This window comes from Choloepus didactylus, chromosome 11, assembly GCF_015220235.1.
Source record: "Choloepus didactylus isolate mChoDid1 chromosome 11, mChoDid1.pri, whole genome shotgun sequence".
NCBI classification, from domain to species: Eukaryota; Metazoa; Chordata; class Mammalia; order Pilosa; family Megalonychidae; genus Choloepus; species Choloepus didactylus.
This window is the reverse complement of record NC_051317.1, coordinates 68,764,460-68,825,407: the sequence shown is the minus strand read 5'-3', so window position 1 is coordinate 68,825,407 and position 60,948 is coordinate 68,764,460. Positions and strand designations below refer to the sequence as shown.

The following is a 60,948-nucleotide window of genomic DNA, read 5'->3' as shown; positions in this document are numbered from 1 at the left end:
TTCCATGTAGCTCCCTGAAGCCAGTGATGGTTAATGCACCAGCTAATCCCTTCTTTTCCCTGTTCCCCCACCCCCTCAGAGCCAAACAACTTTAACTTCAGCATTGCTTCTGCCTTCTCCTCCAAGGCTATGTCCCATCCTAGCCAGGTGACCCTTACCTGGTCTGGGATAGAGGGAGGGACAGGTAAGGGAGGTTCTCATATTCCCTCAATTCTCTTTCTAATCTATTTTCATGGCATAAAGCATACTTCCAGTTTTCCTCAGAGCCTTTTCTCTGGATATTCAACAACTTATTTTGGAAGACTTAAAACATTTTTTTTTAATTAAAGTTGAAAATTATTTTCTCATTGTGGACCTACTGCAACAATCCTAATTCTCCCATAGACAATGTGATTATATTGTTTGATGAGAGGAAAGGTAAAGTACAAGAATGTTCAGAAAAGAAAAAAAAAAAGCACAAAAAATTAGTATTTCAATCTGGTATCTCTCCACAACTGCATTCACTGCTCCCTCCTTCTTCACCAACTATTCATTAATCTTTTATTTCTTCTTCACTAACTGCTGAAACTACTCTCTTAAACCTTTTAGTTGTCAAGTCTGCTAGTTTCTTCTTTTTTTCTTTTTTACAGACTTCATTATCCTATGGTGTTTGATAATGCTGACCATATCCTCTACATTAGTTTGGGGAGGGGAGTGGTGCATAAATAGTACAAATCTAATTCTAACTTTAGCTTAAGTCAAAAGGAGAAATTACTGGAGGGCTACTGATATATTTCCTCCCAAATAAATTATTTGTTCAATTCGTCTTCTCAGGGACTGCATTTGAGCCTAGGATTTTCAAATTTATCCCCCCTACCCAGGGTAGAAATTAACTCCATAAATACCTCTAACAGATGCATTTGGTCTTGATTAAGCATTGCCTGAATGTTAATCTTTTCCTTCAATTTAAACCTTTCTCCTTGGAACTTTCACATACGATATCCGAATCTTTCCTCAAGGGGCAATTTAGTATAAAAAGCTGGATCTGGATCAAACATAAAGCTTTGGGCAAGAACATGTTAATCATTCCCCATGGAAAGATTCTCTAAAATTAAACATGGTACAAATAAAAAAATTCCAAAGAATACTGTCTTGCGGCAATCCATGTTTTAATTATTGTCATTTTTAACTGAAGTTTTTTTGAAATGTACTTATTGGTATCAAAAAATACACAGATATTATTTGTATATAAAAGCACATTTAAGTTCCATTTAAACACTCTCATTTCACCTCCTACAGCTGCTTTTTCTGTTTTGATGAAAGATGAATAAGGGATAAATAGAAGGCCTATGCTTCAAATTAATCTACCTGTATACCACCTGAAAACTCTAGGAGTATGTCCACACTGGGAGAAAATGTTCTCTCAAATACACAATCACTCAGTAGCTAAGGCATGACCTGATGCTTCCTTTAACAAAAAAAGAGCAAATTGCAAGTCTCGCATTTGACATGTGCTAAAGAAAGCCACAAAGAGAAGACTTGTACTTGTTCTCAGACAAAAGGGCAGATGACAACTCCACGATCATGGCAGGATGAATTCTGCTCTGACGTTTAAGTGTTTCAATCTCCTGACAAGAATAGGACCTGGGATCCCTCCATGCAGTTCTCGATTCGATAAGGTGAATTGTGAGATTACTACTAGTGATGAGATAATTACAGCTGTCTTGTTTCATTCAAGGCGTCCTTTGTATTTCCTTTCATTTGGGGAAGCAACCTCTCTAACCATGCAATTGTGCTCTTCCTTTTTTCGTAATCCATTTGTGAGATGTCTTCTGGCCCATGGGGTGAATTTGTCATGCTTAGTGGAATTAGAGGCTGAATGGAACATTTGCCTTTCTTTAGGCTAATCCTCTAATTTACAGATAAAAAATTTAAGGTCTAGAGAAGTTTGCAGTGTTTCCAAAAACATACAGCTAGTTCATGCAAAGACACATGACAGGTCTTCAACGTGACTGACATTAGAGGTGTTGGGGGTGGGGGGAAGTATCTGGATTCAGGTTTCCAGGTTTGGGAGAGCAGAAGGTTGTGTTTACACACATAACTACAAATTAAGGAGAGAAGCAGAACTGGGGTGGAAGGCGAAAGTATGTGCGTCCATGCTGGAAAGGCTGTCTAAAGAGCAGGGTTATGCAGATGCTTTAACATCTGCATAACAGCCAGGTGGCTTCGGAGCGCCCCCAGCAGCCTACTGGGTCTCGGCAGCGCAGGGCGTTAGGCGGGTGATGGAGACCCCCTGCCCGCGGCATCTCAGGGCGCCAGCCTCACACTCCGTCATCGTCTGCTCCCGGCCGTTCACGTCCACGCAGACGCTAAACCCTTCTTCCTCACACTCTGATGCTTCTCGGCAGACACATTTGTTACTCTGGGCTGCAAAAAAACAAACAGCGAGAAGCTTAATGGCACATGGTGGACGTGGGGGAGTCAACATCACCTCCAAAGTAACAATTTGGAGATGAGACAGCAATAAAACCTCCCTCCTGCCTCTGGTGATACAATAAACTATCCTCTGAAAAAGCAGCAGGACCAGGAAATGCAAGCGTTTTTGCTTCACTCAGAATAAATAGGCTTTGAGGTTGGTGCCAGGCTTTTTATTGGTTGGAATTACACAGGGGGTGCTCTAAGTCAGGATCTTTCCAGCTCTTTCCTCACACGTGCTGCTGTGACTGTGAGCCCCCAAAATTGAGTGTAATCCTTCACCCTCTAGACCAAATCACAAGACCTCAGCAAATAGGAGAGCAGGGGGAGGTGGTAGAGAGGATGGAGAGAACAAGAAGGAGGAAGAGGGGGAGGAAGGAGGGTGAAGAGAAGGAGAGAGAAGGGAAGGATGGAGAAGAATTGTAATTATTAAACTTGCTTTGAGAGTGAGGGCATGAGATACAAACGGCTTCATATCCCATAAAAACATGCCAGAAATGACTTGGGGAGGAAAGGAGTCTGTGGGCTGAATGCATGGAGTTGGAATTGACCAGCCAGGCATCTCCAGAAGGAGAATAACAAGGTCAGGCGGCAGACAATGGTGACTGCCAAATCCAGAGTGACCCAGATGTGGTTAGAGTGAAGTATGTCATTATCAGTGCTACGACTGTGACAGGAATAAGGGATAAGGTGCCCTGAGGGAACAAGCAGGAGAGAGGGTCTGAAAAGCTGGCAGAGCCCTTTTGGGTCTCACAGTCCGGCTGAATTTACAGATGGCGGCTGAGGGCAGTGACTCGATTCCAGTGACCCAGCCCTTGCCCTTCTGTAGATAGCCCAGCGCGTCAGAAGTGTGCCATGCTGATGGTGGTACTCCAAGAGCATTATAAGTGCTCCTTGGACATAGAGTTAGCAAATATTGAATCACGACGTGAGAAAGTAATTCCTTTTTCTATTCCCTTCAAATCCTTCTGATTATCTCTAGTAGAAAGTGTTAGCTTGGCACTAGTATGCTTTTAACAGCCCTCTAACATTTCCTAAACCCTTAATCACAAAGAAAAAACATTCCTCAAGCCCGGGTGGAGGGGTGAGGGGTGGGGGGTGTTGTGTGCCAGCAGCAGTTTCTGGCTAGAATCTAAAACATCATTTTGCTTTTTGCTTTTTTATGTTTGTTCTTATAGTTATCCAATTTTTATGCCAAGTGATACCAGCTTTCCTTTTAAGGAAGTGATACATAGTTTCCTTTTAAAAAATTAAGTTATATTTGTTTTCTTTTATATGTAACTCTATTTAAAGAAAAGCAAATATACAATATGGATAATACAAGAACAGTAAAAATCATGAAGGTAGAATGAGAATCACAGAAATTTTGGTGAACATTCAGACCATCAGGGACAGTGTCTTGTCCTCTTAGGTATAGGCTGAGTCTCAGACATCCTCAGGAATCTGCTTTGATCCACTGCTACACAAGGCACTACATTTTTAAGAGCCTCAGTACTAAGTAACACATGTTGGCAAGGGTATAAAGAATCTGGAATCCTCATGTTTGCTGGTGGGAATGTAAAATGGTGCAGCCACTGTGGAAAACAATTTGGCAGATCCTCAAAAAGTTAAATTTTTAATTACCATATGAGTTGGCAATTCCACTCCTAGGTTCGTACCCAAAAGAAATGAAAACAGGGACTCAAACAGACTCTTGAACACCAATGTTCAAAGCAGCATTTTTCCCAACAGCCAAAAGGTAGAAGCAACCTAAGAGTCCATTAACAAATGACTAGATAAACAAAATGTGGTTTGTGTGTGTATGTGTGTGTGTGTGTGTGTATGGAATATCATTCAGCTACAAAAAGGAATGAACCTCTGATGCTTCTTATACATGCTGCAACATGGATGAACCTTGAAAACATTATGCTAAGTAAAATAAGTCAGACACAAAATGGAAAATATTTTGATTCTGCTTTTATGAAATACCTAAAATACACAAATTCATAGAGACAGAATGTAGATTAGAGGTTACCAGGGACTGGGTGGGGGTGGGTAGTGAGGGGGCAGGAGGAATGGGGAGTTATAGTTTAATGGGTAGAGAGTTTCTGTTTGAAGTGTAGAAAAGTTTTGGTAGTGAATGGTGGTAATGATAGCACAATATTATGAATGTAATTAATGCCACTGAATTTTACACTTAGAAATGGTTAGAATGACAAAATTTCTGTTTTGGGTATATATATATGTTGCCACAATAAAATTTTTAAAAAAACTTTTTTTAAATCCTAAAGTACTATTAATTTAGCATTCTTATAGTTACAAATATGGAATGCTCCTTACCATCACATTTTCCCCAGAGTGGACATGCTCCACAAGCTTTCTGAGCTGAGGCAGGCAGAGTACAGCTCTCTTTATCAGTTAGGGTGTAATTTCTACCCTGACACTCGAGAACGTGCATCTTACAGACTGTCAGAGGCAGTATTCTTTTGCTTCTTTCATCTCGAGCACATACGTCCAAGGAGGATCTGAAAAGAATTTTTAAATGACATTTTTTACAAGATTTCCATTCTTAAAAGCTGAGGATGAGATGTGAAAACCAAGGTTCTGATTTCAGTACCTCAGATATCATCACCCACAGCAAAAGATGGAACAGAAACTCAAATCTCCTTCATTCTTACAGCCCATCCCCTTGGATCTTCAAAATGAGCATATTTACTCCATTTGCTCACAATTTTTACATGCTTAGATATCTAATTTTGATCTAGTTTCATCTAGATCAGAAGAGAGCAGATGCAGCAAATAAGAATAGAAAGCAAGGTGTGCTAGTGACAGCTGGTAGATTGGCAACAAGGAAGAAGACAGAAAATCAGCAAAGATCAAAAAATTCACAATCCATTGGGATGACTGACTGCAGGAGAAATTAGCTTCTCCCAGCCCAGAAGTCCCAAGAGTTCATGTCTATAGTACACATTGTCCAACAATTTATAGCTCTGAATCATCAAGGAAAGATGAAACTGTAGTTTTCTATGCTATTTTTAAGAGTATCTATGTTTTCAAGATAGATTAGAATTATTTCCATAAAATTTACCTTTTTTTCTTAAGCATTGATGCTAAAATGATAAGATCTAGCTCTTCAGAAACCTTACTAATAAAAATAACCATATTTCTAAATGATGGAAAAGAAAGCACTACTGTAGTGAAACCTTAGATAACAAAGCATTTTTGCATATTAAAGGGAATCAAGAAGAGTCTACGTTCACATATTTTATTTAGCACTAATATTTTCTCCTTTAACCAAGAGTTAAATGTATATAACAAAAGCAAATCCTTGTATCTGTCTTTTAATCCATTTAGTTAAACTTTAAACAGAACTACTCAGATCTGCTGAAAGAGCAGTGAGCTTACAATGCCACCTTGTTATCAATATCTGATACCATGAAATGATATGAAAACTCACATATATCCCTAAACAGACTGCAGATAAACTAAATGAATTGGGGAAGCTGGAAAGAGGATGGAACTGAATCAAAGCAAACAGTAATTAATAGAGAATAACAGCAAAGTCACAATAATATCTCAGAATGTAACTGGGCTGACTGACATTTCTATTGACAGCATTAAGTTATATTCTCCTTCATGCTAGAAGTTTCTTATTATCAGGTACCACCACAACTGATCACCGTTACCCACTATAGATGGGAAAGAAGTTGGATGTGAACTTTGATGGCCAGATTATTGAAAGCCAAGAAAATGGTCAGCAAATTAATGTTTTCATTCCTAACATGGAAGATGGCCAATTATTCCAGGGCTGAATTATGTCCCATTGCCTCTCCAGACCCACTGCTCACCCTTCTCTATCCTGCCTGGGAGGCTGAAGGTGTATGGACCATTTCAATAGACTCCCTTGGCCTCTAGCTTCCGGTGGTTTGGGCCAAAGGGGAGCAAAGAAGGAGACTGGAGGAAGGAAAGAAAGTGCAGTTGGGGTGTTTATTCCCCTGGTTCACTCCTGTGGGATTTCTGAGGTCTCTAAAACAAGGGTCTCAGTTGTCATCTCCACACAGCCCTCTTTGTGTCCAGGTTTTTGTAAATGCTTCTCTCCTTGCTCCTTCAGACCTGGGGTATGGATATAAAGCCCAGCTGCTACTAGTCCAGGGTTAGGTACTGCTCTGTGGGTTGAAATTTTTTTTACCCTGCCCACAGTTTAGTAAATAGTCCCTCCAGTAAGCCCCCTCTTGTCCTAATTTAATTGTGCCATCTGTTTCCTACTAGGACCATGACACAGACATGTAGTGATTAATTCCAATTACCTTCCTACAATGGAGTGATTTCAAGTAGAGTGGAATTCTTAAAATGCAAATCTAGAGAAGAGCTTCAAGCATCAGAAAAGCAGCTGTTCTCTTTTCTGTCTATTGCTTTAAGAGTTTATGTCCCAAAGGAATTTCAGTCCTAATCCTCTAAAGCTCTAAATCCTCAGGTGACAGTTTTGCCATTTTGCTCCATTTTATATGGAGAACAAGCAGTGCTCAAGGTCCTTCAGCCTTACTCACTAGCCAGGTTAGAACACTGCCTAATGCCACCAGCAAATAACAGGCAGCAGATGGACCAGGCTGAAATGCAACAAAGACCCTTAATTATGCCTGCAGTAAGCAATGCCCTCAATTTAACAGAAACTAGCATCTAAAATTTCATCCCATTTATCTTGAGTAAAATAAAACTGACAGAAGTGAGCAAAGACAGAGCTTACCCACATTCATAGGGCATTTTACAGACACATCTTGAATTCTGAAGTTTCTCCCAGGGCCAACATTTAGGTACTCCTGGTGTCAAAGGGACATCTAAAAAAAAAGGATAAGGGAGATGAATCATTAAGAGAAGAAGAGCTTCTTCATGGTAAAATTAAAAACTTTTTAAAGGTATTTTAATTGTCAGACCAGGCCATTAATTGCAACAAGTTTGTGCAGCAAATATATATAAAGCACTGTAAAGCATTTAACAAAAGATATAGAGTTCTTAGGAGCACCCTACTAATAATTACATTGATGATAGCTACCATTTCTTGAGCATTGACAATTTCCATGACTTTATACATTGCAATATTTAATCCTCTCTAACAAAGGCCCATTTAAGAGATAAGGAAACTGAGAGAGAAGTTAGAAAATTGGTGCTTGTTCACACATTTACTTAATTGGCCAAGCCAGGATTTAAGTCCAGGTTTGTCTGAATCCATGGCCAGTACAGCAGGCTCCCTCTCAAGAATCTGGTGTTTATAAACCATAATAGGACAGAAAGCAGCAAATAACTTGACCTATGTGCAGAGAACTACCTGCTCTCCCAAGGAGATCTAGAATAACCTCTCACAGGGAAAGGAACAAGTAGTCTCCCCTCAACAGTGAATGAATGTCCAGAGGTACTTTCACTAATACAACTCCTTCCATTACCTTCACCTTTTCTACAATTTGATAAAAATCAGCCATCATTCAATCTTGACAGCAAAACATCAGGATCCAGCCTTCAAGAGCATAATACAACAGTCATTGCCTTGGCCATACCTGTCTACAATGTAAATAGTCTGAAACAAGCTGATGTTTCCACCTCCTGCCAGCTTCATTACAATGGATGCAGTGGAATATATTTTTGCATCAAAAACTAGATGATATATCTTTAAAAGTTTATCTGAAGATCATGTCTTTATGTATATGCAAACTATGGAATACTTTACTTTGGAAAGTGTAAGGGCTTTAGACACTGACATTACAATCTCATGAACAGTTTATAAACTTGCAAAAATGGTGGCCTTTTGAAGCATGCCTGCCACGTCCAGCAATCTCTATAACAAGTACTGATTCACATCTCTTAAAAATGGTATTATCCTAAATGTACTGTGATATTCTGAATTGGATCCTAGAACATATGAAAGACATTAATTGGAAAACTGATGATATCTGAATAAAGTCTCTAGTTTTGTCAATAATATTGTACCAATACTGATTTCTTAGTTTTGACCAAGTGATATCAACTTGATATTAATCTTAGGGGAAGCAGAGAAGGGTATATGGAAACTATCTTTGCAACTTTTCTGTAAATCTAAAATTAATCCAAAAGAAAAAGATTTTTTTAATGGTTGTCAACCAGTCCCCTTAGAGGATATTTGGCAACGTGTGGAAGAATTTTGGTTGTTACAGCTGGAGGGTGCTACTGGCATCTAGTGGGTAGAAACCAGAGAAGCTGCTAAACCTCCAACAATGCACAGCACAGCTCCTAAAGCAAAGACTGACCCAGCCCAAAATGTCAATAATGCCATGGTTAAGAAACTCTGCTCTAGATTTATCAAAACTAAAGTTTAGTGATAAAGCAGCATATGTTAGTTCTATATCATGATTAGAAGTATATTTTCTCATCACTGATAAGGCTAAATGTTTAGGTTTCAAATTTTTTTCAAGAAGTTATTTTTTCTTTTTGAAGAGTCATTTATAGAATTATCTAAAGCAAGGACTTCTGCATGTAAGAAGAACATTGTCTTGTTATCTTCACAGATGGGTTGACCAAATAAACATGCTCTTAAGGCCCACCTAGGGTAAGTATCTTTGCTATTTCAAAACCATATATCTTCACGTAAGACCAAATACCAAACAGCAGGTACTTTTAAATGCCAAAATTCAAAACAATTCCAGGCTTACAAATCTGAGATTTTGTTAAAAGTTTATTTTAAGAGTAGTAATTAATGTTATCCATGACTTCAGAAAAAAAGTATCCCTCTGAAAAACATCCTTAATTAAAACCCACTTTAATGGAATTTCCACTGAGTGGGAGAAAATTCATACCAAATTATTCTAAAAAATTACTGAAACAGATATTTTAGAAAAGCAAGCATATAATGTCACTTGGAACGAAAGTGCAACCTCATCAAATGTACATTGTTCTCTTTAATTTGAAATTATTGGTATAGGTCCACTACTTTAAATACCACAAATAAACTCATATTTATGCTTCAGCATATGTAGAAAACAAAATGATGATCTTTCAGTGACGGCCTTGACAGCTAAAGAGTACATCAGGACTGGCATGCAAGGCCTTCCGACAGATAAGCTCCTCTGCCACTCTAGCCTCTATCCTTGATTTAACACTGCAGCCCACATCGGCCCATTAGTAACAGGGTGCTCCCTGCAGCTTGCGCTCTCTTTTAGTTTAAACATGTAGTTCACCCAATAGTACCATTCTTAGTATTCAATACTTCATCCACACTATTGAAAGACAAACTTCAGCAGTGAATTTAAAAACATATATTAGAGAAGATAAGAATATTCTGTAAAATAGCATGCAAGTGAATTTTTCTTCTTTCTTGTTTTTAATTGATACAAATATTTTCCATTTATTTAAAAATATAGAAAAAAGGAAATAGAAGGTCATTTAAAAATAAATCCACCCCATCTCAAATAGCTCTAAAAAGAAATAGTTTGACTTTCTAAATCCCTTCCTACCTAAGGTTCTTAAAAGATTGCTTTAATTTGCTTGGTGTTCAAAACACTGGATTTCAGGATTCCACTATTAAGAACCAGTTCACAAAGCACAGCTCTTTTCCTTCAGTAACTTTTGCTTTGAAGGGTTAAATGTCTTTCATTTCCAATTAACATTTTTATTTACATAATACCAATAAACTCTCTTTGAAAGCCCAGTAATGAAACACGCAGAATTTTGTATAAATTATAATATCAAGTCTGACTTAGCAAAAGTACAGGGGAAAAAAAAAAAAAACAGACAGACAAACAGGAGGAAACCAAAAACCAGCTTTTAAAAAAAACTTTATTTTCTTGACATCACAACAGCAATAAAGCTAAAAATTCATATAGAGGATTTAAGGTAAAAGTTTCAGAATCACCAAGACTATTCTTGTATTTTAGTGCATTCCATGAGTCTATCTGTGCCATGTGAAAAAAAGTCTGTTATCAAGATTACAAACTGAGCTCCTTCTCATAAGGGGCAGGGCTACGAACAGCCGCCAGGACTCTCACTCACCTGGCGCAGGTGTTCTCACACAGACGCAGGGAATGACTCACCTTTTTGCACACACTGGATATTCTTCATCTCAGGACTCCACTTAAGGCTGGAGCCACAGAGAAAGGATGAGGGACCTTCTAAGAACATGCCATCTGCACAAGAAAAGATCACCTTCTCACCAATTGCATAGAAACTCTTGTGGGGTTGACTCTGTATGCCATCTGTCAGTGCAGGTAGAACACAGGCTGTTTCTAAAGGTAAAGAATACAAGGGTCATTTGGTTTTCTAAATCATCTTTAAAAAAATAATAACAGCCTTGATTGGTGCTGATATACCTGATCTGCTTTTTCCCAATGTTAAAGGACCAGGAGAAAGAAGTAAGTTAACTCTTAAAGGTCACTTCCCACAGTGCCTGGCATGTAGTTGATCAATGAATAACCAAAACCCAAACAGCTCCCACCCTCCCACCCCTGTCCTAAAGCAGTATGACAATTAGAAATGAATAAATCTAATAAATACAGAGTTTTAAAACCCAGCCTGCTATTTAAACCAGACTTTTCACAGCTTCAACTTATCTGTCTAGTCTTGTAATGTCTTATCAGAATTTTCCCAAGTGCCATATTCTGCTGTATTTGCAAACCATTAGCATATGTCCAACTAGATATTTAACTATCTGAAGTTTTTAAAGGATCAGCTTTAAATTTGCAACCACAGAAGTGTTAAATGGTTTTGGTCTCCATCTCTATTCTTTCTTACTCATTTATAATCATTAGTTCAAACTTCTATCTCGAGCCTTGAAAAACAGCAAAGAGCAAAATGATAAACATGCATAGCTATGGTAAACAAGTCAGGAGGATTCATGATTTCAAAAAAACAAATCTTGTTTTTTAATGATTCCCTAATGGACTTTGGACAATATTCCACAAAATACTGCTCCATTTCTTAGTCATTTTCAGCAGAGAACACATTCATTCATTCATAACAGCATTGACTGAATACCTATATTTTGCCAAATATGCAGCTTGTTACTGGGAACACAGGGTACAAGTCACATATTCTGCCCTAAAGGAGCTAAAAATCTAGCATTTGGTATTTGTTTGCTTCTGGTCATGACACAATTGCTAGTTTCACACCGACTTTCCTACCAAGAACAAGTAGCAAATCTGTACAAAATTAAAATTAAAAAATATATATATTTGAGGGAATCAGAGAGCAACCAAGGCAGTGAAAGTTTAAAGATCCAAGATTCCATGGAGAAGGGAAGCCTTACACAGTGATTACAACATTTGTTATTGTTCTTCTCCTTGAGATATTTATAACTTTGAAAAATGATGCTGAAAGCCTGCTGATTGCGGAGAAAGCTGCAGCTTCTATAGAGGCTGAAAAGCAGAGTAGGGTTTTTGACAGTCTCATAGGGCTAAGGGGTCAAAAATTAGAGTTCAGTCCTGTAAAAAAAGGAGAGGCCCAAGGAGAAATCTAGTACTTCCAGTTGGGATCTCTTAATGGCTAAACGCTAGGAGTAAAAATAAACTAGAACAAAATAAAGCTCAATTGCAAATTTACTCAAACCCTGACGGGATTCTACCCTAACAGCTACCAAAAACAAAACTAAATCTTCTCTAAAGTTAGAGAACATCATCTAGCTTCAAATTATTTCTTCAATTTTTAATACATAATGTCTAGCATTCAATCAAAACTAATTATAGATGAGAATTTACCAAATACAACAAAACAAAAAAGACAATAGAAAGAGACCCACAGAGATCCTGGTAATAGAATTAACAGATATGGACCTTGAAATAACTGTTATTAATATGTTGAAAAAAAATAAATGATAAATGGAGAATTTCATCAGAGAACAAGAAAGCACAAAAGGAACAGAATTGAAAAAATTATCTAGAAATGAAAAATGAAATATAATTAAGAGCCTGAGCTCTTACTGGCAGATTATACACAACTGTACAGAGAATTAATAAACTGGAAGATAGGCCAATAAAAAATATTTGGAATAATGCACAGAGAGAAAAAGATGGCAAAGAAAAGAATGTAAGAAAATGAAGTAGTCTAAAAAATGTACAATTTGAGTCTTATGAGGAGAGGTGTGCAGGAAAGGGGCAGAAGAAAAATTTGAATATATTATGAACAAGATTTTCTAAAATTGACAAAAGACATTATAGCACAGACTTAAGAAGTTCTTTGAACATCAGCTGGGATAAAAACAAAGAAATCATATGTGGGCACATCAGAGTAAAATTGCTGAAACACAAAGACCCACTCTCCCCCACCAAAAAAAATCTTCAAAGCAGCAAGAGAAAAAAGGCATAATTTCCAAAGGAGAAATAGTAAGACTGACAGCTGACTTCTCTAGAAAACAATGAATTCAAAGGCAATGTAATAGTATCTTCAAAGAAAATAACTGTTAACCTAGAATTCCTTATCCAGTAAAAACGTGCTTCAAAAATGAAAGCAAAATGAAGACACTGGTGAATAAAATTTTTTTTCATACAATTTTTCTTTCTTGATAAAAGAAAGAAAGCTCCTCAGGCAGAAGTATCGTATTAATCTCTTTAAGAAACCAGTTTCTGGCTTTATTACTCCTAGCTTGTGAATTCTTATATTCTATTTCAATCAAGGATCCAGAAGACACAGAGAAAGAGAGAGAGAGAGAGAGAGATCCTATACAAATCAGGAAGACAGAGATAGACAATTAGAAAAATAAACAGAAGACCTGGATGGACACTTCATAAAAGAAGATTTCCAAAAGGCCAACAAACATATGAAAACACACTTAAAATCATTTGTCATTAGGAAAAAAATTTTAAAATAAGATATCACTACACACTCTACCAGTATAGCTAAAATTTTAGAAGATAGACAAAAAGAGTTGGTGAGGTTACACTGATTTCTGGTAGGGATATAAATTGGTACAACCACTTGAAGACTATTTGGCAGCATCTACTAAATGTGGGTGCATGACTCAAAAATTTCACCATTAGGTATATATCCCAAAGAAAAATGTACATGTGCACTAGGGCTTTCCTCACAAAGCATGGACCAACCGCTAAAAGAATAATATATCCCTACAGCTCTGTTGATCGATCTGCTAAACAACCTCATATTGTAGTACAACCAAAATGGAAGCCAAAGAGTAGTTTGGGGAGTGGTCTGACAAACAGAAGCACTTACTTCAATGCCTAGACCTGAGCGTAATATCCAAAGCACTTAAGGAGGTAGATCGGTTGTGGTACATCCCTAATAATCCCACTAGAGAATGTCCTAATGGTCACAGCATGAACTGAGCTCCCTGGCCTATTCTAATTTGCATTAGACACTTTAAAATTGCGATAAAATTTACCTTACCTGACTGGAGCACTACCAACCAGAGAATGCTGAAGGTTTATTCGGGGAACTATTGAAACTAAGATTGGATCATATCAGCCTCTCAGGAAACAGTGGTCAAGACATGGGGCATATGGTGAACAGTTATTTATCTTGATTTATTCTCTTCCATATTATTGACTCATCTTAAATTCTGTACTACGACTGAGAGGACTCACTCTGACAATGCATTTCTCCAAGAATCCACTGTAAATCTTCTCCACATCTGGCAACAGGGTCTCCAATAAGAGAATATCCTTCTTTGCAAGTGTATACTATGTTTTTCCCAACAGGAAACTTGGCACCTTCAGCCTAAATAAAAATAAAAGATGGAAGGTAAGGTTTGTCTGTTTTGCATTAACAAAATATTCCTTTAGATGTATTTTACCTGGAAATCATTGCTTCTTTTAAATCATATTCAAATAACTGATTTAGAAACTTGTCTATAAAATCATGTTTTTCCAGTACAGTTGTAGTCAGCAACACAAATACCACATTTATTGCAATAAAGCCATTAATGCCACTGCACTATAATTTATTGATTACTTCCAAAATACCAAGCCTGTGCTAAGCGTTTCACTGAAATGACTTTAATGGACCCCGTCTAAGTAATTTCTTACCCTTGTCTTTTTAGGAAATACAGTTTTTTATAATATTTCCAAAACTTCTTTGTCAGTCAACTATTTATATGAAGAGATTATGGGCAGTTCATTGGCAATACTTCCTAACAAATGCCAATGCGAATAGCCAGAAATGTTTACATGATGTCGATCTACTCCCACCCACCCTCGAACTCCACTGTGTAAGGGAAGTGCTTCGGGACTTGACCAGATTCAAGAACATTTCATTAGCCTATAGTGCCAAGAGGTGAGATTCCATAGGAAAGTGAGGAGGAATTTGAAATCTGAACCTGTGAGGGGGTAATCATGCTCATTTGGGGTCTTTCTTGGTTCCTTCCTTTACACTTCTGGTCCTCTTGATATCAGAACCAGTAGTGGCAACTTTTTAGAAATACAGAGTCCCAGCCCTTCTGAATCAGAAACAGAGGACTGGGGGAGACCATGGTCTCTATTTTTAAGTTCCCTGGGTTGGTTCTGATGTACTATTCAATGGAGCAGTGTTTGGAATTTCTGGCTCCTTAGAAGGCACATCATGCATTGGGGATTGGGACAACAATTTCATGGTTTGCTAAAGTACATGAGTTTGTTTGGCTTCATAGTCTGAGCATATGTTTCCCATAGGAACTTTATGGGTAGTGGTGACTGTAGAGGAACAGTGTGGGTGTCAGGGATCCTAAGGTTCATTTGTGTGCTCACTCTTCCACACACACACACAACACAAATACACACACTACTTCCATCTCCCAATAAGACCTACATTTGAGGAAACTTAAGCAAACTCTGAGTGAGTGTAGCCTAGGCCCAAGGGTTTCGAATTTGATAGGCAAAATTCTTCATGGAGAAAGCAAGGCTTGCAGCATTGAGAGAATCTTGATGAACAATATATCCTTTGTAAATCACCAAAAGACTTCCTGGTGGTTTGGGCCAAAGCCTCATTATAATAAGGAGTAAGGACTCCAAACTAGGAAAATTTACCAGAAAGACAAGTGGCAAGTGACTCTTGTTCCTTACTAAAGAAGAAAATTGCTCAAAGTACAATGACCCATATCTCACCAGATGCTGGCTAAATGTCTTATTGTCTCCAGGAATAAAACTAATACTTCACCCAAGCCCCCATATTAGGCTTTTTCAGTAGCAAGAATAAGGAGAGTCCTTTAAATTGAAGAAGTTGGTTGTAGCTTCCTAATTTAATGCCCAAAGTGGAAATGTTTAGTAGCCCTGTGGCATGATTGCATTTCTAATTCATTGGGCAGCAATATTGATTTCCCTACCACAGAAGATATATAGCTTCTGCAGATTTCTGATCACCTGGGGCAAAAAAAGAAAAGTCAAAAACTAAAACCCTCTTTGTTAAAACTAAAATGCTCACATAAAAGATTTTTAGCACTGTTTCACCTTGGAAAAAAGAAATACATTATGACATCAGTCAAGAGATGGAACTAGGAATAAGGAATAAATATAAAGGGGAAAAAAATATAACTTTCATGACCAACTTGAACAAATCCATCTTTCAAGGCAGGAGGTGATGGACAGAATTCTGTTGGAACCAAAGACAAAGGAAAACAATGTGGTTCAAGCAATCTGAAAGGAAAAGAAAAAAAAAAAAACATGTAATTAATATGATTGATTTCCACAGTTTAATGAATACTTTGCACTACAGTGAATTTTTCCTTTGTACTCAGTGTCCATTCATGTAAGCACATTGATGTGATTTTCTGACATGTTCTGAACCAAATATTTTATGATATTCTGAGATAGAAAACTCAAATATAAGCTCAAGCTCCAAAAAATAGTGTTTTAAGTAGCTTAAATAGCCATAGGTCAGTAATAAGAAAAACAGGTAAAAAGAAAGAAAAGGAAAAAAGAAAAGCTAAAACAATAAAAACTTTTTCTCTTCCTGTTTGGTTCTTAAATTCCTTTAACACTGAATTAATTTTGTCTTTAAGGAAGGCAATTAGAATTATTGACCCTGTGAGACACAAAATAACTAGCTTTTATTGAGCATTTATTATGTGATGGTGCCATGGAAGTTGCTTTTCATGTATACATTATCTCAATTCATACTCACTGCTACCCTATGAGATACATGAAAAACACAAAGTCTCAGAAAATTTGAATAATTTATCCAAAGTTATAAGATAAGACCAAAGCTGGATTCAAGTCTAGTTGGTTAGACTCCTAAAATCACTCTCTTTCCACTTCTCAAAAGGCAATGAGGAAAAGTAGTGAGTCATAGAGTGCCTACACTTTTTCTGAAGTATATTTGACTGAGAGCAGACCCTTTGGTAAAAGCAAGTTTGTATAAGGTTTGGCGCAGGAATCCTAGACCTACAAGGAAAATGGGGGAAGAAAAGGCCTAAGACCATCTCACCAATACCAGTCTCAACAGTAAAGTGTTGAGGCTTTACCATGACCACCACTAGGGAGAGACAGCAATAATGGAAATGATAAACGATTGCATCCATCATTAAGCAATGATTTTCAATGCTGCCTGTGCTGGTTTGGATAAATTATGTCCCCCAAAACGCCGTGTTCTTTGAAGCAATCTTGTGGGGGCAGACGTATTAGTGTTGATTGGGTTGGAATCCTTTGATTGAGTGTTTCCATGGAGATGTGACTCAATCAACTGTGGGCAAAATGTTTGGTTAAATTATTCCCATGGAAATATGGACCCCACCCATTCAGGATGGGGCTTGATTTAATCACTGGAGTCCTATGAAAGAGCTCAGACAGAAGGAGCTCAATACTGCAGCCAAGAAAGACATTTTGAAGACAGCCATTGAAAGTAGACTTTTGCTACTCCACAGCTTGCCTGGAAGAAACTAAGAGAATACCCCCAGAAACCTAGATTGAAACATCCTGGGAGAAAACCATTTTGAAAAACAACCTGAAGAAGTTCAGAAGATGGAAGTTAAAACAAATGAGGGTGAGGAGAACCTAAGATGGCGGCTAGGTGAGACAGGGCAAAAAAACACCTCAGTGAAAAATACTAGATAAAAACCAGAAAGTGACCCAGAACACCACTGCCAGCGATGCACCAGCTGGACAAGGTCTGCTAGATCCACAGGGAATGTGCATTTGGTGAAACCAGGAGCCTGCATTCTGAAATGAGTGAGTGAGTCAACTGAAAGTCTGGCGGCAGCGCTGCTGTGTGGGGAAACAGTGGGCTGACATTTGGAGATAGACTAGTTCTTTAAAAAAAAAAAAAAAAAGCCCAGGAGTGGCTGCAGATATGATGGGGAGAGCCACACAGTGAACCACGGCGGGAGAGGGCTGGGCTAATGCCTCAGTGTCTGGAGTGGAGGTTACCTCTTCCCACACTCGCTGCTTATTGTCTCGAGACCAGAGGAGCAGAGGGGAGCTAAAAGGAGAAAAAAAACTGCATTCCCTGCAACCATCTCCCCAGCGAGCAGGGGACGCTCCTGCCCGGGGCCAGACCCACAGCCCAGAGCCGCGCCAAGAAACCCAGTGTGATGGGGAATCTTTCCCGCAGCACTACACACAAACCACAATATCAGCTGTGGACAGTGGCCTTTAATACACCCACGGCTAATTGTCCCAGAGCTGGGAGGGTGGAGCTGTGCGAAAAGTGGGAAGTTAACACTTCCCATTCAACCATCTTTGAAGTGGGCTGGGAGCGCCCCTGCACGGCCCAGCAACCCAGGGCTTCCCTGGTGGGCCGGCATGCACTAGGGACGTGGCGCGGCCCTCCCTCAGCAGAGGTCTTGGAAGAGCACAGCTGGGAAGGGCGAACAGCTCGGAAATCCCAGGGAACCTACACCAATACCAAGAACTTGTGGGTCAGCAGCAGAGAACAGCCTAAAATCTCTGGGAACACCTGGGAGGTTTGATTATTAAAGCTGCCCTGCCTGCCTAACCACCCAGACACATGCCCCACATTCAGGGCAGCCAGCACCAGCAACACACCCAAACTTGGTGCACCAATTGGACCCCACAAGAATCAGATCCCCACACACCACAAAGACAAAGTGGGGGAGAACTGACTTTAGGGGAATAGGTGACTCACGGACACTATCTGCTGGTTAGTTAGAGAAAGTGTACGCCACCAAGCTGCAGTTCTGTCAAATTAGGGATCAATTAAAGCAAATGCCAAGAGGCCAAAAACAACAGAAAATCTTAAAGCATATGATAAAACCAGACGATATAGAGAACTCAGACCGAAACACCCAAATCAAAAGATCAGAAGACACACAGTACTTGGCACAATTGATCAAAGAATTACAGACAGGCAACAAAAGCATGGCTCAGAATATAAAGGACATGAAGAAAAGCATGGCACAGGATATGAAAGACATACAGAAGACCCTAGAAGAGCATAAAGAAGAAATTGCAAGAGTAAATAAAAAAATAGAAGATCTTATGGAAATTAAAAAAACTGTAGGCCAAATTAAAAAGACTCTGGATACTCATCATACAAGATTAGAGGAACCTGAACAACAACTCACCCTCCTCGAGGACCACAGAACAGCAAATGAAAGAACAAAAGAAAGAATGGGGAAAAAAATAAAAAATATCGAAATGGATCTCAGGGATAGGATAGATAAAATAAAACATCCAAATTTAAGACTCATTGGTATCCCAGAAGGGGAAGAGAAGGGTAAAGGTCTAGAAAGAATATTCAAAGAAATTGTTGGGGAAAACCTCCCAAACCTTCTACACAATATAAATACACAAAGCATAAATGCCCAGCGAACTCCAAATAGAATAAATCCAAATAAACCCACTCCAAGACATATTCTGATCAGACTGTCAAATACTGAAGAGAAGGAGCAAGTTCTGAAAGCAGCAAGAGAAAAGCAATTCACCACATACAAAGGAAACAACATATGACTAAGTAGTGACTACTCAGTGGCCACCATGGAGGCGAGAAGGCAGTGGCATGACACATTTAAAATTCTGAGAGAGAAAAATGTCCAACCAAGAATACTTTACCCAGCAAAACTCTCCTTCAAATTTGAGGGAGAGCTTAAATTTTTCACAGACAAACAAATGATTAGAGATTTTGCTAATAAAAGACATGCCCTACTTCAGATACTAAAGGGAGCCCTACCAACAGAGAAACAAAGAAAGAAGAGAGAGATATAGAAAATTTTTACAGACATATATAGAATATTACATCCCAGGTCACCGGGACACACATTCTTCTCTAGTAATCATGGATCTTTCTCCAGAATGGACCGTATGCTGGGACATAAAACAAGCCTCAATAAATTAAAAAAAAAAAAAAAGAATTTGTTCAAAGCACATTCTCTGACCACAATGGAATACAAATAGAAGTCAATAACCATCAGAGACTTGGAGAATTCACAAACACCTGGAGGATAAAAATGAGGGGAAGATGAAAACATTCCTGGATAATCAAAAGCTGAGGGACTTCATCACCAGTAATCAGTCTGATAAGAAATGCTGAGGGGAGTTGAGCAGGCTGAAAGAAAGGGACACTAACCAACTGTCTGAAACTACATGAAGAAATAAAGAATTCCAGTAAAGATCACATGGTAAATATAAATACCATTACTACTGCGTTTTTTATTTATAACTCCACTGTTTGCTTCCTACAGGATCTAAAATAGATAAACTGTAATGATAAATCAGTGGTTTTGGACTCAGTGTAAAATATGTAATTTTTTTAGAAGAACTACATAAAGGTGGGGGAATAATGGAGTATAGGAACATAGTTTATGTGTCATATTGAAGTTAAGTTGGTATCAAAGAAAAACAAGATTGTTATAGATTTGAGATGTAGAATTTGAACCCCACAGTAAACACAAAGAAAGTATCAGAGAATATGACCATAGAGACGAAAAGTAGAGTAGGGGTTCCGAGAAGTGGGGGAGGGGCAATGGGGAGTTAAGAAATGAGAGTAGGGTTTCTGTTTGGGGTGAAGGGAAATTTCTAGAAATGGATGGTGGGAAGGTGATAGCATTGCAACATTCTAAATGTGATTAATCCCACTAATGGAATGCTAGAGAGGGGGTGGAAGATTTAGGCTATATATATGCTTCCACAATTAAAAAAAAAAAAAAAAGTCTAAATAGATGACAATTAAATGCCAAGGATGATCCTGGATGGGATCTGAGGATGGAGGAGAGGAGGCTCAAAGGGACACAGATGGGACACACACACACACACACACACACACAAAGGAAATATAGAATGTAAGCTTTATATCAATGTTGAATTTCTTGAACTTCTTAGCTGCACTTGAGATTTCATAAAAGAATGTTCTTGTCCATGGAAAAGGTATATGTCAATCATATTGTTTGTTCAAAAATATGTGCAGCTTGCTCACATATGTTCAGAGGACAGAGCGATAGAGGATGGATGATAGATAGGGAGGAAGGGGGGGAGGGAGAGAGGGAGGAAAAGAAAGAAATGGCGGTGTGACAGGATGTTAAAGGTCGTGGATTGGGGTATTGGGGTAGGGGGGTCGGGGTATGATGGAGTTCTATATATGCGGTTTGTACTGTTTTTGCAACTCTTCCTGTAAGATTGAATTTATTTCAAAATAAAATCTATTAAATTTAAAAAAAAGAAAGAAAAGAAAAGAAATATAACCTGGGAGCAAATGAAGACACTAGCCATGTGCCTTCCCAGACAACAGAGATGTTCCAGACACCATTGGCCATTCTTCTGTGAAGGTACCTCATTGTACACTTGTACGGCCTTAAGACTGTAACTTTGTAGCCAAATAAACCCCCTGTATAAAATCCAATCCATTTCTGGTGTTTTGCATAATGACAGCATTAGCAAACCGCAACAGTGCCCCTGAGGTCAATTTACCACCAGTATTATGTCCATTCCAGAGATTCAACACAAATGACCTTCAAATAATCTTACTTGAGCTTTTTGCCAACTCCCTGATAAGAAGAGGTTAATAAGGACAGTTTAAAACAGTATGGTGTGGCATAAAAAATTCAGAGGTTTGATTCATCAATTAAGAATTTTTTAGATCATTTTTGTAAGATTCTGGCAAATAGGAAGTTGGTGCCAGACTACTGGGATAATCCGTCAAGATGTCATCTAATTCAAATGTGCATAATGAAGAGGGAGGAGGAGGAAAAGGAGAGGAAGGAAGGAAGGAAAGGAGGGAGACAGGGAGGAAGGGGCATATCTGAAAAGTACTATAGATTACATTATTGAATGCTTGCTATGTACCAGGCGCTGTACTGACTTTACACACTGAAACTTGTTAAATCCTGACCACATCTCATTGTTGTTTTTCCTACAATTATTATCCTCATTTTAGAGATATGGCCAGTAACTTGCCCAAGGTCATACAGCAAGTAGGTGGCAGATGATCTGATGCCCAAACTTCTGCCCTTACCCACTCAGCTGGACTGCCTCCCAGTGACCCAGCCTTTTGCAACGTGTGTAAGAAAAGCCAGAAGCACATAAATGCAAGATGAGAGGCCTCCCTCCTTCACTGGCCCAGTACTAAGGGGTAAAGCAGTCATGGATAAAATTTGCATTTAACTTTCAAATCTTTCAACAGCAGTAATCATGTGTTGCTTGCTTCCTGCATGGGGCGCTGTGCTGTGTGTAACTACCAGGAGGTCTGGTCTGCATTACCGAAAATGCTCCAGCTCATCGTCTTGGCATTGCCTGCTTTCTGACGTTTCTCCAATACAGGATTTCCCACCCCTACTGGGAGATGGGTTATTGCATTCTCGGCTCCTTGTTTTCTTTCCTTGAACACAGGGACCCCAAGCAGACCAGCAACTCCAACCTCCATCGACCCCTCCTGTAAGATAAGAGGGGGGTTTTGCAGTAAGAACTTGGAGAAGAGGATTTTGGAGCATAGTGCTATGCTTCCTGCTAATGTGTTTACTAGAGGAGCAGAGGATGCTGGGTGTTTATTAATTTATCTATTCACTGGGGTTTTCTAGAATGATCAGAGTATCTCCATACATTAAGTTGGAATGTCCATATTAAAGTTATGTTGGCATCTTTCTAGCAATAGTAATATCTTAAATATGTTTATTATTTTATAACTGTTTCAAAGCACTTTTGCAAACTACATCATTTGTTTACTCCTCTGAACAATGAATTAAGATGGGCAAGAGGCCTGTTATCCCCATTTAAAACATAAGGAGGACAAATATTGCATGATCTCACTTATATGAAACAATCATAACATGCAAATTCATAATGACAAAAAGCAGAATACAGATTACCAGGGGCAAGGTAGGGGAAGTGAAGGGGGAGTTAATACTTCAATTGTACCATTTCTATTAGAGTTGATGAAAGAGTTTTGGTAATGGATGGCAGTGATGGTGGCACAACATTGTGAATATAATTAACACCACCAAATTATGTAATTGAAAGTGGTTTAAATGGGAAAATCCATAGAACTATAAAAGAAAAAATGTGAATGCTACCTATGGACTATAGTTAACAGTATAATTATAACAATATTGATTCATCAGTCATAACAAAGTTACCATGCTCATGCAAAATGTTAATAATGGGGAAAACTGTGGGGGGTGAAGGGTATATGGAACTCTCTACTATCTGCATGGTTTTTTGGTAAATCTACAACTGCTCTAATTAAAAAATTAATAATATTTTTTAAAAAGAGAGATGAGGAAATGAAGAAAGAATAAGTGGTTAAATGCTGTGCCCAAGGTTGTAATGGCTGAAAGGAGGCACATCCCAGACTATAACCTGGACTTCTGGCTGAGTTCAGACTCTTTGCATCACCCCAAGTCCCTCAACAAGGCAGCTTATTTCCTATTCAAGAAGTGACTGAGCATGAGCACAACATAATCAAACTGTTAACCCCAGGGCTGGCACTTTAAAGATGAGGAAATGAGTAGGTAGGAGAAATTTTTTTTAAGCCATTTCTTTTACCTCCTTCCAGCATCCTTCTCCAGTCTACAGGGACTTCCTCAACCCATCCTAGCCATCTTCCACTGGAGGAGCCTGTGCAATGTTCACAGTTCTAGTATTTTCACCCATCCCATCCCTTGGAAGAGGCAAGAGGGAACTTGCAACCCATTCTAAGAGTCTTGCTTTCCTAGTTAGGAAATGATCTCAAAACCTTCTCCCAAAGAGTTGTATACTGATAATAGATGGGTGTGTTTACTGCTTCTTAGCTATCTCTACTCCGTGTGACCCATGTCCCTCTCTTCCCCCTATCCCACACCCACTCAATATCACACATACCAAAGCTAAACTAATTTGCACAATATTTTCCCATGGCCTTCCTTATGTTTTCATAATTAACAATTGCTATAATAAAGTAATCCTGAGTATATAAATGGGGGCGTGGGGGTAGGCAATAGTGACTTAATATGTTGTAACTGCTAGCCTAATCCTTACCAGCAAGGGGTGATTTCATTTTAACAGATAACTAGAAATCTCAGCAGCAAAGAAATGAATCACACTGATGGACCTCAGTTTACCAGGACACACCACTTTGGAGCAAAGATGTCTTCATGATGCTGCCTGTAAGCCACCATAATTTTGTCATGAATTTTTTCATTTATCAAACATTTATTTAGTGACTTTTATGAATCAAGCATTGTATCAGGCTCTGGGAATCAAAAAAGAGAGAATCAAACAGTCCTAACATAAGGAGTAGCTTTCTAGTGGAGAGAGACATATAAATAAATATAAAAACAAAGCTATATAAATTATAGTGATACTTTGTCTATTCATAAAGTCAACTTGGCATAGCCCTGTACTGAGTGCTTAAAGCATCAAGCATGCTGTTGAGCATGCCTCAGAGGTTCAGAAGAATTTGTGAATGATTTTTTGACTGTACATAGCACAAAATAGAAATAAATATATTTTAAAGAGCTTGTCATCAGAAAGGTTAAACAGTGCAAACACAAGCTCCATAGACCTATGGTAGGACAGAACCTTGATGACTGTGGGAGGATGGAAGGTGTCCCCGTCATGATTCTATTCTAGCGGAGAACGGGGAGCGCAGGGCACAGGGGGGCTGTTAATTCAGATGGGAAAGCAGAGAGGCCAGCAAAGGACCTTGACTACAGTAGCTGTAATCTGGAGGTGGGGAAGGGAGAGAAACACTAAATGCAAACACCCGATGAGACTTCCGCCTCTCCATACAAAACAACACACAATCTCGGGGAGCCACAGAGAAAGAGCAATTCCCATTTCATTGTGTCCAGCATGACTAGAGGAAATTTGGTGCACTGACCTGCCTGGTTCCCTACCAGGACCCCTTTCTCGCACGCCACACCAAATGTGTATGGTTTGCAATGGCACTGGCACTGGGTCCCCCCCACAGTGGCCATGCCACCATTTTGACAAGGCTGGCAATGGCAGGGGTCAAATTCATCCAGATACTCCTCAAGAGCCCGTTTCAGGTATAGTCTTTTCACGGAGGCACAGGGCACTTCCTTTACCAGCTCATACAAAGGCGTCAGCTATAAAGATAAAGACATCATAGTCAGTAATCAGTGCTTTAAAAGGAGACTATTTTTCTTTTGGCACTTAGTTTCAATCCTCATTAAAACAAAATCAAGAGCCACTCTTAATGGTAATTCCAATTGTTTCGTATTAGAATAAAAAAAGAGACAGCAAGTCTCTTCCTCTGCAACAAAATCAAGACTAACCTAGGGAAAAGCAGGATCAGTTAAGGGAGGAACAGTGCCTTTTTCTCCTTAAACTTTTTATTTTGAAATAATTTCAAACTCACAGGACAATTGCAAAAATAATACAAAACCCATACAGAGAACTCCAACATACTCTCACCCAGATACCCATATCCACAAATTTCAACATTTTGCCGCTTTTGTCATATCATTCTGTCTATCTATCTATCTATCTACCTACCTACCTACCTACCTACCTATCTGTTGATAGGTCCATCTACCTTCTATCTATGTATCTATTTTCTAAACATTTGGGAGTAGGTTGTATATATTATGCTCCTTGAATACATAAATATCCCCATGTACATTACCTAAGAACAAGAATATTCACTCATGGAACCACCTTAAGTACAATTATCAAATTCAAGAAATTTAACAGTGATGTAACACTTATAGTTGATATTCCAATTTTTCATGTGTCCTCATAATATCCTTTGAGCCTTTTCTCCTCCATTACTAGATCCAGTCCAGGATCATATATGCCATTTATTTGGCATTGTCTCTTGAGTGGCTCTTTTTTTAAAATTGTGGAAATATCTATACAACATAAACTGTCCCATCTCAACCACTAACAAACCTATCATTCAGTGGCATTAATCAGATTCACAATATTGTGCTACTTTTTATCATCATCCATTACCAGAACTTTCTCATCGCCCCAAACAGAAACCTGACACCCATTATGTATTAACTCCCTATCTACCACCACCTGCCTTTGGTCCCTGGTAACCTGTACTTTCTGTTTCTATAAGTTTGCATATTCTAAGCTATTTCATATAAATGGAATCATACAATATCTGTCACTTTGTGCCTGATTTATGTCACTCTACACGGTGTCTTCCAGGTTCATCCATGTAGTGGCATGTATCAGAACGTCATTCCTTTTTAAGGCTAAGTAATATGCCATTGTATTTATATACCACAATTTGTTTATCCATTCATCTGCTGATGGGTATTTGGATTGCTTCCACCTTTTAGCTATTGTAAATAATGCTGCTGTGAACATTGTTGAACAAATACTTGTTCAAGCCCCTGTTTTCAATTCTTTGGGATCTATAATGAAAAGTGGAATTGCAAGTCATGTAGTAGTTCTAAGAACAAGTTTTTTTAATCTGTGTGTATCCATAAAGTTAAAATGCACACACACAAACATTCAGTTTCCAGTTGAGTTAAAGATTATTTTGAGGACAATACATTTCTACTGCTGAAGAGGACAGAAGAAAAGGAAATACACCTAAATTAAATGTAAGTGCAATTAAACTTAAGAAGAAAGTTCCTAACTCTGAGAAACTTAACCTGTTTCTTTAGTGGAGACCATGGACACTCTCCTACTGGAGAAATTTTAAAACAAGCAGACATTTTTGCTCTAGGTTGGATATTTCTGATTAAAAGCAACTTCAAGATCATAGATGTGCTGGTAACGGTTTAACAACCTGCTGTCTGGGAAACAAAAAGACTCTGATTTGTAGCATTTGCCAGTTTCTTCAGTGTAACTACTCTCATGATGGCCGATTTCAGTCCCTGGTTCACTGAATGCAGATTTAGGAAGAGATGTGCCTGAGAGACTGAACATAAGCTGGCTGAAGAATTAACTCAGAGAGCCAGTTCACATGTCCCTCCATCTCTGCCTAGCCTCTCCTGAGGCTGCTTTCTTTCCATGTCCCTTTCCTGACGGGCTAGTAAGTTAGCACGGCTATGATAGTGTGAGTCCTATGTAGAAAAATGCATAGTTGAGAATGAGAAGGAATGCCTGTTTTCCTCTAATCAACAATTTAGCATTTTTAAGGATTTTAATAGAAAGCACACAATGCATATAGGCTGTTGAATATTAAGATAAGGCTTTGAGGTAAGACTTCCCAAGGAAAATGTCCCCTCCCACTCACACTTTTCTTTAGAGGCAACTGGATTCAATATTCTGTGAGGAGGTTGTCATTGTATTTGAGCTTATAAAATGTATCTTAGTCCTTTTATCTTTGAAAGTCAAGCTTTGCCTGGCAAATTACTTGACTTCTAGGGCAGGTAATAGATCATAGACCATAAGTTCTGCTATACCACGTGTTCTGAAAATGTAAAGTTGTTCCATTGTGATTCTTGCATTTGCTTATGTATAATTTCATCCATAAACACACACACACACTAGATGAATGTGGAAAACTGTACCCAGTTAATCTGAGATGCACAGGAATACACAAAATGCACACACACACACAGCTCAAGCATCTACTTCAGTTCATATCTTGTGTTGTAAACCACACTCAGCCATTCCTGCTGTTACCACTGTCCCTGGAATTGCAGATTACTCCTTTCTGTCACTTCCCAAAAACTCACATGCTGAAACCCTTCCATTGCCCGCTTCTACAAGGTAGGAGTAATATGCCACATTTATTGTAGTATTTATGCATTTCTTAATAATTTAATATTATTAAAACAGTGCTACTGCTTTTTTGGTGCCTATCTTTTTTTTTTAATGAGTGTTATATATGAAGTTTTTTTACTGCTGTGCCCCAGCCCCTCTTTTCCCTTAAGCCCTGAGGCTTTTATTGTGTGATTTTACACAGCTCAGTGATTTTTCGGAACATATATGTTGTGTTGTAAACTGACTGACCACGCACAATTCTGCCAGCCAAATTGGTTCCATCTTAATTTAGGCCAAGTCCCTGCAAGCCACAGCCACAGGAAGAAAGATGATCTGACAGCTGCAGCAGTGGACAAGCCTAATTCCCGTCCACTTGCAAGAATGTATAAACTCCTCTGAATTTGGAACAAAAGGAAAACATAATCAAATTAAGATCATAAATTAAAAATGTAAATTTTGTCATTAATTACGCTTGGGGGTTACAAGACATTTACCCTTTACAACTGAAACGTGAACATACAAGATAATGCACCTGCTATTTCTCATCATTATGATGCATGCATTTTATTATACAGAACATAATTGGGATACAGAAAACGCTAATCACATCAGTCTGTGTTTAACCACCTGATTTCATCTCATTTTCCAATGCAAATAAACAAGACTGAATCCTGCTGCTTTAAACAGAGCATCACGTACCTTTTGTTTTATGACATTGGGAACACTAGTCACAGATTCTGCCCAGTCAGAATATCGTTTTTTGTTTCCAGCAGGATTGTCCAGCTCTAAGAAACTAAGACCAGCTACGAGTCCTGAACTTCCCCCTCTGACAAATGGATTCCCTCGCAACACATTGTTCTTGGTTCCTATACAAGAAGAAATCGAATGAAATAAGTCAGGATGCACAAGTGAAATGAAAATGAGAACATAAAAGTAAAAAGTCCACCAAGTATCAAACTGACATTAGATGATATTAGAGAATTATTGTTTATGTTATTAGATAAATAAGAGTATTGTGTTATTCTGGAGAATGCCCTTCTCCTTAGAAGATACATGTATATATTTAGGAATGAAAGGTCAAGATGATTGAAACTTATTTTCAAATGGCTCAACAAATATTATAAATATTTTAATTCTATAACATTCATATATTGCCAAATAAACAGTCAATAGAAATATATGCAGTCATATATGGCAAAATATGAAAATAATTAGGTGGGTACTTATGTTCATTCAACTTTTCCATATGTTTGAAATATTTCATAATGAAATGTTGGTAGAAAAATAATTCATTGCATCTGGAATAATAACAATAAGCAAAAAACTGTTGAGTCTCAACAACAAAAGAATGATCCATTAAAATAATAAATAAGATTTCTTCACTTCTTCAAGCAAATTATAGAGATAGCAAATAAGCACATGGAAAAATGGTTAACATCATTCATCTTAAGGGAAATGCAATTTAAAGTTCAGTGAGGTACTACACACCTATTAATGTGGGGAAATTAAAATAAATACATAAGAAGAACGAATGTCAAGTTCCAGTGAGAATATGGAGCAGCTGAATATCTCATACATGGAGGGTGGGATTGCAGAATATTACAGCCACATTTCAGAAAAATGTGGAGGGTTCTTATACTGTTAGACATATACTTACCATATGACCCAACAATTCAACTCCTATGGATTTACCCAACGGAAATTAAAACTTACGTGTACACAAATGCCTGCACACAAAAGCTTCTAGTGGCTTTTCTTATAATCTTCAAAAACTAAAAGCAACCCAAATTTCCTTCAGGTCATGAATGGATTAAAAAAACTATGGCTCATCCCTACAATTTAATATTACTCAACAATAACAAAGGAAGGAAATACACATATACACAATAACAGGCATGAATCTTAAATGCATTATGATAAGGGAAGTAGCCAGACTCAACATTTTATCTGGTTTCCTTCATTTGACATTCTAGCAAAGACAAAGTGATAGGAAGAGAAAATGTATTGATGTTTGTTAAGGGTGAGAATGGGAGGAGATATTGACAAGAGAGAACAAGGGAATTTGGGGGGATATTCTAAATGTTCTAAATCTTGAATGTAGTGGTGCTTATATGACAGCATGCTTTTCAAAATGAACAGAACTGTGTACTAAATGGGGTGGATTTTACTGTGTGTAAATTTTATCTTAATTTAAAAGGGGGGGTGCTGATACATGCTTAATGTTAAAGTAAAAGCTGTAAGTACAGGCATACATTAACACATGAAAAATGTTCTGAAAGATTTGAATGCTAATTGAATCCTATTATTCCATTTAAGTGTCTCATAGTTTCACAAATATTTTTATTTCCATTTTTAATTGATTGGCACTGACTAAATAGTCCTAATTTGGCAGACTGGATTTTGGGTGATATTCATTTTCTTTCTTGTAACATCCTAACTTGCCAATTTCAAAAAATGAGCATATTTTACTTTGATAACCAGAAATTACTAAAACCTGATTTTTAAAAAAAAATTGCCAAGTGCTTTCTCATTTTCATTGCTAGCTGTTTTTATGTGTTTTTTTAATATGCAAATATTTACCTTCTTAATGCAATGTAACACAACATCTAAGCCTTGAACTACTGAATTAGAATCACTTGGGGTAACTGCAGATTTCTGAGCACCAATCTAGACTTAATGAATCAGAATACCTGAGAGAACAAGCCTGAGAATCAGCATTTTAGCAGGCTTTCCCAGCGTACTGAAATTCGAGAATTACTTCCTTAGTCTGCATACTCGTTTGAGAATCATCGATTCTAAGAAATCAGTTTTATGTGTATTTTCAAACCATATTATGTTTTCATTTTCACTCCAGACAGTCCCTCCAGAAACTTCTCCTGACCTTGTCATTCTGCTAGTCTTGTTTGCCAACTGGAAAAACCACCTGTATTTAAGTCTCTTAGTTCCCAGCAGAGGTAATAACACTATACTATCATCTCTAACCTCTCCTGGCTGTGCTGATCTTTCTGACAAAGGAAGGATCGAGTCAACTTGAATGGTAAACAGACTTCCTTCCAGCTGACCGGTTGTTCTCCTGACCAGACGTTCACCCCTATACATCTTAGTTACATCTTAGAAAACCCAAATAGGAAACTAGATTGCACTCCCTAAACTTTTGATTACACTCCCTAACGTTTCTCATTTCCCAAAGAATTCATCAAAGTCATCTCCCTGATTTTCCTTTGTTTCTCCCCAATTATCTTTGATTCAACTTATGCATATATGCCTGGTTCTTGCAGTCCTCTGGGGTAGCAGATCTGAGACTGAGTCTCTCGTCTCCACCAGCTGATAAGTCACTAAGTCACTTTACTTTGTGACCAAACCATTGCGATGAGCCATTCTTGCCGCACTGGGCAAGGACACAAGACCTGCAGGGTCCCCTTCACAACCATCAAGGGGAAGTTGGCCAGTCTCCAGCAAGAACATATTTACAGATGTTTACATATTTCTCTACTCTGTACAATGTCTCGCTGCTAGGGCACATGGAAAAGAAATCAGAGGTGAAAAAAAAAAAGAAAATGACCAGCTAGATCAGAAACACATAGAGTATACACCTACGAAAGCTTCCAAAGCCCTTGGAGACCAGGAAATAACCACAAGAGACAGGAATGGAGATTTAAAATGCAATTTGCCCCCTTCTCAATTACCTGAAGCTGCTTTTAAGGCCTGTTCTGCTTCCTTGCATTTGTGCTTTGAACTTGAAAATATAAACTTGAAAGCTGAAGAAGAACATTTCTTCCTAGCTGCCGAGTCAAAACCTGGAAAAAATGTAAAAGGCATGTGTTTAATTTCAACGTTCATTGGAGAACTCCTTTGACAGTTGGCCAGATGTGGGACTTGGGATAAAGGGTTGTTTCCTGCTACTATGGCTATCTAATCAAGAGGGAAATATGAACACCACAAAGAGTGCTATCTTAACACCTATCCAGAAAATACCATTTTTTGAGGCAGATACAAGTAGAAGTGTGATGGCCTCCAGCACACCCACTGGAGAGTCCAAAGCTGAGCACTGGTTCTTATGGTAATTAATTCCTAAAACTTAACTTTTACTGTCTCAGTCTCTCCATCTTTATTATCTATGGTTTCTACCATCTTCTTTACATGACTCATAACCTTACAGTGTGAGAATTTTTATCCATTATCAAATGAAATTTTGCCAATGCATAAAAAAAAAAGGAGAATAAAAATAATGAAGTGTGGAGATGTATTTCTCTTATGTAATTTTACTAGCCATAATTAGAATAACCCTAATATTGCTTCAAAAAAGGAATAATTGGGGTGGGGGGACAGAGCTCTCAGGGGATTTGATTACACTTAAATTTAAATTCTACTTTTAGAAAGAACAAGAAACTGCTCAAGAGTAAAATTTTTACATAACAAATATTTCTACCAAATTGGAAAGCTTTAAAAAAAATCTTCCCCATTTCTTTTAAATGCTGGTGGGGGTGGTGGGATAGGCAGGAAACAGGCAGCAAAACTGAGGTGAGATTAAGCCTCTTTTTGGATTGATTTTCCAAAGAAACATTGCCTCTGTCTTTGTTAAGAAGCCTGTGCTTGTGTATTCATTTCCAGTTCTGGTGAAGTTAGAAAAGTTCATACACTAGTTAAATCTTATTTGGTAGAGACCTACCAAAAAATAAAAATAAAAATAAGTCCAATGAAAACACACAAAAATGTTATAACTTGCCTACAAGGGAAATCTACAAGACCCCTCTGAATCTCACATAAGAAGGCTTACTCTCCTCCAAGGTTATAAGGAAGTCACTAGTGATGGGGAAGACCATGAAAATGAATGTGATTTGCAGTGGAGAAGGAAGTGTGGGCATAAGCTAAAAAACAAAGGTGGGAATGGGCAAATTTGACTCTGAACACTAAGAAGCTAAGGTCTAAAGGTCTTTGGAGAGAGGGAGTGTGTGCTGGTTTGGATGTATTACGTCCCCCAAAATGCCATATTCTTTAATGGAATCTTGTGGGGTGAGAATTATTAATGTTGATTAGTTTGGAATCTTTGGATTAGGTTGTTTCCGTGGAGATACGACCCACCCAACAGTGGGTAATACATTTGATTAGATTATTTCCATGGAGGCATGGCCCTGCCCATTCAGCATGGGTCATAATTAAATCACTGGAGCCCTATGAAAGCTCAGACAGAAAGAATTCAATATAGCTGGAGCTGAGAGGTATTTTGAAGACAGCCACTGAAAGCTGACACTGACATTTTGGAGAATGCCATTTTGAAATGCAAACTGGGAGCAAGCCATGTGCCTTCCCAGCTGACAGAGGTTTTCTGAATGCCAATGGCCTTTATCCAGTGAAGGTACCCTATTGCTGATCCCTTACCTTGGACACTTAATGGCCTTAAGACTGTAACTTTGTAACCAAATAAACCGCCTTTATAAAAGCCAATCCATTTCTGGTATTTTGCATTATGGCAGCATTAGGAAACCAGAACAGAGTGTATGCTAAAATACCACCATCCCCATCCACATGCACCCCTTTCCCCCATATTGGGGCAGACGGTGAAGACACTTCTTTCACAGTGAAGTCAGCAAAGCATGAACTCAGAGGCATATCCTGATTCTAATAAAAAACAAAAAACAAAACAAAAAAAAAAAAAAACAGGCAATTCAAGCAGCATAGCACAAAGGATTGAGCCAAGCCAACTTTGGAGCCAGTTATACCTAGGTTTAAATACCCTTCTTACAATGTATGTGATCTTAAATGAGTCCCTTAATAGCACTGCATCTCCATTCCTCAATATGCCAGTCAGGGATTATAGTGCACATCTCTCTGGATGGTAAGGAGGATTATTGCTAACATATGTAACTCACCTGTCATGAGGAAGTGATCCACTAAAACTTAACAATTTTTACAAGTATTAGGTAGTAAGCAAACTTTTGATATTTGGAGAAGGTTTGCAGATTTTTTAAAGAAACATAAGTGGTAAAGAACAGAGGTAAAAAAATACTTCAAAAACTTATGACTTCTGGAGTATCAGTAGATACCTCACTTAGGTTACCTTGTGGAATTTTGTTTAACCAGAGAAAGGGCAATGTGAAACAGTATTTGAAAAATCCAGTCAACACCCTCTGGAGGTAGACAATAATGATAATGGTTAAACTCACATTTCAGGGCACCCTCCTCAAAAAAGGTAAACAGGATTTTATTAAAGCATGTCAGATTTTGAGTAGGGTATAAGGGATTCTTGCAATTTTGGACTTCTTTGCAATTTAAATCTCTATTTGTAAAATTTAAAGTCTCTAAAATTTAAGTTAATCACATTTTTTCTCCATTAAAATCCCGGCAATGCTGTTATTGTTATATAACAAATTTTTAAATACTCTACCATTTTGATTAATTTTTTCTGAATCCAGATAAAACAGAACTTTGTACTCTCCTCCTAAGGATCCAGATTGCAGATAATGAGTCCCATACTCATCGATTAATCTTCGGTAGGCACTGTAGTCATAGAGAGAGGGAAGATGGGAGAGCTCCTTCCAAAATGGCTCAGCAAGTTGTAAAAATTCTGGGTTGTTATTGATGAACTGAGCAACTTCAACAGTGTTCTGAATAACCAATAGTTGATAACTCTACAGGAAAATGAATGAGTAAAAAGAGCTTTAGGTGGAAGATAAAAAGGCATTGGGAATAGTCTCCTGTCCAACGTCTCCACCAACTTATCACTTCCAATCAACCCAGACAATATGAATTTTGATGCACGAAGCATGAGGAAGTCTTTTCTTGGACCACATTCTGGAATTAAACCAAGGATGTTTTGGAGTCCCAAGGAGGAAGAATGTCTGAGTAATGCAACATTAATTCATTTTATACACCACCTCTAAACCCCAAGTTAGTATGCTTTCCCCAACTAGAAGCTTCCTCCCCAACTAGAAAAAAGAGAATAAATTTCATTAACTGATCAATAATCTTAAAATAAGTATATAAATTATGTGTCCCTAAGATCCACATCTTGAGGATGATTTATAGGTAAGGTGACCATAAAATTTATCTCCCATATGGGGGAAATTACAGATTAAGACACTTTACAATGAGGTCTTTTCAACCCTTCCTAATGGTGGGCATCCCTTAATGATATCCAGGACAGACCTACCTTTTACCAAATCCCCCTAAAAAGTTCTTCAGCAATATGTGTATATCAATTAATCCAATCTATCTCAAATGTTCAGGTTTCCCAAGAATCTCAAAACAACAGTGTTTACAAACAAGTCCGTTAGCTCCCTCAGATGAAAATTTTGATATCTCAAAAATAATAGAGTACATTAAAATCTTTGAGCTTCACACTTCTAAAAAGACTCATGCATTAGAGTTTAGGGGACACATACAAACACTAATTGGATTTTTTAGATTGTGTATTACATTTAGAATAATGGCATCAGTAATCATGAATGAAAAATTTGAGATAGTTTTAAGTAGATTTCAAGGTAGTAAGTTGCTTTTTAAAACTTTCAAGTGATATCAAATACTTTCATAAGAAAATAAAAATTTAAATAAATACATTATTAAAGAGAAATGAAAAGACAAGGCTATTCTAAAGAAATATAGTATATTGTCCCTTTAAAGAAGATATTATTACCCTAATTAAGTAAATGAAAGCTGAAAATTTTGGTAAATAAACTTTTTTTTGTTAAAGTTACCAATACTTAAAAACCAGTAAAATATGAAAAAGTTGACTGATATTTCCTACTAACCTTTTCCTTATGGAGTTCTTCGGTTTTGGAAGTACGATCGTAAGAATGGGATGATGAAGAACCAAAAAAGGACCTTTTCTGAGTAGATGATGTATGTTCTGTATATGTATGTTTTACATAAGACCAGCTACTGTTGTAAAATTCATAATTAAAATCATTGTTTACTTTTACCTGGAAAAGAAAATGAAAAAAAAAAATGTTATGACCAAAATACGGCCTTGGATACACCCAAGATATTTTATCATGGATCCTTACACATGGATACTTTCTTCATATAATCTTCCCAAAAAGACAACTAAAAAACAAAACAAAACAAAAACAAAACTGTGACTGACAGTAAAACCAGGCCTTTGTGAGTATAAGAAATAGAGTTAATTCTATAATTACAGTTTATTAAGCCAGAGACATGGAATCAATAGCAGCCATCCTAAGCATGGTAGACTGAATTATGTACCCCAACAAAAGACATGTCCTTAATCTTAATCTGTGTTCCTATGGATGTGAACCCATTTACAAACAGGACCTTTTAAGAATGTATTCTCAGTTAAGGTGTGGACTAATTTGTGAAAAGGATTTTCTGAAGATCCTATTTGATGTGGCCCAACTGAATTAGGGCAGGCCTTAATATGCATTGCTGGAGGCCTTATAAAGAGAAGGCCATAGGGTAAAGCTGGAAATCAGCAGAAACCAGAAGAGAAGACACATGGAGAGATTAGATTACCATGTAAAGGAAGAAGAAACGCAAGCCAAGGAACCCCAAGGATTGCAGCAAGCCAACACCAGGATACTGTAGACTTTGAGGAGAAAACATGGCCTTGATGACTCCTTTATTTTGGACATCTAGCCACTGAAACTTGCAGCATGTAAATTTCTGTTGTTAAGCCAGCTAAGGTGTGTGTGTGTGTGTGTGTGTGTGTGTGTGTGTGTGTGTATTTTTCATAAATCACCAAGTGATTTACAAAACACATTTCTGTATAGACATCTTCCATTTTCCTTTAATGTTAGCATTTAACACTGAAGTGAACAAATTTACAAAGCCAAACTGATAGAAAACCACAAAGCATTTGGCTCTCAGTCTGTTATCTAACTGAGGGAAACAGACACAGATAATAGGAAACAATTAGATCTTTCAGACTTGGTTTTGGAGTGTGTGTGTGTGTGTGTGTGTGTGTGTGTGAGAGAGAGAGACAGAGAGAGAGAGATCCAGTAGTAGATTTAACTTTCTAATTCTGCTTGACTTGACCAAGTGCCAAAATTACTTTTTTTCCTGTGTTACATGGTAAATGAAAAGACACCCCAAAAGAATTTTAAAACAGGTAACAGGTTAGTCACATTGTGACTAATCAAGAAGACTGATCAAGAAGTGACAGCTCTTCTCAAAGTATGCTTGATGGAGGAGACATTTACACATCCTTTATTTACCCTAGATCAATTGTCAAAATGAAATGCCCACAGAGAGCTGACAAGAAATATAAATACTGGAAACATCCAGTGGGAAGCATGGTGATGAAGAAGTGAGCACACAACTGTTTAAGTTAAGCTCTCTAGTTTGCTCCTTCTCCCTCTCCTTCTCCCCCTCTCCCTATCCCTCTCCTTGCCTTTCCTTTTCCCTCCCTCCCTCTCTCTCTCTTTCCCCTCTCTCCTTCTCCCTGACCTTTCCCCCTCCCTTCTCCCTCACCCTCTCTTTCTTATAACAATAATGTGCTGCTAAAAGCTAGGGCTCTGAAGCCAGACTGCTAAAGTTCAAATCCCAGGTCCGTCATCTACTACCTCTGTGATTGTGGGTAAATTATTTAGCATTTCTTTGCCTCAGTTTCATTGCCTGTAAAATAAGGATGACAGTACCAACCTCTTTGGGTTATTATCAGGTAAAAAGATCCATGTAAAAAGCACTTAGAACTTTGTTAAGTACTCAAAAGGCTCTTAATATATGTGAGCTATTTTTATCATTATCCAAACTACTCCTAGTTAACAAGATAGATTTCAAAAACCATTAGTACTCATACCAGTAGAGGGAGCAGAGGCTCAGATAATTTACCATTGGTTAAAATTTCCTTTAGAATATATTTTTGTTACTCATTTGACATGCATCTGGGATCTCTCTTCCAAAAAAAAAAAAAAATACAATGAAGTAAATTCAAGACCAAATACAGAAAGATCCAGGAAATTATTTATTTTCTCCATCATGATCTTTACTCATCCCCATCTGCAATTCATCCCATGCTGAGAATAAACATAACAGTTGTTCAGCTATCTCCCAGGCCTGACAAAGGAGAGTGCCGCCTTGCCAAAGAGACCATGGAGAAGGACTGTGCTCAGGTTACAAAGGCCTTTCTTGCTGTATGAAAAGTATGAGTAAACACAGAATATGCACAGCATCTAAGTACAACAAAAGCCAGGTTTGCCCTGGATAAACCACAATGCTGATAACCAAAACAGATTATAGGAGAGGTTGACTGAGTCTGCTTTTTGTTTATTCACTAATATTTAGGTTCCAACAAGCCAAAATTCACCTTCCACACAGCACCAACTACCTCGTAGAGCGCTGGGCACCCACATCAAGGGTTTAGCACTTCTGTCACGGACTCACCCACCCGTGGCTTCCATCTCACTTCCCTCTGGCTGGATCCTCAAAACAGCTCTATTCTTCACTCAGCAACAGGCTATAATTACCCTCTACTTCTGAGAAACTCCTTCAAATTCAGTGACTGGAAAGATATTCCAGACATCAATCCAAAAATCAAGCCATGCTGAGGAAAACGAATGTCAGGATTATGCTGCTATTAAGTTATTACTCTTGTCCACCAGTTGCAGACTTCCAACACGTCTACCTTCCAATTAAGTCAGAAATTATCTTCTTTTTATTTTCTCTGCTCTGTAACTTTCTACATTTCACCAAAGAAGTATATGCAATCTCTCACCATCCCCACCCCCTACCACAATCCCTTATAATTATGAAAGAATTAGCAACACATCTTCCTAGGAGTAGAGGAAGTTCTATACTTACCTCACATTCACCTTTTGGCCAAAGGTTAAATGATAATATCTATTGTTCCCCATGAGGAATTTACAGATGAAAAAAATACTAAACACAAAGCAGTGGGAGAGTAAAATATAGTAGAAAACTATACTTTAAAATCTGACAAACCTGGATCCAAACTCCACTATGTATTAATTTGACTTGGAGCACATCAGCTGAGCTCTGAGCCTCAATTGCCACATAGATAAAAGAGTAAGATATTACTTACCTTCCAAGGCTGTTGTGAGGATTAAATTTACATATATTGCCTAAGATAGTGGAGATGTCAAAATAGACATTCAAAAATTGCTTTTTCCAGATCAATTTTACTTTCAATTTTTGTGATTCAGTAACTTTTAGATGTAATTTATTCTATTTTAAGTTAAAGGGTGGTGAGTTTGCTATTTATAATCGAAACTGCTGACTGGAAAGAATTAATCTTGGTAAATAAAAGGCTCTTCTACCAATATCCTAATAGTTTTGGTTTACAAATTTGGGAAGATAGATAAGGAGAATGGCATAGGAAATTTTTTGAGTACTTGGAAGAATGGAGGAAAGGAGGGATAAATGGGGATGTCACAAGAGGAAAGAAAGAAGGAGGCTGAAACAGGGAGGCCAGCAACTTTAATTTGTTGAAACTGTTTAAGAACATTTTAAGACGGAGGATGCCAACTATTTTACTTGAATTTATTTGCCCTACTACAATAAATATTCTCTCACTATCTTCCTTATAAATCTTCAGGGGAATCCTCCAAAAGCAAAACCTGTTTAACATGAGTATGTTTTGTGTGGAAATCAAGGAATGGGATGCATTTCATCTTTAGATACGTGTGGCAACCCATGGCCTGAGCAAAACGGTCCTGCAGATCTTTGGTGCACAGCAGTCTGCATGACCTAGGCAACTACATGTTTAACCTATTGTTTTTCTAAGCCAGTAAAGAAAAAAAGGGTAAATTGACCTTAAAATGTAACTTTATGGGAAGGAGGCGAGAAGTGAATCTCTTAGTCTCACAAAAAGAGCAAAATGTAATTGTTCAAGTGTTATTTTAGTCCTTCCTGCACCACCTCTCAGGTCAGAGTGACCTGTTCCCACATCTATGCTCCCCCCTACCCTTAGCAAGTTGTCTTAAACCCTTATAAAAGGCTTTCTGTCCTCTTTGCATCGCTCGGTCATCTTCCCTGCAAATGTGATGTCTGCCTGGCCTGAGAGAGCCATCATGATCTCTCCATGACTTCTCACCCTGTAAGTAAGCCCTGAATAAAAGTTCATGTATCAGAAAATGCTCGTTGTCTTCTTTGACCTCTGGACTGGCATGGCCCTCATGGGCTGTGACAATTGGTGAGCCAGCCAGGAGAAGTAAATAGCCACCAGCCAGAGACTGAGGAGATCCCAGTCACTGATGACATGAACTTAGGGAGGGGAAAGGAGAAGGCCCCGGGTGGAATACCGGGGAGGCCTGTGACATCTATGTGGGAAGGGCTGCCCACCCTCCCAGTGGAATGAATGTCTATGTGGGGAGGGGTGACTACCCTCCTAGATGAGTGGAATCTCCTGAGGGAGTATGGAAATGTTTATAACTCTCCGGCTAGACAAATAGCCATCCTGTATCAGGCCACAGGACCACTGGAGATTCAGAAAAAAAAAGGGGCCACCAGATTGTGGCTGCGGTAGGCTGGCCATTGTTAGAGGCTGTATGCGCCGCTACTGAGGAAGCTTTAGCAGCAAAGGTGGCCATAAGCCACCTGGGAGGTAAATTAAAGGTAGAAAAAGATATAAGGTTAGCACAAGCGGAATTGAAAGATGCTCTAGATAAATGTTTAGAAATATTGGCACACCAGACCCTAGAGTAAGAGGGCATAAGCTGCCCAAAGGGCAAGTTAGGCATATCCTGGCTTCCCCTGACTGGAACCATAAACTGTGGGACCCTGTTAATTCCTCATCAAAAGATGATGAGCCCCTGTCTGACTGGGAAATTGATGCTAAGGAAAGTAAGAATACTCGACCTCTGTTCCAACAAAGGGTTAAAGCACAGGAAGTTCAGCACCCTGATCCCCCATGGAAGGAAAAAGGTGGGGCAGTAGCAGCAGCTTCTAATCAGAAGGTGCTCATTTCATCCTGGGAGTTTTTCCCCTGGCCGAATTAAGAGATATTAGTAACCAATATTGACAAAAACCTAGAAAGCCATTAGCAAACTGGTTGCTCCTGTTTCATTTTGTGTTAAACCTTGCTAATATGTTATTTAGAATATTTTTAGATTTTTTCCAGTCAACCTGTGTTAGGCTTCATGTGGGGAAAAAAACAATGACATTTGCTGTGCTTCCACAAGGATACCTTCAAATGTGGAAACCTCCAGAAGAGCCTGACTACTCTATCAAGTTCTTGGGTATTGTCTGGTTAGGTAAAACTAAGGCTATTCCTTCAGCTGCTATTGTTAAAATGCAAAGTTATCCCACATTGCTTACTTCTGAACAGTTGATGGCTTTTCTTGGTTTGTTAAGTTATTGAAAAGTGTTTATACTCTACTTAGTATGAATTTTAAAACCTTTGTACATCCTAAGTATAAAAGGAAAAGTGTGGGAATTGGATTTTCCACAGCAGGCTGGGTTTTAAAAGACTAAGCAAACTATTATGCAAGCACAGACTTTAAGGCGGGTGGACCCCGATATACCCTGTGATTTGGATGTGGCCAGTGCCAATATTGGCTTTGGGTGGGGTTTGTGGCAAAGGCAACGAGCTAAATGTGTACCTATTAGATTCTGGTGCCAACTATGGAAGGGCACAAGACTCAGATATGGCCCATTAAAAAAGCAATTGTGCACAGTTTGTAATCCTCTGTTGTGAGTGCTGAAGGTCTATCTCAGATGCCCAGTGACCTTACAGAAGACCATACCCATACAGGTATGCAAATACAGGACACTATAAATAAGCCCCACTTGGAGAGTGATCAGGTGAGCACACTGACAAAATAAAAAGTCTACCTTCTATGATGTGGAATCTTTGACAACAGCTCTTTAAAAACAGAGATGCATGAAATTTTAGGACTAGCCTCCTATGTGAAAGAGCAGCATGCCCTGTTTCCTGTTGATCCTCCCAAGGTGGCTCCTCCCATGCCCACTGTTGACAGACAAGGAAATACACCTGACTCTGCATGGATTGGCACATGGGCAACCTGCTACCTGGGCAGCCGTGACTGTCCAGCCCAGTACTAACACGATCTAGTAGTAAGACATCTGGACTCCCTGCCACAAATATAAGGTAACTGTTTTTCATGTCTCTTCCCATAACACCAATTCATTACCAAGTAACATAGAAGCAGATGCCCTAGCGAAAATCCACAGCCTAACACCAACGATGCATAAACTGACTGAATGGCTGTGCCGGAAAACTGGGCACCAAGGACACCAGATTGCTGTCACCTGGTGGCAAGTAAACTATATTGGCCCCTTTCCTCTGTCCAAAAGGACAAAATATGCCTTCACGCCTCCATAAATACGGCTAAACACTTAAAGGATGATAGAAACAATGGACTTGAGGACTATATTAGCATTAACTCCAGATAAAGGGGCTGGCTGCCTTCAAGCCACAATAGGACAATAATAATAACTCTGCCTTGTCTGTGCCACAAACACTAGAAATTGGAGAAAATAAGGTCAATTTTTCTGGTTCTGGCCCATGTCGCCACGCTGGTTGAAAATCCTAAGCCCATAAGTATTAGAATTACATAGGAACCTAACTGTAGTTCTGACACTAAAGGGCTCACTGCAGGGGAAGGAAACATGGTATTTAAAACCCCCTCACCTGGAACCCTTCTATCTACTATGAAGACTCAGTTTATATATATATACTGTTAAACCACTCAACTGTCCAATTTAATGCTTACATGTGTTGTTAATTCTTATTTAAAAAAATGTGTTACTATTTCAGTAATGGATTAACTAAAATGTTTTCAGTATTTAGCCTTATAACAGGTATAATGTTATTGGTAATAAATATTTTGTGAAATGCTTAAGAACAATTTCCAGAATTATTTTGATGACTTAAATGTAGAGGGTATGAGGAATGTCTTTTTATTATTATTATTATTGAAGGAAAAGGAAATCATTTTTTCCTAAATGACTGGTTGTATCAGAATAAAAAAAAAAAATAGGGGCTATGAAACAAAACCTAAATGAATATAGAAAGTTGCAGAAAGTTGGTGGGAAGGGAAATTTATTTCTGTGATCAAGGTTGAAAAAATGGTAAAAACTAGATATAGAATAAAGCAGAGTGCCTGGTAGTGTTATCCTTTAGCTATTTTAGCCCAAGCAGTACTTGTGCTAAATGGTAAAACTCATTAACCTGGCTATAGCACCACTTGCTAATAGGTTTATTACCTCTCTGTACCAGTGCATTATTACTATGTTGTTTATTGTATTGTTGTTGTGAATTATGGATGTAAAGTCTGTCCTATAGTCAATGCAAACTGTTGTGCAGGGGTGGATTGTGGCAACCCGTGGCCTGAGCAAAACGGTCCTGCAGATCTTTGGTGCACAGCAGTCTGCATGACCCAAGCAGCTAAATGTTTAACCTATTGTCTTTCTAAGCCAGTAAAGAGAAAAAGGGTAAATTGGCCTTAAAATGTAACTTTATGGGAAGCAGGCAAGAAATGAGGGGCTCTTAGTCTCACAAAAAGGTCAAAATATAATTGTTCAAGTGTTATTCTGGTCCTTCCTGCACCACCTCTCAGGTCAGAATGACCTGTTCCCGTATCTATGCTCCCCTCACCCTTAGGAAGGCTTTTTGTCTTAAACTCTTATAAATGGCTTTCTGTCCTCTTTGCATCACTCGGTCATCTTCCCTGCAAACGCGATGCCTGCCCGGCCTGAGAGAGCCATCATGATCTCTCCATGACTTCTCACCCTGTAAGTAAGCCCTGAATAAAAGTTCATGTATTAGAAAATGCTCGTTGTCATCTTTGGCCTCTGGACTGGCATGGCCCTCATAGGCTGTGACTGTGTGTATGACAGAAACAGCATTCAAGAAGCAAAATCCTTGAGGAGGATTCAAAGTCACTGGCAATATTCTAGTTCTTAAAGATGGGGAGTGGGCATATATGGATGTTTGTTTTATCAGTTTTCTTTAACCTGTATATATATCATCCACACTTTTTTGCATATATGAAATATTTTATGACTTTAAAATAAAAGCATTTTTAAGTAAAATGACATTGTGGCAGTCCTAAGGGAATTATAACCAGTCACAGCCAAGGTCTTGAGTTTTATTCCTACAAAGGAGCAGACAGTAAGTCCTGGGCCAGGATGGAAACTGGAGCTAAAAACGTGGCTTGAGGATATTTCAGTTTGACTGACACAAGTTAAACGTATCATCTAGTTGTCATTATTGCCCTGCATACATATTCTTTGAAAGTCCACATGGAACAATGACAAAAATTGACCACATATCAGGCCACAAGTAAATTCTCAACAAATACCAAAAAAATCAAAATCATGTAAATAATGATCTCTGACAACAATTTGCAAATAAGAAACAATTTAAATCAATTTAATTAAGTACCTGAAATGTATAGGAGAGGACATTGCCACTCAGTCTGTAGAAGTCTCTTCCATCCCCACTAAACACCTTTCGGCACTGGCCGCCAAAACTTTTAGTGTTGATGACTTTGTTCCTAAACTGGCCAGTGAGTGCATTGTAACTATTAAAAGAAAGAAAGAAAGAAATAATAAATGAAAGAAGGAAGAAAAGGCAGTTAAAATTGAGAAATAGTACTTGCTGAAAAAGGTATCATTAGAGAACCCTGGAAATTCTAAAAATACATCACAGTTAAGCAAAGCACCTCTTTGAGAGACTTCAAATAAAGAGAACAGCATCTTGATGCATGCCATACATTATCCAACTTCCTCTGCTTGGTATAATAGTTGACACTACCCCACATCTTTTCAGTCTAAGAACATACTTGGGAAACACACAGCCCTGTTGTATCTATGGCAACAGCCGGTTTTGAACTGAATCCATAGATAAAACTAGCACAATTAAGGTTACTCTTGAGGAGAATACAATGAATTCCCTAATTGCCTCTTGGTATGCTGAATACTTTACTCTTAGAATAATTTTACCCTGTTTCTGTGTTAATAAATTTTTAAATATTATAGAAAAATCACATCTAACTATCACTTTAAAATCAATTCTTTTAAAGCGTGGAGTCTTGACATAGGCCAGATGACCTTTAATTAAAATTCCTCAGAATTCCTTTTGAAAAGGCAAACACAGGATCCTTCCAACTTTACTTGGAAATGAAAGTTCCCAGCTGGGTTGGGAATTCACTTTTCAGCCCAAGTATTACAACACACCCCCTTCTTTCTTCTTTTCCTGTCATTCTCTCTTATCTCTTCATTCTCTTCTAGAAAGAGTGGTTCCATATCAGGGTAAACCAAACAAGTCATTAAATCAGCCCCCTTATAAAACAAAACAAAGTGGAAAACTATGTCCCAGGCCCCATCAGTGTGTGCTGGAGGCTGTCCAGCCCCTTACCCGTTTCCAGTAAGTTCTACATTTGGAGGAGGTTTATCGATGTCACAGGAAGGTCTGCTTTCTGAGTTCTCACATCTGTCTTCATCAGCACTATCTTCTTCACAGTCAGAATCCCCATTACAAACCAGAGATCTGCTAATACACTGACCTAAAAACAAGAAAGGCCCCCCACACTAGAATGAAAGGGGGAAGAAGGGAAACAGGCTCCAAGATTTAAAAGGTTTCTCTCCCACCCCCGACACTGCACTGATTTTCTAGTATGAATTTAAGATAAACTCTCAGAGTGTCCAGGTAAGGACTAGTGATTATTCTCATCCTCATTCTGCAACACACAGAAGTGATTTTGACCTCAGCCAAATACAAATTTGAAAATAGGACCTGAATTCAAAATTCCAGGCTCTCAACTACAATCATCAAATCATTCAATGCCAATTACTGGGAAGACTGACTTCCTGCCCTCCAACTTTCCATTTCTTTTCTGCAATTACTGACCAAGATGCCCAAGTCCTGATTTTCTTGGTGATTTAGATGTAAAAGCTTTGAAAGCATGGGGATGGGTCAGAAAGTTAGAACTCAATATTTGTTTAGCACCAACTCTGTGCAAGGCACTCAGGGTATTGGGGTACAGATACAAATAAACATGGTCTCTGGCCAACTTTGCACATAACTTGCAATCTAATAGGAAAGACTGTGAAGATACAAATAATTGATGATTGTAATTGTTAAAATTATTGATCATAATTGTTATGATAGACATATATCCAGTATACCAAGGAAACACAGAAAGAGGGCACAAGGTGTTCTAGTCCTTGTCTACCTCCCCAGCATCACCCCCAGACATTCTCCTATCACCGTCCTATGCCTTAGTCATACTAGACGACTTGCATGAATAAAAGACCATGTTTTCTGTCATCCCAGTGAACTTGCACTTACAGTTCTCCCTGCCTGTAGGGTTTTCTCTACCTATCTCCTTCTTGCCTTTCAAGAATCAAATTAAACATTATCTCTTCTCAGAAACCATCCCTACCCCACAAGTTAGGATGCCTGTCCTTCCTCTGTGTTCTCATAGTGTGTTCTTCACACAATTATCATAGCATAATGCAAAAATCAAAGAAATATAATACCATATCTTCAAAGAGTTCACAATCTATCAAAAAAGATAGCCAGATTACAGGCTGGTACAAGGTACATAGGGAACATAGAGAAGTGAAATGTGAGTTAGTTCTAGGTTTAAGGAAGGCATCCAAATGAAGTATCTCCTGATTTAGGTCATCCCAAAGGAGATGTCATCTGATAGAAGTTTACAGATATTATTGAGGAGCAATTAGGACTCAGGGATTATTTATGTACTATTCTTGCCATAAGACTGTAATATTTTTGAGGGAGGAGGCTATGTGTTTCATTTCTATCTCCACAACCCTCATCACTCTATCTGGAATACAAGAATAATAAGTGTTTGCTGAAGGTTGTTGAATTAATATCACTGCATACATACAACAAAAACAATAGGCTAAACAATATTTAATGTCAAAACTATGCTTTAATCACCCCATGGATGGGGTGACGTATTCTTCCTTGATTAGTTAATTTGAGCTGCTTATCTTACAAAACATAACAGCAATTTGGGCAGTAAATTGTTTAGGTCAATCTCAGTGCTCACACCACACTCACTCTACATCTTCCCCGAAAGTGTGATTTCACGAATTGTTTGGGTCTGTCAATAGACATAGTTCTATTCAAAGAGGCAAAGAATATTCCTACTTCTACTACCAGGTGCCACCCCCTTACATATTAAAGATGATTACTGAATGTGCAATTAAAATGCAAACAAAAATCCTGCCCATATTTGGGGAAAAAAATTATAGACCAATATAAGTTCAGTGAAAATCAACAAATACCTATATATTGAGCAAGTTATACAAAAAACGCATTTGAATTTACAGTCTTCATTCCAAGACTATGGAGGATGAATTACCTGAAAAACACCGAAAACGCTCTCCACAACCCTCTTCTGTTGGGCATCCTCGTGAAGGTTCACATGGCTGTGTTTCGAAAGTCCTTCCCACACAAGCCTGGCCCCCATACTGACCATAAACAGCAACCGATCGCCTGCGAGTCTAAACAGAAATCACGTAGGGCTTTTAGACATTTTCAGTATCTTTTATCTGAGAAAAGAAATCCAAGAGAAATTAATACAATTGGAGAACAATGTTTTGGAAATTGTTCTGGTGTTCAACAGAAGCAAAACCTCCAAAATCAATGAACCCACAGAACCACTCGTCCTTGAGTTCAGTGACACGCAGGTTATAATTTATAGAGAGGACTCAGCTATGTACTACTTTCAGGATTGGTGAAAAAAAAATAAGTGAATCTTTAAGAAAGTAACCCAAAAGAGTCAAGCTTAGTTGGGTAGACATTGAAACAAACAGATTACAGTAAAGAATGATTAAGGTTTTTGCCAAAGCTGCATACCAAGAGCTAACCAGAAAAAGTGAAATGAATTATACCAAAGGGAGGGTAGGGAAGCTGAAAAGGGTGGCAGTGATGAAGTAGAGTCAGGAAAACCTTTAGAAAGTGGTGTCATTTGATTTGAACTGACCTTTAAACTTTCTTCAGAAAGACAAAAGGAAGAATCCAAAGAGAGAGAAATATGTTATATGGAGGTCAAGTTTACAAAACAGATGTCTAAGTAGTCCAAAGGTAAAGCTACCTCTACAATGGAATTTTATTAGACAATCAAAAACTGATTTCTAAAATGGGAAATATGCTAAAAACAAATGTGTGGGGACAAAGTAGTATGGGAAAATCTAGGAAGTGATCAAGCCAAATGAGAAACTTACAACGAATTCATCCTAAAATTCATTTAATCTTCATTCAACAAGAAAATATCTCCTGTTAAAACAGAAAGATCAGCAAAATCCTTTCCCTCCCCAATATCAATCAAAGAAGCATCTTTTAGGGCTCTTCCTGTACTTGCCCCTTCCCCCAAAACAAAAATGAGCCAAATCTGAGATCCAGAGGATTTAAATGTTGAACAGAAACCAACAGGGAAGAGTAGATATGCGATCAATCTTGAACTTACACGTACGTCCTAAATTGGGTTACAAGTGGGATTCATTGGGACAAGGGGCCCCAGTAGTGTAATTTGAACCCTGAGCAGGTTTGCAGCAAGCTGGAGTATGAATCTGGTACCTTTCATTGTGTTTAAGCAGAGGGGCCACTGAGGAAAATGAGCGGAAAATGAAACCCAGTAAAAAAATTGATAAATTTTTTGGTTTCTGTTTTTAACTGATGAAGACACCTCTCATATGTGGCTTATTAGTTTGACCTTTTCTAAGGTCCCAAAGCACAGACTGTGTTGTTTTTGTAAGTAATGTTTTCCCTCTCCATTTACCGGGGCGCTTTTGATGGCAGCCCACTGTCAGCAGTCTCCCATCCATCAAATTCTGATCTTATGACTCCTTTCCCACTTTCGCTTGTGTCTTTCTGCATGAGAAGTTTGCTTTTATGATCTAAGGATGTGTCCATTGCATGATGATTGTCCTCCACTCAATGGAAAAAATATACATATATGAAAAATACCCTCTAGCTTTCTATTTTTATTTAGAGGTCTTTCTTAACTGTTTTTTAAATTATAAGTGTTTTATGTACTTCGTGTTTGCTTGACTTTTGCCTTGTTCTTCATGTACCTGTTTGCCTGTAATCAGAGTTGTCATCTATTATATTTTCCAGAAGCCAAACTTTGCATTTGTATAACTTGCTTTGGGAATACCACACATGTAGGTACTAAATAAATGTTTCATGGGGATGATGATTATGATGATGCTTCAAAACAGAAATTATCTCCTATAACAGACTTCTGTTTTTTAATTATTTTAAAACTATTTTTAAATACTTATTTTTATCCAAATAGAGCTACCTTAAAACTATCTAACCATTAAAATGATCATAATTTTTAAAAGAAAACATTAGATTTCTGGGAATGCATCATAAAATAATCAGGAAAGACGTTAGATATCTATGAATAAAAAGTATTCATCAAAGTTTTATTTAAAATACCAGAAAATGGAAACAATTTAAAATATCAAACAAAAGGGAACTGGATAAACAAGATGGGTATATTCATATAATGGAAAATTATGCAGCTCTTCACAATATAATGTCAGGTTAAAATAGTAGGATACAAAATTATGAACAAATAATCTTATTTTTAAAAATTATAAACACAGATAAAGTAAGCTGAAAGAATATACACCAAAATGCTGATATATTGGTTTCTTCTAAATAGTGAAATGATGGGTAGCTTTTTTTCCCTTCTTTATACTTCTCTGTGTTTTCTCCAATGGGCATTTCATAATAAGAAAGAAAAGGCATTCTTAGAAGCACTTTATAATCTCCAGGTTACACCTGGTATTTTATTTTAATTACTTAGGAATTAAACTTTAAAATATTACAAAATGTTTAATTTTCCATGACTCACTATTTGTGACATAAAACAAAGCAGGTAGTCTTGCTACTTGTGAGTGTTTCAAATGAGAAGAAAAATTGAGCCCAGTGAATATGAAACATTTCAAATTATCTACTGATTTCATTTCATGCTATTCCTATTTCTTTCATAGTCAAAGAGTTAACAAGTTTCCCTTAACTTTTACCCATATATACTTCTAACTCAAAGATAACCTTTAGAAAAGTCCTTCAAGAAAAATCAGAATGCAGAAATTACTATATTACAGGATTAATTATTAAATAAGTCATGCTTTTCTCCCTTCAAATTTTTTAATGTAATTTTCAAGAAAGATAAAAATAATGTTCAAAAATTAATGCCTTTTGGCTATTCCTAAGCTAATTCTGCATATAAATAATGAAATACAAAGCTTCTGCATGGTCTCACCTGAGTCTTGGTACAGCCATTGCATTCTGACCAAGGGGCATAGGAATCCCACTGGCAGTTGACTGGAGAGGAGGCACTGTCACAGTGTCAAATTGCCCATCACAAAACAGGTAGAAAGATGAGAGGGGACACAAAGAATAGTCAAAATGAAAGAACATTAGCTTTATGACTTTTTTTTTCTGAGACACTAAAAGTATCCCAACATGTATTCTTCTAAGAGATTAATGAATTCAACCAACATTTATTGAACATCTATTATATGCCAGGCACTATTTAGATACCGGAGTTACAGAAATACAAAAAATAAAAAGGTTGTTATAGTACTTTGAAGTTACATGTACCTCAGAAAAGGTCATTGTGCTGGTTTGAATGTATTATGTCCCCCAGAAAAAGCCATATTCTTTGATGCAATCTTGTGGGGCAGACATATTAGTGGGGATCAAGTTGGAACATTTGGATTAGGTTGTTTGCATGGAAATGTGCCCCACCCAACTGTAGGTGATAACTGTTGAGATATTTCCATGGAGGCATGGCCCCACCCATTCAGGGTGGGCCTTGATCAGTGAAGCCATATAAATGGGCTGACAAACAGAAGGAACTCAGTGTAGCTGAGAGTGACATTTTGAAGAGGAGTTACAGCCAAGAGGGACACTTTGAAGAAAGCACAGGAGCTGCAGATGAGAGACATTTTGAAGACAGTCGTTGAAAGCAGACTCTTGCTCCAGAGAAGTTAAGAGAGGACAAATACCCCAAGTGCAACTAAGAGTGACATGTTTGAGGAACTGCAGCCTAGAGAGGAATGTCCTGGGAGAAAGCCATTTTGAAACCAGAACTTTGGAGCAGACACCAGCCACATGCCTTCCCAACTAACAGAGGTTTTCTGGACGCCACTGACCATCTTCCAGTGAAGGTACCCAACTGCTGATGTGTTACCTTGGACACTTTATGGCCTTAAGACTGTAACTGTGTAACCAAATAAACCCCCTTTTATAAAAGCCAATCCTGACAATGGGATTGGGAAAGCCATAAGGACCACACTCCCCTTTGTCTAGTTTATGGATGGATGAGTAGAAAAATAGGGGAAGGAAACAAACAAACAAACAAACAGACAAAGGTACCCAGTGTTCTTTTCTACTTTAATTGCTCTTTTTCACTTTAATTATTATTCTTGGTATTTTTGTGTGTGTGCTAATGAAGGTGTCAGGGATTGATTTAGGTGATGAATGTACAACTATGTAATGGTACCGTGAACAATCGAATGTACGATTTGTTTTGTATGACTGTGTGGTATGTGAATATATCTCAATAAAATGAAGATTTAAAAAAAAAAAAAAGCCAATTGATCTCTAGTGTTTTGCATTCCAGCAGCATTTGCAAACTAGAACAGTCATATTCTTTTAATCCATTCATGTGGGTGTAGATCTATTGTAAGTGGGAGCCTTTGATTAGGTTATTTCAATTGAGAAGTGACCCACCCCATTCAAGGTGGGTCTTAATTCTGTTACTGGAATCCTTTATAAGAGGATGAAACCCATACAGAAGCTGAGAGATGAAATTAAAGGATCCTCACAGTAAAAGCCCCAGAGCTGAGAGGAAGCCACTGAAGCCAGAAGCTGGAAGCAAAGAAGAAATTCAGGAGAAAAGGACCAGCAGATGCTGCCATGTGCCTTGCTATCTGATGGAGGAGACTAAGCTTGCTGGTAGCCAGACTTCAGAGAAAGTATCACCCTATTAATGACTTAATCTGTACATTTTTCATGGCCTAGGAACTGTAAGCTTGTAGATGAATAAATCTGCATTGTAAAAGTCAGCCCATTGCTGGTATATTGTGCTTTGTCAATTTTAGAAAACCACAACAGTAGGTCACTGACCATTAATGGAGGAGAAGACCAGAACACAGATGTGTAACAAATAATGATAATACAATATGTCCAATTTGATAGATTTCATAAAGAAATGGGTATAGCATAAAGTGTTATGGAACTATAAATAAGGGAGCAACCAGTGTTGGAGGGGAGGGTAAGATCAAATAGAAGGAAGGTTTTATGGCCTCCAAGAGTTCAGAATGATGAATTGAAGAGTTATCTGGAAACTCTCAATGAGATACAAGAAGCTCTAAAAAGAACCCACGAGAAGCAGAAGACTAAAAAATAGCAGAGGCAAAATGGACAGGAATTAATTTTAAATGTTCCCCCACTTTGTTAGGCCACCTCTCAAGCATACATCCAGGCAGGAAGCAGCTTTGAGGAACAACTCCACTCGGATAAAGTACATGTGGGAAACGGAGAGGTGACTTAAATTTTACTACAAGCAATAAACCAGCTTCTGACTTTGCACACAACGCTCAGCTCTGGTCTAGTAGTTGAGGTCTCATGGATTACACCTAAGATATTAAGAAAGACTTCCCTAAAACCAGGTTCTTTGAGAAATAATGGAAACTGGGCTCCTGATTACTGGATTTTGAGCACATCCCACGGCTAGGAGACATCCGGAGTCAAGGTGATTCGTGCATATCTATAACCTGTCAAGTTACCCTTGTAATGAATCCCATCTCTTGGTTTCATGTGCTTCAAGTGTTTATAAGGGACCAACCTTGCTTACCTGTAGTTTTAACATCTCTGCTATATCTCTGATAATGGTACCAATGACCCAATTACCTTAGTATTTCGATCCTTAAACAGTCTGAGCTTACTGTTATTTCTCTATTTATCCAAAGAAAAGTCAAAGGCATTCACCAAACCCCCAAGGCTTGGGAAGGGAAGCTGACTTGGCCTCACCCCTCAGTACTCTCCACACACCCTGGGCAGGCCTCTCCTATAGCCTTCATCATGTATGAACTGCAATGAGTTCTTTAAAGATCAGAACTGCCCAGCAGGCTCTCCATGCCTTCTTACTGCTCTTTGTATCCCCAGGAACTAGCACAGTGCTAGACACATAGTCTGACAGTTCAATAAAATGAACTGACCTGGCTCTGTCCCATCAGACTCACATGAAAACAAACCAGAGAAACAACATGGTGGTTGGCAAGAACAAGTGTCTTTCAAAAGATGGCAAAAAAGGAGCCAAGAAGAAAGTGGTTGATCCATTTTCTAAGAAAGATTGGTATGATGTGAAAGCACCAGCAAAGTTTAATGCAAGAAATATTGGGAAAACGCTAGTTACAAGGACTCAAGGAACCAAAATTGCATCTGATGGACTTAAGGTCGTGTTTTTGAAGTGAGCCTTGCTGACCTGTAGAATGATGAAGTTGCACTTAGAAAATTCAAGCTAATTACTGAGGATGTACAGGGCAAAAACTGCCTAGCCAACATCTGTGGCATGGATCTTACCCATGACAAAATGTGTTCCATGGCCAAAAAATGGCAGACCATGATTGAAGCTCATGTAGATGTCAAAACTACCCATGGTTATTTGCTTCGAATATTCAGTGTTAGTTTTACCAAAAAATGCAACAATCAGATTCGGAAGACCTCGTAAACCCAGCACCAACAGGTCCGCCAAATTCAGAAAAAGGTGAGGGAAATCATGACCAGAGAGGAACAGACAAATGACTTGGAAGAAGTGGTCAATAAATTGATTCCAGACAGCATTAGTAAAGACATAGAAAAAGCTTGCCAATCTATCTATCCTCTCCATGATGTGCTTGTTAGAAAAGTAAAAATGCTGCAGAAGCCCAAGTTTGAATTGGGAGAACTCATGGAGCTTCATGGTGAAGGTAGTAGTTCTGGAAAAGCAACTAGAGATGAGACAGGTGCTAAAGTGGAATGAGCTGATGGTTATGAGCCACCAGTCCAAGAATCTGTTTAAAATTCAGAGAAAATAAAGTCTTATTTGTGGGGAAAAAAAAAAAGAAAAGAAAACAAACCAAGGCCATGATAAATGATGCTGGCTTTTTTCCAGGCTCAAGAACAAATAAAGCTATTTTCTTAAAAAAAAACTCCTAAGCTTTAAAATCCAGAGGATGTTTTGCAAGGATTACATGAATGATCAAATTCTGCTCTAGGATGTCTAGGTCTGCTCCGATTCTCTGAACTATGGGTACAACTATGGTACTGGGCCAAGCAAAGGACTTGGAAGTACATTTAGTCCTCAAGTTTCTTCGTTTCAGGGAAAAAAAGTAAATAAATTAAAATAAGAATAAAAATACACACTTTTGCTATCCTTGCCTTTTTTAAAAATATAGATGGATGGATAAACACACTTAGGCTTTGGTGTAAAATCAGACTTGACTAAAGAATGTCTTAAGAAAAAAATAAGAATTTTTAATAATTTCCACACACGATCCAAAAACATCTCACCTTGAAAAACCTGGGGACTCTCCTATAAATCCCACCAAAATGAATAAGCTTAATGCCTAAAGAAGAAAAAACAAAAGCAATATTTTAGCTTGCATTTCTTTAATGAGTTGAAAATCAATACGTTTGTCAAAGTTGGTATTTGCGAATTGGGAGCATAAGAAAATAAAGAAACCCTGGAGAAGCTACATGACTCTGCTTTTCTTTTCAGTTTCTATTTTTAAATAAAAGTTTAATATAATTCTGTTTATCCCATCTCCTATTATTCTTTTCTGAAAAAGCAACTAGGGATTGGGCAGTGTCTTGGAAAAACAGATTGAAAATGCTCACTTCTCTAGCGCTGCAGAGTAAGATGCCTGAAGCAAGTCCTTAGGGTCCTATCATCTTTTAATCCCTTTCTCTACTGGACTTCTCTTCAATTTAGTACCCTTGAGGAGAAACACCCAGAGGGAAAAAAAGCCTGGAAAAAGTAACAGTGCTGATTGCTGTTAAGACACAGCAGAGTGGTGCTAATTCTCCTTTTATTCCTTAGTGCCGTGGGCAGCTCCTTCAGTGTTCAAAACCTCTCTGAGGCCTTTTGTAATCACCTTTATGTGATAGCATAAGCCTAAACACTGAGACTCCACCCAGTTACAAAATAGTATGTAAGATGTGATTACATTTTGTTTTAAAAGGCAAACATGTACTGAAAAAACAAATCTGGAAAGAAAATTGACAAAAGATAATAGTTTCTTTCTGGGTCGTGAAATTATAGGTGATTTCTATTATCTTACTTTTTACCTGTATGTATGTATATATATATATACTTACTTTAACTGACAACTGAAGAGGGAATCTTTAGTGAAGACTCTCAAAGGCCAGCAAATGCTTTCAATTCATAACCCTGTATAAAGTCCTTAAACTCTTTTCCCACCTTTCAACAAGCCACTGTTTTTTCTCTTTTCTCGAGTTTCCCAAACTTCTTTCCCTTCAACATAGCTGTGGCTTGGCTTTCCTACATTTTTTCCAGACCCTTCCACTTGCCTTCCCAGGTCACCAATCTTCCTATCAGCTATCTTCCTTTCAGTTGTAAAATCCTAGTTGCCTATTTCTGGCGTTACCTTTGAGATTGTCATTCTGATTAGCAAATTCAAAAGAACCCAGAGGTACCAGGAGGAGCTTGAGAACTCGGAAATGGGTGAACAAGGTAGGGGGGAGGTTTGAATACATTAAGCATATAATTTTTTAGCTTTTTTTTTTTAATTATAAACTTTGTTTTCTTTTTTACATTATGCCTTTCCTCTGTGCTGTGTCAACTCATTTTTACTCCTGCCCTTGGCAAGCTTATTTCATTAGCTTTACTTGTCAATCTCAGGCATCAACAAATGGGCACAATTTTCAGGCAATGATAATTCTAGAACAGTCTGATATTTGCTACTTCAATTTCTCTCCTAGGTTCCTGGGGGTCTGTAATGGGGAAGAAGTGGGGTCAGCACCAAAATTCTACCTTGTTCTTCCACTTTTCTTCTCTACCTCCCCAAGCCGCTGCATCTTCTTCAAAGTCAGAGCACAGCAGTGAGATGAGCAAAAGCCAAAAAAAAGGGATCTTGCTTGACTGATCCAGTTGGAGTTGGGGATGGTGATTCAGGGTATGTTGGATGTTTGAATGTTGATTCTTTATCTCTCGAGGTGTTTTGTGGGTCTCTGGGTTCCCCACCCTGGGGGTCTGTGCCCCATTATTCTCTGGCACAAATGGTTCACGCCTTTTTCCTCACTTATGACCCTCATCAGTGCCTGCTTCCTGGGAGTCCTTTCCACACTGATGCTATCTGTTGGGGTTGTCTCATCCTGCAGGCAGTCTCTCAGGTAGGGTCCCCAATGACCCACGTCTGGCTCCCTTTCAGAGGTCCATGTCTGTGCACATATCTTTGTTTCAACAAACTCTGGAAGTCTAGGCTGTTATTGATACTGCTCTATTGATTTACTCTGCTACCAGACAGGCCAGCCAGCCTTTAGATTTTCTCAAGTACGGGTCAGGTATCAGTGTCTATATCCCCCACACTCCAAGTGATACAATCTTGAGGCCTCTATTTGCATACCCTTGAGAATAGGGATAGCCTAAGGGTCACCAGACTGATTTGGAGCTACTCTCTTTGAAATACTGCATAGAATATTAGCATCTCACTTTAAAATGTGGGAGCATTGAGCACTTAGCCATTGCTCTTGGTCTCTGAGCTTGACCTAAAATTAAGGCATAGTGAAAAAAGGGTATTTTTAATATCCTGTCACATGAGCTTAAAAAATGTTCAACCAAGTTTTAAGGAATACACTTTTGAGTAGGAGTGCCTTTGCCATCACCTTCCCCAAACATGTACTCCTTTTTATGGCCCATCAAGATCTGCTTATCACAGACCAGTTGTGGTGATGATATACAAGCTGAATCTATCAGCCAGGAGAAGCTCTTAAAAACTTGCTGACTGGGTAGCTTTTAAAAGGAACCAGTAATTGTTCCTTCTTTGGGGGAGCATATTATCAAATGGACAAAAATAAATAAAAGTCACATGAATGACAGAAATAAACCAACATTTAAACTGATCCCATAAAGGAATTGCTTAGTTGAGAAGGTATGGTAGATTTGTACCATGTCAACTTAGCTAAACTGGAACTACATTTCCCAGAAATCTCTTTTCTTCTTCCTTATCCCTGACTGAGCATTAACTTCTCCCTCCCTCCTCTAACGTGTTCTGACCACAGCCATCATCTCTACTTTTCTCATTTCTCTCATGGGTCCAACTCTGGTCATTTGTGTTTGTTTTTTTGAAAAATGAACTTATTTTGTGTAACAATAAAATCTTAAATTCTGTAGTATACACTAGATTCTGAATGCACAAATTCCATTAAAGTATGGCAAATCAAATCTAAATCATTGGCATGTGCTAATCAATGCAATGATCAATAAATTCAGAGCATAGGGCATGGTATAGGTGAAGAAAAGTACAGATTTTTTAGTTAATTTACTTACATCCTTTTTAGAAATAAACATCAATTTGCAATACTTCTAACAATAAAGAAATGTGACACAGCACCATAATATGATAGAGTACTATGCAGTCATTATAAGCATGTTTTTATAGATTTTTCAAAGAGAGGAGAATATGCTTATGATATAATAAGTAAAAAGATCCAGATACAGTTTAATAGCAACTTAATAAAATATATTTTGCACATATTTTCATAAAAGACTAGAAAGAAATAGATTAAAATGTTAACAATTATCTCTGGGTAGAGAGAATATATATTATTGTCTCCTTTAAATTTTAAACTTATTTTTGCCAATAAGATAGTATTATCATCTGGAAAGGAATTATTTTGAAAGCACACAAACACCAACATGGATAATTGGTAGAAGACAGCTGATAACTTCACATCAGCTCTGGAGCTGAGAGTCCCTGGCCTGATAAACCACAATGCATGGCCACGTGCTAGCCCAGGAGAGTGAATGATGCCCCTCACCATAACCCAGGTTGAGCTCAGTCCTAGCAGGGTGGAATTAAAGGCTGGGCCACAGCCAGCTCAGAGGGAAGCTTCTTTTGCTCTGAAACAACTGGAATCAAAGTATATCTTGCTGATGGGACACAGAGACAACCAAAAGAATTCTGGTACCCCCTCGGTGGCTTTAGTTAACATGGATGCGAGGGCAAAAGAATACTCCTGCTTAAAAGGTCAGCCCTGGAAACCACTTCTGGTTTCTGGATTACCCAGGGTTTTCCAAACTTCCCTTCTCTAAAGACTGCCACAGAAACATGCTTTTCAGATTTACTGCAAAAATAGGAATATCTACTTTCAAATATAGGTAGGAATTCTACATGCAACTTGGAGTTCAACAAGTGCTTTACGTGTTAATATTCTATCAGTCAATTGAAGGATAAAAGTATATTTATTATTGCAGCAGCAAAATACCATAATAATCACTGATTTGTGAACACTTTTGAGTACAAAAAAATTTTAAGATGTCTCATTATAAAATAAATTTTAAAATAGATTGGCAGTTAATTCAAATATTTAGAGAGAGTTTGTTAACTAGATGACTTTAGTAAGACCATTATATACTTTTTGAGCTGACGATGTTCTAAAATTTTAAATAAAAATAGAAGGCAGAATAACAGAGATTAGATTATATCATAATTCCAACTTCTGGTAACTTTTAGGCTTACCTATTGTTCTAGCACCCTGGCATTAAACCAGTTAACTTTATAAATTGTGCTTAATATTTAGTTATTTAATTCTATGTAAGCCAAGAATATCTTGCTCCTCCTCCAACCCAAGTGGATAGTAAGCATGGATATAGTATTGCAAATGGACAGCATAGTTACCAAGGAAACAATCTAGCTGCGGGTAGCTGAGCTTGTGCCTCGACTTACCAGGCCTGGGCCAGGGGACCTGATATCACCCCCTGGGGAGGGTAGTAGGTACGGGCGTGAGTGCCCTCTGCAGCCCCCCCGAGCCTGAGGAGCGAGGTCAAGGCAGCTCCCTTTTCCTCACCCAAAATGCCACTGGCAGGGGAGGCTTGCCGGAGGAAACCGCCTTTCTCCCAACTGCCCTTTCCCCACTTCCTTATCTTACCCACATACTCCCTTGTGCCAAGGCCACTCCTGCCACCGCCAGTGCGCATGCACCGTGGCCAAAACAACCCCCGCCCGCTGCAACGGCTCCTGCGTCCTCTCAGAACCAATCCTAGCCCCTCTCCCTTCAATATTGCCATTTTAGGCTACTTCACCTCCTTTCCAGCCCTGCCCCTCTTACCAGCCTATATAACCTGTAATCACCCCTGAATAAATCTCTTTGGCGCATACTCCTACTGGATGAAGAGTGTTTTTGTCCTTATCGCCGCCCTCCACACCTTGCACGCCTCTCGCCGAGGACTTTGGCCACGTCCTCCGCCTCGCCCTCGCCTCCGGGAAAGAGCCCCCGCTGCCGGTACCCTTTAAGCAGCCCCGAGAGCTGAGGGCTCGGCTACCGGCCGCCACTCCCCCTAGAAGCAGTAACCCCGACCGCATCTAGCCACTGACAGCACAGCGAAATTATTGTTCCAGCAGTATAAATTCAAAATTTTTAAAGTTTAAATATCAAAATGTTAATGCAAAATTGTAATAATAATTTAAACATATCTTTGCAGCCCAAAATTCAGTCTATGATGTTGATTTCTGTCTTTGGCTTTGTTTTTTCCCGAATAGTAATTTTTTTTAATGTTTGGCAATTTTGCATCAGGGCCAACATGTGCATTTGGTAGACCTCTGGTTTCTTTCCATCTACCTGTGTCTTCTATTCTCACAATCCTGCTCCTTTCATCCAGGATTCCAATTTCTAAAGTTGCAAGTCCCCAAATTTACTTCTCTATAAAGCTCTTAGCCAGCTCAGTCAAGTTGCCGGGCTTCATTGTATGTCTCCCAATCAAGCAAAAATAATACACTGAAGGAATTTTTCCTCTAAGAAATAACAATAGTACTATTGTATTTTTATGGCTTTTTATAAAGCCATAAAGGAGAGTCATAAACATTATCTCCATTTCCTGATTCCCAACCGTCTGAACCAATAATTTAATTCAAGACAAGGAAAAAGAACTAACTTTGGCTGAGTTGTTAAATACAGTTAAATAAATATTTTTAAAAATCACCCTCCAGATCTTATTCTTCTCTATTTTCTCATATACCTCTCCTTTTTTTTATTTCTTTCAGTTAAGTACTACCCCATTGACATAGCTTCATTTACAAAAGTATTGAAATTATTATCTTACCTTCATGTTTGGGGAAACATTCAAGGCAGAGGAAGTGGAGGAAAATTTCCCCTGCAGGCACAGGGTGTTTTTCAACAACAGGAAGAGCCCAGCAGTTTGCCTCCCTCCTTGGCTCTCACTGGTGTGGGTTAACTTGGCACTCACATTATAAAAGCAAATGATCTTGAGACTTAGCACCTACCCCCAACCAGATTCTCCGGGAACACGACAAGCCTGCCCCTATACTTAGCCTGTCTTGTAGCCAGATGCATTCTCTCAATTACACAGGACTTAGTTATAGCCAGCTTGGACTTTTGGAACTGTATTTCTGATAAACATATCTTAAATCAGGAAAGACAGCAAATGTTCTCACTTCAATATTTAAGTGATTGTCAACCAAAGGAAACTCCTTCCCATTCAATTTACTAAACAAAGTGGATGCTTTCATGATTCTCTTTAAGAGTGTTATATATCAGACTTTGAGATTAAGCACTTTGTGAGAGAATAGATCTAAATGCAGTTCTGAGTGCAATCCCACCCTCCAAACACATAAGACAATCAGTACAATATCCATCTTTTCATGCTTGACTTTCACAGCATGATCATAAAGAGCAAAAATTTTTGCAGACACATTTGAGGGCATCACTAACTTTCCCAAGAGCCTCCCTTAATTCTTTGATATTCAGATTATTCTGTTGGAAAGTTCTTATCATGATTATCATCCATGTCCATTTTCTCATATACAGTTCTTCTTCATCTTATTTTGCAGGACCTCATTTGTTGATGGCTGTTCCAGTTTGCTAATGCTGCCGTTTTGCAAAATACCAGAAATGGATTGGCTTTTATAAAGGGGGTTTATTTGGTTACAAAGTTAAGTCTTAAGGCCATAAAATGCCCAAGGTAAGGCATCAACAATAGGGTACCCTCACTGGGGAAAGCCATTGGCATCCGGAAAACCTCTGTTACTGGGAAGACACGTGGCTGGCGTCTGCTTGCTCCCAGGTTGCATTTCAAAATGGAGTTCTCCAAAAATGTCAGCATCAGCTTTCAATGGCCATCTTCAAAATGTATCTCTCACCTGCAGCTTCTCTGAATTCCCTCTGTTTCTGAGCTTTTATAGGGCTCCAGTAATTAAATCAAGACCGAAGCTAAATGGGCAGGGCCACACTTCCATGGAAACAATCCCATAAACAGGTCAGATCATAATCAAAGGTGTTACTAGTCACATCTTCATGGAAACAATCAAAAAGTTCCAACCTAATCAACACTAATACGTCTGCCCCCAC

General features: G+C 38.3%; 1 protein-coding gene and 1 pseudogene across 2 annotated transcripts; one reads left to right on the top strand and one right to left on the bottom strand.

Moving 5' to 3' along the window:
• Positions 1 to 1,124: 1,124 nt before the first annotated feature.
• Positions 1,125 to 59,817, bottom strand: C7 (complement C7). Of its 2 annotated transcripts, none has more exons than XM_037799164.1 (18): positions 59,684 to 59,817; positions 53,914 to 53,969; positions 49,616 to 49,691; positions 46,700 to 46,841; positions 44,725 to 44,872; positions 43,750 to 43,888; positions 35,177 to 35,347; positions 33,814 to 34,057; positions 31,115 to 31,225; positions 28,128 to 28,294; positions 24,616 to 24,844; positions 22,020 to 22,191; positions 15,911 to 16,007; positions 13,986 to 14,118; positions 10,488 to 10,679; positions 7,178 to 7,268; positions 4,774 to 4,958; positions 1,125 to 2,406 (listed from the first exon to the last, which is right to left on the bottom strand). In XM_037799164.1, exons 1-18 carry the CDS (start codon positions 59,687 to 59,689, stop codon positions 2,225 to 2,227), a joined length of 2,541 nt encoding a protein of 846 aa, XP_037655092.1. In that variant the 5' UTR covers positions 59,690 to 59,817; the 3' UTR covers positions 1,125 to 2,224. The 2 variants fall into 2 exon arrangements, with proteins under 2 accessions (XP_037655092.1, XP_037655093.1); XM_037799165.1 differs by having other exon boundaries at positions 15,920 to 16,007; positions 59,684 to 59,816.
• On the top strand, positions 52,629 to 53,422 carry LOC119506188 (annotated as a pseudogene).
• Positions 59,818 to 60,948: the final 1,131 nt, after the last annotated feature.

Coding starts and splice junctions, on each gene's coding strand:
- C7 (XM_037799164.1), bottom strand. Junction 46,842..49,615: donor ATGGCTGTACCAAGACTCAG/GTGAGACCATGC, acceptor ATTTCTGTTTAG/ACTCGCAGGCGATCGGTTGC. Junction 43,889..44,724: donor GTAGAACTTACTGGAAACGG/GTAAGGGGCTGG, acceptor TTCTTTTAATAG/TTACAATGCACTCACTGGCC.